Source organism: Perognathus longimembris, chromosome 18, assembly GCF_023159225.1.
Source record: "Perognathus longimembris pacificus isolate PPM17 chromosome 18, ASM2315922v1, whole genome shotgun sequence".
NCBI lineage: Eukaryota > Metazoa > Chordata > Mammalia > Rodentia > Heteromyidae > Perognathus > Perognathus longimembris.
The window spans coordinates 50,312,318-50,384,406 of NC_063178.1; the positions used below are offsets into that span (position 1 = coordinate 50,312,318).

A 72,089-nucleotide genomic window follows, 5' to 3' on the forward strand; every position below is an offset into this window, starting at 1 on the left:
CATTCCCATCTGCACTCTGATCCAGGTAACTTTCTGTGGAATCTGGCTGGGAACCTCTCCTCCCTTCATTGACACAGACACACACTCTGAACAAGGCCACCTCATCATCGTGTGTAACAAGGGCTCCCTCACTGCTTTCTACTGTGTCTTGGGATATCTGGGCTCCCTGGCCCTGGCCAGCTTCACTATGGCTTTCATGGCCAGGAACCTGCCTGACACCTTCAATGAAGCCAAGTTTTTGACCTTCAGCATGGTGGTGTTCTGCAGTGTGTGGCTCAGCTTCCTGCCTGTCTACCACAGTGCCAAGGGCAAGGTCATGGTGGCTGTGGAGGTCTTCTCCATCTTGGCCTCCAGTACAGGGCTCCTGGGCTGCATCATTGTCCCCAAGTGCTACATCATCTTGTTAAGGCCAGATAGAAATTGTCTGCCTGGCTTCAGGGATAAAAGACATTGAAGTCAAAATATTCATTGTTAAGACTAAACTCATATATTTGATTACTACATACAGTTTCTGAACTAAATCTATAGTAATTTTCCAGTCTTATGTTTGTTTATATTATGGAAATGTTACTTCAATGAATAAGGGTGAATTGCTTACATTTTTTCTTATATATTTTTCATTCCTTCTATTTAATATGTACTTAATCTTTATTCCAATTTATGGTGTCTTTTGAGCTAAGCCCTATACAAAGGGCTAATTGTACACATAATGACACATAACACTGATAAATTCTCTTCTTCTGCTACATCCATCCCAGAAGGATGTTCAGGCACCCATAAGGGGAGCAGCAGGATATTGCCAAGATAGCCTCAAGAAATCACAGAGTGGGACAAGGAGGCCCTTCATCTCACAGGATAAAATCCTGGATGATGATTCTTGAGAGTAGTTTTACTGTGACTAAAATGAGGGGCAAGGGGAAAAAGAACAGCAGAGAGAAAAGGAGATGGGGGAGGGGAATGAAAAAGTGGAGGGAGTGGAGTAGGACAGAGGGACAGACAGATGTCAGAGACAGAGGGAAATGGGATTCAATGTATTGTTACTCTAGGTATGCAGAGAAGGCAGATTGCTGACAATACATGTTTAGGAATTTTGTTTTTACTAGCCAGATGTTATTTCTTTCATTTTCCTTTTTGCATTATTTTATTATTATTGTAAAGGTGATGTACAGAGGAATTACAATTACAAACCTCATAGAAATATTACATTTTTTTTGACAATGTCACCCCATGCATCTGTCTGTCCCAGTTTTTCCTTCCCATCCCTACCAACAATTTTTATCCTTCCTTTTCAACACAGTTTCCAGCGAGTACCAACCCTTCATTTGTTTACCCTACATTTGGTCCCTCCATTTCTGTACCCCCACTCACATACATAAAGACAATAAATGAATGAACAAGACCAAAGGGAATGAAAACAAAACTAACAACCATGAAAAACAAAACGTTGTTTCCCTTTACTTGAATTCGTTACAGTAAATAGCATTTTATATGATAGGATGCACATAGCTTTTGTGCCTTTGTCTTCCTCTCCTATGAATATCTTCCATTGGTCTCACTCTGTTGGAATGCCTAGAGACAAAGTGTATAGGCTCATCCTTTAATGTTTTATTGCCTATCTTGCAGCTTGAACTCAGCGCCTGTTTACTGTCCCTGAGGTTTTTTTTTTTTTTAATTTGCTCAAGGGTAATACTCTACTACTTGAGCCACATATCCACTTCAGGCTTCTTGGTGATTGACTGGATGTAAGAGTGCCACAGACTATTATGACCATTGTGGCTTTGAACCAAAATCCTCAGATCTCAGTCTCCTGAGAGAAGACAGGATTAGAGGCATGAGTCACTGGGTGCCTGGCTATTTCTGCCTGTTTTTATCCACAACCCAGAAGATTTTGTGCTTCCTCAAAGTGCTGCAAAGTATGATAGGCCAGCCATACCTTTTAACGTAGTTCCAGTAGAATATCACACTCTTTTTGCTAGGTGACAGAGAGCTGTCCAAAGTCTGCATTTTCAATAGCACAGCTTTTATTTTGTTAAATTTTAAGTCTCAGTGACCTTCCAGTATTGTATGAGTTTGAGAAAAGCTTTTCAAACTTTATATAAATACAATATTTTTTTAATCAATGAATAGAATATTCTTGTTTTATTTTTATTTCCTAAACAATTAATCACTCAGAGAGGGGGGTTTTATATAGATTTTATTCAAGTTTTGGGGGAAATTTTGTTTTTAGTTATTTCAACTTAAATTGCATTTATGTTGGTGAACACATATGCATTTATGTTGGTGAACACATATGCACACATTTTAGGTCCACCCAGGAATATTGGCTCCTTCTCAGATAATCCTGTGTGGCTAGAGTCTCCTTCTTTCAGAATCCTTGCTCTGTCTATATCTAGGTTAAAGCTGTTCCTTCCAGAAGGAATCTGGTACCCTCTACATGAATAAGTCTTCTTTATCTCATGCACATAGCAACTGAGCCTTTGTGGTCCTCTTATCTAGAATACTGTATTGCTTATCCTGTTGAAGTGTATTTTTTTTTTTACTTTTACCATCCAGCATCCAGTGTGTTTAATTGTAAATTTACAGGCATATTGTAGTTATAAAAAATGATGGAAGCCATGCAACCTGGGATTTACTTTGGTCTGGCTTACTTTGCTTAATGTATATTTTTTTCAAAGTTCTCCCATTTCCTTCCAAATGGTAAAATATCTTTCTTTGTGATGGGAATGTAGAATTCCATTGTGTACATATGATACATTTTTTTGGTCTATTCATACACTGAAGGGCTTTTCTCAGAGTCCCGGAAGCAAAGACTGGATGCAGATACTCTTCTGGTTTATGAGTGATCTAAGTTCACTGTGGCTGCAAAGGTCCCACATGAGGACACAGGAGGCCAAGGATTGTGCTCATTGAATGGCTTCACTCACAGAGTTTCTTTCTCTGTGATCAAACATGAACCTATCTTCTCCTAAATACTATGTCCAGGAAGGCTTAAGCTCCAAACGACCTTGGGTGTTGTTGTTGTTGTTTTTTTAACCTTGTTTTTCGAGCCCCAAAATATTAAAGAGCTAAAGCTTAAGATAAAGCACTACAGCACAAAAAACAACAATGAAAACTTTTGTACAGGCATCAAATAAAAGCAAGAATTGGCAAAGGGGATTATATCAAACTAAAACCTTTGGCACATGATGTAAAGAGCCAACAGACAATAAATGGCCTAAAGATTTTGCACATTAAACACATGGTAAGGGATTAATAACCAGAATATGCTGGAAGCACAGAAAACTAAACACCTAAGGAATTACCTGGACAACTGACTAATAGGAAAATAAACATAAAGACATTTCTCAAAACCAGAAAAAGCTCACAAAAGTATACAAAAATATACTAAACCTCTTTGGGATAAGGAAGATGCAAATACAAATGACACTGAATTTTATCTCACTCCAGTGACAATGTCTAGCTTACTATCTAGTAACAAATGCTGCCAAGAATGAAGAGAAAGAGCATACTTACACACAAATCCTTGGGCAATAGTAACAGGGTGCATTTGTGAAGGGATGTGCACATAGAATTCTTATTGAAAACTGCCTGAATCAACTAGTAATATTTGAGGGCTGTAATGGACATTGGGTATGTGAACTGACCCTGTCGATACAATGTACTAATAACTTTGGTTGATATCTCATTGGCGCAGATTGTATTCTGGTCATTTCCATGCACCATCTGATGCAATCCAGTAGCCTCACTCATCCCAAATAGCTTTCAGGCAAAAAGTTTCTGAGCACAGATGTAGAATCAAATATATGAAAATTCACTTCATCTCAAGCCTCACTATCTGTGACCTTAGAGGAAATCATAGCACTGGCGATGAAGAAGGAAAATGGCAAGCATGTTTTCCAAAAAATATTTTTTTCCTGGATGCAAGGCCTCAAGTGCAGAGCCCCAGGGAAGGGTTTTACACATTGGCCGTGGGGATTCCCAAGACATTGCAATGAAAGATGGACAACAGTGTATATCTCTGTCAATAAAAAGTCACATGTACACCTATACCTACATATACGAATATACATACCAGACACTGTGAGCCTCACTTCCAGAGAGAATTTCAGGTTGGCAGATTCTTCGGGGATGTGCCCTTTCATTTTCATGTTCCTTCTTCTCCACCTTTCCCTCCTTGTCAGGTCCTTGGCCGGCACTAGCTGCTTTTGCAAGATGAAGCAGCGAGCACTCATGGATGACGATATCATGATTGCTGGGTTTTTCCCTCTATACACCATGGGAACAGATCACAGTAACAGCGATGCTTCCAAATACGAAGAGAACATGCTGTAAGTAATACATTGTTGTATTTCCATTTCCTGTTTCGTCTCAGGATGGGCAAGAGATGAGGGAACTCTAGATGCACACATGAATGCTGTCTGTCTTCTCCAACCTAACCTACCATCCCTAGTGCACTGGAAAGAGCTCAGTTTAATTATTTTATCTTGTAACTGTTGTTTAGTAATTTCCTGCGTGCTAGTCAGATAGGACTCTGGTTTCTTTCACATAGCTTTTCCTTTCCATGTCTGTTAAGCTCTTCACTTTATGTCCACGTCCCTGAATCTCCACCATCCCGGCTGTCACCATGGATGATGAAGTGATGTTATGACAAACAACCTGAGTCAGTAGGAAGAGTTCAGAGCTAAAAGGCTTCAAACATATTTCCTACCCCACAGTCCACTTGTCTGAGATTTCTTTGTTTACTCTTATATTTTGAGGACAATGATAAAATTCTTCTTCCACTCTAGTGGTTTACGGCTGTAAATCTGACTACTCAGGATGCTGCTAGCTGAAGATTGAGATGTGGAGCCAGCCCAGGCATGAAAATACATGAGAATTTTATCACCAATTAATCACTCAAAATATGGAACAGTAGCTGTGTCTCATGTAGCAGAGTGCTAACCTTCAGCAAAAAAACCTTGAGGACAATGAATTTAGACTCTTGATTTCAAACCATAACACAGGAGCACATGCTCACACACATTCCATCTCTCTTTGTCGGGCTGTCTGTCTCTCCTGTCTCTCTTTGTGTAGGCATGTAGTTACTGTTTCAAACTAGGCAATGTATCATTATTTCGTGCCACATATATACCCCCAAATCCAGGTGTTGGCACACAGTATCAATGATCCCTATGGAACAATTTAATCTGCACAAAACAAAATCTACTTTTGTTTTGCACATACATGTCCTTGGCTTTTGATCTGCACTAGAGAGCATCATTAATAAATGACTGTACAGGGGCTGGGGATATAGCCTAGTGGCAAGAGTGCCTGCCTCGGATACACGAGGCCCTAGGTTCGATTCCCCAGCACCACATATACAGAAAACGGCCAGAAGCGGCGCTGTGGCTCAAGTGGCAGAGTGCTAGCCTTGAGCGGGAAGAAGCCAGGGACAGTGCTCAGGCCCTGAGTCCAAGGCCCACGACTGGCCAAAAAAAAAAATAATAATAAAAATAAATAAATGACTGTACAACATAAGAGAGAAAAGAAAAAATGGCTATGAGGAATTTCAAGAAATTCTAGAAGCTTATTTGATTCCTGTTGCCCGAGAAAATGTCCGTGCCTGTATCATTTGTACTATTTTTCAAGTGCTGGTGTGATTAATTGTAGCGTGAGGTTGCTGTCCACCATCAAGAGCCAAGATGGACAGGACAGGAATTAATCTTTTTCCTGCTATAGGAGATATATGTCACATCTATGTTTGCTTATATTTCTTTCTATCGTGCTTGTCTTGGGAACCCGGGGATTAGGAACTGTCCCTTAGCTTTTATTCTTGTAGAATCTCCTCTTTACTTTATTGATTATTGCTGCTGGATTTTTATTCATTTTTTGCCAGTTCTGGGTCTTGAACTCAGAGCCTGGACATTGTCCCTGAGCTTCTTTTGCTCACAGACTAGCACTCTACCACTTGAGTCACAGAGCCACTCTGGCTTTTTCTGTGTATGTGGTACTGAGGAATCAAACTTAGGGCTTTATGCATGCTAGGTAAGCACTCTACTCCTAAGCCACATTCCCAGCCCATGCTGCTGTGTTTTGATTCGGTTTCTTTTTTTAAACCTGATTATTTCATTCTTTCTACTAATTTGGGGTTTGGTTTAATGGTTCTTTTAGCTATAGTGTAGGTTTTCTAGTTCAATATCTTTCCTATTGAGTTAAAAAAAAAGGTTACAGTATCCTTTATGCCTTCCTTTACTATATCCATGGATTCTGATAATGTTTTCATTTTCATTTGTTCCTAGGTTCAGTTCATACCTTGAAATTTGGCATAAAAAACAAATGACTTTATCATGCACTAATTATTTAACTAAATTGAATGCTTTTACTGTAATGATAATTTAACTATTGAATTATGGCTGATAAATTATTCATACCGAGGCTATATACATAATTTCCACATCAGTTTCTATCCTTATTACATATGATCTGCATGTGTGCTCAATCTACTTTAGACAATTAAAAATTGTGGCTGTTTTCTTTTTTTTCTATCCCATTCCATGATCCCTACTGAGAACATTCTGTATGTTAAAGAGAGAAGTTTTACTTATAAGTTGGTTGACATGTTATGTTAGTGTGTGTGAAAAATCACTTGGTCAGCATGGAAATTAAATTTGATGCTTCCCTGTTGATTTTTTTTTTTTTTTTGCCAGTCCTGGGCTTGGACTCAGGGCCTGAGCACTGTCCCTGGCTTCTTCCAGCTCAAGGCTAGCACTCTGCCACTTGAACCACAGCGCCACTTCTGGCCATTTTCTATATATGTGGTGCTGGGGAATCGAACTCAGGGCTTCATGTATGCAAGGGAAGCATCCTTGCCACTCGCCCACATTCCCAGCCCTCCCTGTTGATTTTGTATGAATGATTTCTCCATAAATTCTTCAGCTATTATTCTACTGAGGACTCTCAAAATCTTCTAGTAAAGTTCAGTGCTTGGACAGTGTGTAAATATATATTCTGAGTTACTATTTCCTCTTGTAGATTTGATACCTTCTATCATTGCATAACAAATGTTCCACTTTTCATTGCTTTGATTGAAGTCTACTTGTGTGGCATATTGCAGAATCGCCTGTTTTCTTTTGGCTTTTATTGGCCTGAACTGCCTATGCCACTCCTTTCTTGGGATCACTGAGGACCTCTGGTGTTGAAGTGAGTATCTTGGAATCAACCTATCATTTGGTTTGAGTTTTTGTTCATTCAGCCATTCTAGTTCTCACAGGTAGAATTTTCTGCATTTCCACTCCCAGTCATTGTTGACAGATCATGTCTTATTACTGCCATTATGTACCTTGGTCTCCAGATTTACACAGACTTCTACCACTCTTTCTCTAATTTTAGAGACCTCCGTGGTTATTGAGACCAATAGTAATGTATTTTTATTTCTGAATTATGAATATTCATTTCTCTATTACAGATGTTCTCATAATGAAGGAGCTTAAAATAGATTTCAGAAAGCTATTTTGGGATAATTACAGTAACCTGGAATAATAATACAGATGATAGAAAAAGAGAAAACACTTACACAAGTAATAGATCACAGTCCATGAGTAAAAATGTACAGATATGTATAATGAAGTCTTTTAATATTTTAAATGAAATATTAAAATCAAATACAAATTGCAACTGCATTGTATTCCTCCCATCATTTTTAGTATTGGAGATATAATTTTACATTGTTCTACAGTAATTATGACACAAAGTTTTTTTAATTTTCCTTCTGCATTAGAGTTGTGTATTGGTTTGCTAACACGTTTACATGCTTAGAACATTATCAGCCCCCTTATGTACACATTCTAATGGGTAAGTTTTATATATTCATGTATATTTTTCCAATTTATTAGTGGTTCTGCCTTTTGGCCAGAATATTTTAGTATATCTTGTAGAACAGGTCTGGTGAAATATATTCTCTTAACTGTGCTTGTCTCCGAATAACTTGTTATATATATATATATATATATATATATATTGCCTTTTGACATCTTATTTTCATTCCTGTCTACATTAGGAACTTTAAATTCTGTCATTACATATAAGAACAAGCATTTCTATGTTTTAGCTTTTGTAAACATCTATTGAATCTCTCAAATGCTAATATTTGCTTTTTGAAACACTGCTGCCAACATTGGCAAAACGTTTTCAATATATCTTCATTGTTATTTTCAGATTACTGCGTAGTTTGTGTATGTTCACTTAGATTTTCTTCAAGCTCACTTTTCTCTTCTCCTTAGAAGACATAACTAACATGATAGACTTCCATTGTGTTATTTCACGTATACAAATACTTCTCTTGAACCACTTTGTCCCTCATTTGGATTTCCATCTTGCCTCCATGCTGTTTTGAATAATGACTTGTTAATTTCATATGAATTTCTTCAGAATGTGTGTGTACACACACATATGCACATGCGTGCCCGCACATACACACACATCCTTACACTCACAGACATGGCAGAGAGAAACAAAGGTACTTTCATGCTCTATTGTCCACTGTGTTCCCTTCTTTCCAGTTTCTCAACCTAAATATGCTCAAAAGATAGTAGTAATCACTACATTTTATGATGTTGGCCTTGGAACTGGAATTTCAATGTAAAGCTTACATACCATTCTCTCCTCATCACACAAGTTGGAGGCTCCTCTCTCCATAAAGGTATTCAAGGCTCGATGCATCCCTTTTGTTTTGTTATATAAATAAAAATAAATCTCCAATTTTTGCCAGTCCTGGGACTTGAACTCAGGGCCTGCACACTGTCACTGTGCTTCTTTTGCTCAAGACTGGCACTCTACCACTTATGCCACTTCTGGCTTTTTCTGTGTATGTGGTATTGAGGAATCAAACCCAGGGCTTCATGCATGCTAGGCAAACCCTCTACCCCTAAGCCACATTCCCATGAATAAGACAATATGTTGGAAATGAACTGCACACCTTGGGGAGGAAGGCTAAGGGGGAGGGAAAATGAGAGAAAAATGAGAGTAGGGGTAACAAACTTGACAAGAAATTTACTCACGACATTACATATTCAACTGTAACTCCTTTGTACATCACCTTTAAAGTTATATTAAATTAAAAATAAAATAAAAAAAATAAAATTTCCTCATCTGATATTTGAGCTTTTATTCTGGTTGATGTTGCAGGAAGAGTTGTTCAATATGTTGCTATAGAATCTTGCTTTAATTACAATATGCTTCTGAAATATGCTCTTCAATTGCCTGCCACATAAACACATGACATAAAGTCTGACTTAAAACACAAAGATTTTCACACAGGTGAAGCTTGTTACTCCAAGAAAAAGACAACACAATGTTTGGTTTCTCTGGCAATTATATAGGACTCTGGACAATTAAAAACTGAGACCAAAGGTGCATTTGCATAAGAATGGTTAACAATTGAATAATAGCTATGTGCAGATGATCATATAAAATAATACTCTATGCAATGAACTCCATGTAAAGGAGACAAGAGACATTTTTAGTTGTCATTGTTGCTGTTTCCATTTTCTTTTCCTTTGTTCTTGTTAGTTTGTATTGGTGGGGGGATTGAGTTTACAAAAAAGTCAAAGAAGGCTGATAAAGTACAAAAATGCTACTCACTAGATACTATGTGGAAAATGAACTGTTATATCTTGTGGGTGGGGACTGGAGGGAAAAAACAGGAGAGAATGACAGAAGAGAATATATGGTTAAAAAAAATTGTACTCAGGGCTGGGGATATGGCCTAGTGGCAAGAGTGCTTGCCTCGTATACATGAGGCCCTGGGTTCAATTCCCCAGCACCACATATACAGAAAATGGCCAGAAGTGGCGCTGTGGCTCAAGTGGCAGAGTGCTAGCCTTGAGCAAAAAGAAGCCAGGGACAGTGCTCAGGCCCTGAGTCCAAGCCCCAGGACTGGCCAAAAAAAAAAAAAAAAAAAAAATTGTACTCATTATTCATTACATGAAGCAGGTGACTGTAATCCCTCTCTGTATTAACACCACAATAAAATTTAAAAATCATAAAATAAATGAAAAAATGAATTAGCTACTGTGCAAAAATATATATTTTGTGTCTCATGAAAGCCTATTCCATCTGTAATGGACAAGAGGATTTTGCTGTGGTGCCTGAGGTAGCAAGGAATAAACAAACTATGGTTATTAGCAGAAGTAAGTTTCTGAATCTCATTGTAGCAAATTACCTTCATATCCTTATCTAATCTTATATGCAAGCTTAAGACACTACATACACCTTCCATCCCAATTGGGGGTAATTTTTTTAACACATTCTTTGGCAGAGAAGCAAGAATTCAGTTCAGCAAAATAATAAGTTTTAAAATACTCTGAAATTTCCGGGCTCATTACACAAGCTTTCCTTCAAGATCTACCAGTTTGTTTTGGCCTTGACTTTTGCTATTGAAAACATCAACAAAATTCCTGATTTTTTACATAACTTGACTGTGGGATTTAATACTTCTAATGCTGAATTTAGGTTCTCAACAACATTTAAAAATTCCTTCATTACAATTTTTGGGAACTACACAGTTCCTCACTACTCTTGTAGGAGCAGCAGTAAGTCTATAGCAACAGTGAGAGGACCATCAGGATTAACATCTGCCCTGATAGGCACATTGCTGGACCCCTACAGATTTCCACAGGTGAGGGTGGGAGGAGTGGGGGGGATATTTTAAAAAGTCTAATTTGGTGATATTTCAAGTGTTGGGAGAGAATGAGTATAAGAGACTGTATTTGTGGACCTATCAAATTTTGTGGTATCAAAGAGTGGGTATACCAGAAAATGGACTTCCCATCATTTGGAAAAGGGTCACAAATGTAGGTCAGAAAAGAAGATTATTTGGAGTTTTCAAAATTATCAATAATTTTTTTGTAAAAATCAGGAGATGGAAAATGACTTTACAGTGTAAAGGTATGCTGAGCTGGGTGTTGGTGTCTCACACCTGTAATACTGTGGTTCAACGTTTGAGGAAAAAAGCCAAGGAAGTGCATGGGGCTCTGAGAGTTAATACCTCTATAATATCACACACACACACACACACACACACACACACACAGGAACACTCATGCAGACACACAGACGTACCTGCTGACAAGTGCAAGATATGTTGAATGAAGTCAGTCAGTCTGTGAAAGAAAAAGGAGGCCTTTGTTCTCTCCTCTATAAATATTACATCTAAATAGGATATAAATGTAGAGCACACACACACACACACACACACACACATATGCATATATGTATGTGATCGATCTATGAAGTATGGTACACATAGGGGGTGGAATTCCATGCTATCACCTATGTAATAAACTAACAATCAGTTCATAAAAATGAACATCAGACAAATATAGCATATATTGTCTCAGTGGGGGGTAGGTGTTAAGGGAAGGTGCAAAGGAGCACATGAATAGTAAATATATAGGTGGGAAAATACAACATAATATTCAAGGTACATATGTGAAAATGGAGCTAAGAATATATGGGTGGGATTGTGATAGAATGTAGGATTTGATGGAAATAGTGAAAAAGATCAAGAGACAATTTAATGACAATTGATATGTCATATGCATATTAATCTATTTTTTCAAAACCTGAAAGATAATCCTGTCACCTCGTACAATGAGTTATTTAATATACTTTATGGCTGAGATTGTGATGAATAGAAATTTTCTCATTCAGGGAGCATACAATTTTCATTCCCTTAAGCTTACCTTTGGGCCTTTTGATCGTGTCCTAAGTAAACACAAGTTTCCTGCTCTCTATCTGATGGCCTCAAAGACACATAAATAGCTACTGCTATGGTCTCCTTAATGCTTCACTTCAGCTGGACCTGGGTGGAACTGTTAACATGACAAGACGTGAATGGCTTGTGGATTCTTCATGAACTGAAAAAAGAGATGGCCAAGAACAGAGCTTGTGTAGCCCTTGAGTTACAAATCTGAAACTATGGCCTAACATAGTTAGCCGAGCTAGCTAGCCGAGCCGAGCTAGCAGCTAAGCTCATCCTGACCTCTGGCTGTGCCGATGTCTCCAAGATGTCGGGAGCCAAACCTGCACCTAGGTTCATTATCACCTCTGGCTGTGCTGTTACCGCCAGGATATGCTAAAGGCAAGGACAATTGTTCACAGCCACTATCCGGAATTGCTTTGCTATGTCTCCACCTTGCTATGTCCACTGGAGTAGATTCCTATGTTAATCAACCTTGTCTGGTGTTTACTGTGATGCTAAAGGAAAGGACAATTGTTCACAGCCACTATCCGGAATTGCTTTGCGATGTCCCCACCTTGCTATGTCCGCTGGAGTAGATTCCTATGTTAATCAACCTTGTCCTGTGTCTACTGTAATCAAATGTTGCAAACTTCAAAGCCTTTTTATGTTCTGGAATTTTAACAATGCTATGCTATTCCCTGGTTCCAAAACTGCATATAAGCTGGGAGTGAGAATAAACTGTTGCTGTAGTCTTGAGGTTCAACCTTACGGCTGCAGACCTCCCGTACCCCATCTTTGTCTCTTGTCTTTTTTCTTTTGCCTTATTTTTCCTTTTCCTTAATCCTCGCCGCCCCTCAGTCAGGATTCCTGTTTCCCTGCCGGCTGGCCGGGCAGGTTTGGCGCTCGGAACAGGGACTTGAAGGCCTGGGATCGACGGCGGAGGACCCCAGCTCAAGTAAGGACTTCCGATTACTTGGGAAGGAGAGCGGGAGGAGTGAGTATTGTCGGGAGTGAGAAATTATGGGATAAAGTATAGGCTGCATGCTATACGTGCAGGCCCCCAAAGGCATGCTTAACGCCCGGGCAGTGAAAGTTGGCCAAAGTAACGTAGAACGTTTCTTTTACTTTATTGAGAAAGCATGCCCCCAGTTCCTGGAGGAAGGAACCAATAACTTAGAAACTAGCTAAAAAAAAAAAAAAAAAAAAAAAAAAAAAAAAAAAAAAAAAAAAAAAAAAGGGAACATTATGATGCAACTGGCCCTGAGAAAACCTCTGTGGATGCTATTATTCTTTGGTATCTGGTCCGAGATTGCTTAGATTTTAGACATGAACAGATTAAATTCGATCAGTCGATTGGAGAAACTGAACAGGGACCTGATGAGTGTTGCCCAGCCCCGGGAGCATATGCTGCTGCTCGGGAAGAGCTGAGAAAATTAACAAGACCTGAACCCACTAGGCTAGATATTAAGGAAGACTCAGATGGCTCAGACACTGAGGAGAAATTATGCAATGAGCCTACTAAAGATAGATTGACCTATGTTGAAAATATGTTAAAATCAGTTATAGCTCTATTATCACAGCTTCATCCAGAACAACAAACTCCTTTAAAGGGAGATACTGGTGAGCCCCGCAGACAGTCCTGGCAGACTTACAGCTCTCCTAGGTGCAGGCTGCTAGCAGGGGGAAGGGACCTGAGGCTAGGGAAATGCTAACACCACTGAGGTAACTTGTCCTGACCCAGCGCTCTATTTCCATCCACCAGGACAGATTTGAAACCCCAACCAGGGTGAGTGACCATAAGACTGGAGCTTACATTTTCCATAAATCCACTGGGTTAGGTCAAGGAGATCAGCAATTGTGGGTGCTTGGAGACAACTGATCTCTAGTTCAGCTCAGCTGGTTGCTCCTCAAGTCTAAATTGTTTCAGGAAAGCTGCTCAAGTTTGAGCCCAATCGTATATATTTGGAATATTTTGCAGGACTTACCTAACTTCTATGAGTGCTCAGGCAGATGAAGTTCTCTCTGTCTCTTTTTCTGTCTCCCTCTATAAACTCTGCCTGCCTGCCTGTGACATAGGATGGATATTGATATTTGTTTAATATCTGCTTTAAAAGACTCGAAGAAAGGTTTTCTATCCTTGTTATTGATGTTTAAATTTGGAGACTCAGTTAAATTCTGCTTGTTTGGCTAAATCATAAGCTTTCTCTAGCATTGAGCACATGGTAGACAATAGGATTGGATGGAGTGAAAGCCTGCCCATCCCCCAGGTAACAAGCATGCCAAATTCCTGGAGGCTGGGCAGAGTCCTGTGGCCTTGCATTTCAAAGGTGCCTTACAATTCAAATGCTGCAAGATGAAGGTGTCTTACTGTGAGCTCACTGTCTGTGTTCATACCCTGTCTCCCATATGCTCCCTTTGTGAGCTAAACTGGTTTCTCAAAATGTGGCTTCTCGGATGATCTGAAAATTTTGGTTTGCTGAAAAGTTTTTTTTGTTGTTGTTTACTATCTAACCACGTGGTTCTAGAATATAGGCAAAATAATATCATTTGCCACTGGAATTCCAGAAAAACTTACATGGCCAATTAAAGAACAATTCTAAGCGAGCCCCAAAACGTGTGCACATTGTCTGTATGTGTATGTATGTCTATGTCTATGTGTTGGTAAAACTTAAAAACAAAACAAAAACAGGTTTTAAACCCAAACTGATCATGTTTGGGAGCAAACAAATGTGTCTAAGAAAAACTCCAAAAGGTTCTAATATTCAGCACGTGATATAAGTACAATAATGTACAACCAGTGTATTATTCTTTATGTCTATCTATGCTAAGAGTCAAGTGTACATCTAATCCTGACAATTCTTTGGTATACACTAAGATTTTGCTTCTCCATTTTTTTTTCTCTTTTTTCGCTGTGCTCTCATAAACTCTTTAAGATCAAGGGACCAGAGTCATTTTGACTATTAATTTGATTATTAGGTGTGACTATTAACCTAAATTTTCCGGACCCCAAATTAACATTTTGCTTTATAGGATACAGGTTGACATGTGTGCTAGCTGAGTGGACCGTGGCAGTCTATGGCTACAGAAAGCTGCCCCCACAGTAGGCTCCCAAACTGGGAGTTGTTTGTGACTAAGAAACTGCTCTGGCTGCTACAGAGAGCAGACTTGGTTGGCCTTCAATCTGTGTGGATTTTGTGACTAGAAGGATGGTTAAAGGCCCAAGCCTTCTAAAATCTGTTTAAAAATGCCCTTAACCAGTCTGTGTAGAAATTTACAGGCAACAAGCAGGAAATGTGACAGCCTATCCAGGGAACTCTACTACAGAATTATCCAGATGCAAACCATCTCTCCTGCTGGCCTGCTAATTTGGCATGGAAGACACAGCCACTTCAGATCCACTGAAGCTGAGACTTTTATTGTTATTCATTTGTTTTCTCTTTCACGTGCCAGCAAGGTAAGGTTAAATATGACTAGATTTAATGACACTTGGACCCCATTCAGTCTGCCGTTCTTTAAGTGTTACAGCAAAACTCTGGCAACTACTTGGTGGTCAATTCTTAGCAACTTACAGGTAAACTCTACTCCTTTTGTTCTCCTATTGGTTTAATTGGAAATAAAAAGGGCTTTTATGGCTAAGACTCTTTGGATAGTTCAAAGCCAGCCCAGGCAGAGAAAAATAAAAATCCCTCTTGGTCATATTTTGGGTCCTTATTATTTTACTAGCCAGAAATTACAGGTTAAGACTTCTCATTTACGTACTTTGCATGATTTTCAAAAATTTCTGGGAGATATTAATTGGCTTCGCCCTTATCTTAAATTGTCCACAGCTGAATTAAAACCCTTGTTTGATCTATTAAAGGGGGACCCTGACCCTACATCTCCCAGAGAAATGACAACTGAAGTGGCAGAAGCCTTGAGCATAGTAAATTCTGCCATTTCTTCCCAATATGTAAATTATATTGATTACTCAGCCCCTTGGGAAGCTTATATTTTAACTACACCTTATTCTCCAACAGCGGTCCTCTGGCATAAGGGACCCTTTTGTGGCTTTCCTTGCCTGCTACTCCTTCAAAAGTGTTAACTCCTTATTATGAATTGGTAGCCTTAGTCCATATGTGCCGTGTGGAATCTTGTAAGTATCTTGGACGAGATCCACAGGTTATTTATATCCCCTATACTTTGCAGCAGCATGAATGGCTTCATATTCATTGTGATTCCTGGGCCATTGCTTGGGCCAATTTTGTGGGCACAATTTCACATCATTATTCCTCCAACAAGTTACTTCACTTTGCCTCTTCTTACACCTTTATATTTCCTCAGATTGTATCTCTATCTCCTCTCTCTATGGCTGCCTTGGTGTTTACAGACGGATCCTCTAATGGAACAGCAGCTCTTACTATTGATGGTGAAACTAGATCTTGGGACACTGGGCTTTCTTCTGCCCAGGAAGTTGAACTTCAAGCAGTTTTAGAGGCCCTTACTATTTTACCTACTAAAGCCTTTAATTTATATTCAGATAGTCATTATGTTATTCGAGCCCTTCAGGTCATTGAAACTGTCCCTTTTCTTGGTACAGCTAATTCCACTATCCAAACTCTTTTTTGCCAGATACAACTTCTTCTTCGCTCTCGCACCTGTCCGTGCTTTTTTGGATTTATACGTGCTCATACTAAGCTTCCTGGACCATTAAGTGAGGGCAATGCTATTACGGATGAGGCCACCCAAATTTTTCTTTCTCAAATTGACTTGGCAAAGCAATCACATGCTGCCCACCATCAAAACAGTCGTGCCTTATGTCAGCAATTTCACATTACTCGTGAGGCAGCTCGTCAAATTGTAAAAACTTGTCCCAACTGTGCTACATTCCTGCCTGTGCCCTCCAATGGCATTAATCCTCGAGGCTTAGTGGCTAACCATGTGTGGCAAATGGATGTTACCCACATCCCCTCTTTTGGACGGCTCTGCTTTGTCCATGTTACAATAGACACTTACTCTAATTTTATTATGGCTACTCCTCTTAGCGGCGAAGCTGGCAAACATTGTATCTCCCATGCCTTACGCTGCTTTGCTACTATGGGACTTCCCAAACAAATTAAAACTGATAATGGTCCGGGATATATTGGGCGAGCTTTTCAAATTTTTTGCAAATCTTACCAAATTGTTCACTCTACAGGAATCCCCTATAATCCTCATGGTCAAGGAATTGTCGAACGGGCCAACGGTTTGTTAAAACACCAAATTTCTAAATTAAAAGTGGGGGAACTATACCCCTTCTCTCCTGTTAATATACGTTTTCATGCTTTATTCATACTAAATTTTTTAAATTTGGATTGCAATGGCCACTCCACAGCACAGCGGTTCTGGGAAAAGAGAGAGCAAAGAGCTTTTGCCCAAGTTAAGTGGAAAGATCCTTTAACAAGTGCTTGGCACGGGCCCCATCCTGTATTGACACGGGGTCGAGGACATGTCTGTGTTTTTTCACAGGATGAAAATGATGCCCGCTGGCTACCTGAGAATTGTGTTCGGATTGTGGAAACTCATCAGAACGGTACAAGCGCTGACCCACTGGGCTTATGTGCCAGATCTACCGATTGTGCACCCTGCGACCTGGGAAGGAGCTGAGGTGTGAGTCCATGTCAACAGATCGGCGTACGGTATAGCTCCAGACCCTTTTGTCCAGCACGTTAAGATGGGAGATTTTGCAGCTTCTGGCATTGGAACCCCTTTATGCTTTACAACTGACTCCAACAGTTATATTCCAGGCTGTACTGTAATGCAATCCATAAATCATAGAATTTGGATTCCTGATAATAGTCAAGTATATAATATACAAATGACTTCATTGCCTACTGGGTTTCCTGTACATGCCAATTCTACCTCGTCCGTGATACCTCCCTGCATCAACTCCTCTCAAATTGTGGAATCCACGGGAGAACTGCACCCTGTAAAGTGTAGACATGATCACCCTTTTATAACCAATATTTCAGGAAATAATTCTCAGCTGATGGACTGGTCTGGAGCTAATCTCACTAACAAGTTCAACCCAGGTTTGTGGTGGATGAATGGACGCCCTCAACGCCATGTCTGGATGTTAGTGGCTTCCCTAAACAATATCTCCTGGCCCACGTCTACTTCTTTAAAAAATATTATGAGTTGTGTAACACCCCCTTATGCTATTATGTATGGACCTTTTAATATTTCTATAGGAGCCATGTATTTCAATGTTACCTGCACTAACTGTTCTTTTACAAATTGCTTGTATAGTGGTCTTACTGATTCTGTAATTATTATTAAGCAACCACCATTTGTTATGCTTCCTGTAAACTTATCTGGAGCTTGGTATGAAGAAACAGGTATTCAAGTGTTAAAACATTTAAAAGAACTTATGTGCCCTATACGATTTGTAGGGCTATTAATAGCAGGAATTTTAGCCTTTATTTCCTTAGCTGCCTCTGCTGCAGCGGCTACTGTGGCTTTAACACAAAATGTGCAGACAGCTCACCATGTTAATCATCTTGCTCATAATACCATGCAAGCCCTGCACTTTCAAGGCAGGATTGATGATAAGTTAGAACAAAAATTAGAAGCGTTGTATAAATCTGTGTTGTCACTGGGAGAACAGTGCCTTACAAACTTTGCCACAGGTGCGCTGTCATGCTGGGTTTGACTTTATTTGTGTGACCCTCCATAAGTGTAATGGGTCGAGCTATCCTTGGGAACAAGTTGTAGCACATCTAAATGGTATTTGGCACCATAATAACTTGTCCTTAGATCTCTTTCAACTCCATAGACAAATAGCCGGACTAGCACAAGCTCCACCTTTGGACTTTAAAGTGGCAGAAACAGCAAAAGAACTGTTTGAACAACTTCAACAGTATGTCCCTTCCTTAACTAACATTAAGGGGCTGCTAATGACATTGCTCAGCCCCGGGGTACTTTTGCTGATGGCTTGCCTATACGTTGTACGCATATTGCAAAACTCTTTCATGAGTTTAGCCAGCCAGCTGCATAAGGACAAGCTCCAAGTAAATGAATTTCCCCCCCGAGAGGAACCGCAGCCAGAGACGGGTTTGAGGCAGTGCCAGCCTAGACCGACCTAAGACAGGGCCTTCAGCACTGCTCTCAAGTTGTTCCCTAAGACGGGTAAGGCAGGCTGGGGTACCCACCCCACCTAAGACAGGCGGGTTCGCTTCTTTTAATAAAAAGACGGAGGAACTGTCGGGAGCCGAGCTAGCAGCTAAGCTCATCCTGACCTCTGGCTGTGCCGATGTCTCCAAGATGTCGGGAGCCAAACCTGCACCTAGGTTCATTATCACCTCTGGCTGTGCTGTTACCGCCAGGATATGCTAAAGGCAAGGACAATTGTTCACAGCCACTATCCGGAATTGCTTTGCTATGTCCCCACCTTGCTATGTCCGCTGGAGTAGATTCCTATGTTAATCAACCTTGTCCTGTGTCTACTGTAATCAAATGTTGCAAACTTCAAAGCCTCTTTATGTTCTGGAATTTTAACAATCCTATGCTATTCCCTGGTTCCAAAACTGCATATAAGCTGGGAGTGAGAATAAACTGTTGCTGTAGTCTTGAGGTTCAACCTTATGGCTGCAGACCTCCCATACCCCATCTTTGTCTCTTGTCTTTTTTTTTTTGCCTTATTTTTCCTTTTCCTTAATCCTCGCCACCCCTCAGTGAGGATTCCTGTTTCCTTGCCGGCTGGCCCGGCAGGAACATTTCAAGTCATGGCACTGTATAACCAGATTCATAAATCTTCAGCCAATGTCCTCATAATATATGGTGATAATGAATCCCTGGTAGATTTAATGTTGTGCATTGAGCAGATTTTAATAAAAGGCAAAGTTTAGATCATGAACTCACAGAGGGATTTGTCCACCAGGAGGACATTTTTTCATGGGAGGTCCAAGCCGCATACCTTTCATTTTTTCACACCATCAGCCAGATATTTCCAGATTCACAGATTTTGTCAAAGCAGTGAACCCTTCCACATACCCAGAAGACTTTTTCCTTGCTCGGCTGTGGTTTCTCTCCTTTAATTGCTCAGATTCTAAGTCTGAATGCATAATGTGGGAGAACTGTCCTGATGAGGCTTCCTTGATGTTACTATATGTGAAAAGATTTAAAATATATACAAAGCTGGGTATTCTGTGGCCCAAGCTCTCCATGAGATGCTTCTTCATCAAAGAGAAGTAAAAGCAATGGGAAACACAAAAGGGACAGTGCCTTCCCCTGCACAGGTAAGGCCTTCTGTTTTATTTATTTATTTATTTATTTATTTATTTAATATTGTTGACAAGTTGTTATGCAAAAGGGGAAGAGTTTCATAATAGGGAAGTGTGAACACTTCTTGTGATATCCTACACCCTCATTTTCCTTTCCCTTCACTAGATCAGGTAGGCATATATACAATACCCAGTATACCAAAAACATATGCAGTAGCCACGTGGCATATGCCAAAGAAAATTCACCTAGAACTTTAACCATAATGTCAGCAATAGAGGCTATGTCTTTAGCTGTGCAGAAACCTTTTATTTTGTGGTAGTCCCATTTGTCGAGGCTCTCCACTATATGTTATGCCCCTAGGACTATATTCAGGAAGATCCTTCCTGTGCCTTTAAGTTCTGGTGTCTTTCCTATTCTGTCCTGCAATAGTTTCAAAGATTCAGGTCTGATGTTGAGGTCCTTGATCCATTTTGAGTTGATCTTGGTGAATGGTGATAGGTTAGGGTCTACTTTGAGTTTTCTACATGTGGCTGCACAGTTTTCCCAGCACCAGTAGTTGAAGAGGCTATGTTTTTCCCATTGAATGTCTTTAACTCCTTTGTCAAATATCAGCTGATTGTAAGAATGCAGCTTTACTTCTGGGTATTCTATTCTATTCAATTGGTCTTGAGGTCTGTTTTTACAAAAATACCAGGCCATTTTTGTTATGATGGCTCTATAATAGAGCTTGAAATCTGGTATTGTGATACCGACTGCACTGCTTCTTTTGCCTAGAATTGCTTAGGCTATTGTAGGTCTTTTGCTGTTCCATATGCATTTATGGGTTGATTTCTCTATTCTAGTGAAGAACATAGCTGGGATATTGATGGTTATTGAATTGAATTTGAATAACATTTTGGGCAGTATGGCCATTTTCACTATATTGATTCTGCCTACCCATGAGCATGGGAGCTCTTTCCATCTCTTTGTGTGCTCTTTGATTTCCCTTCTTAGAGTTTTTTAGTTCTCCTTAAATAGGTCATTCATGTCTTTAGTTAGGTTAATCCCTAGGTAATTTATTCTTTTTTATCTATTGCAAATGGTATTATTTCCATTATTTCATTTTCTGCTTGTGCATTGCTGGTGTACACAAAAGCTGCTGATCTTGTGGGTTGATTTTGTATCCTGCTACTTTGCCAGGATGGTTTATTATGTGTAGGAATTTGGGGACTGATTTTTTTTTTGTTCCTTCAGATATAAGATCATGTCATTTGCAAATAGGGATAGTTTGATTTCTTCTTTACCCATGTGGATCCCTTTGGTGTCCGCCTCTTGCCTTATTGCTATGTCTAAGGCTTCCAGAAGTATGTTGAATAGAAGCGGGGAGAGCGGGCATCCTTGTCTTGTTCCTGAGTTCAAGGGAAATGGTTTTAGTTTCTCCCCATTTGATATGATATTAGCAGTTCGTCTGTTATATATGGCTTTTATTGTTTTAAAGAATGTTCCCTCTATTCCTGTTCTCTCCAGGGCTTTTAATATGTATGGGTGTTGTATTTTGTCACGGGCTTTTGGGGCATCGCCTGAGATGACGATGTGGTTCTTGGTCTTAGCTCTGTTGTTGCGGTGAATTACGTTTATTGAATTGTGGATGTTGATGTTGAAGCATCCTTGGGTCTGTGGGATGAAGCCTACTTGATCATGATGTATGATTTTCTTGAACAGTTTGTGGATCCTGTTAGCTAATACTTTGTTGAAGTTGTTTTGAGTTTTTATTGGCTCTATCTCTCCCATTATTTAGAAAAATGGAATCACACATTTGAAGGGGAGAGACAAGACTGAATGTCAGGGAATTTGAATCCTCCTTCAATGCATGCTGCAAAGGAGAAGGCAGAAGAGTTGAGGAGCTAAGACTGTGTAGCTCCTACACATTCACAATTGCCCAGTGTAGTGTTGCAGCTTATCAGGATGCTTGTAATTTTGTTTCCCCCTTGTGGTTAAAATCAGAGCTTTTTGAAAGTTCCTCTAATAAATTGCACATTGGCCTTTTTATATCTGGCATTGAGGCTTTTTTAGAATGTCTGCTCAGGAGCAGAGAGCCCTGATTTGGAATGCCTAATCTCTAGCCTAAAAATAAATCTGGAAATCTAAGAAATTAAGGTGTGTGTGTGTGTGTGTGTGTGTGTGTGCGTGTGCGTGTGTGTGTGTGTAACAATCAGAGAACTCCTAGTGTCAAAAATATATTGTTAATAGATCCTGGAATTGGAAATACTGATATTTCATTTTGTTTTTCAATTTTTTAAATAAGGGATGAGTCTAAACATATGACTTATCCGTCCTTCTGTTTAGCTTTTCAAGATTGTCTTTTGGAAAAATTCCAAAATAAAAAACTAGGATGAAATCACGTGGTTCTTTTTGCTTTGTGTTTGCAATTTCTGTTAATTTTTATTGTTTGACCCTGGTTTTTCATTCCAAACTCTAGAGTAAGGTCGGAGTACTAGGGTCTAAGAAGCATGAATTCTGCCTCTGACACAGAGAAAGCAGCACAGCTCCACAAGGCCACTGCAGAGTCTGACTTACAGTCTGTGCTTCCTGCTCCTTCAGCTTTGAGGTTGCTATAGGGCCAGCATCTGAAGATTGCATCATTTGTTTATTTTCTTTATATATTGTGATTGATTTTTATGGACACGCGGATTTTATTTTTTTTCCCCAACCATATTTTTCCAATATTCCTGAAGGACAGAACTTAGATTAAAAAAGAAAATAAATGTTAATTTCCATCCATCATCCTGTGCAGTGATTATAATCCCAATCATCTCGGTTTTCATCAATATTTGTAATATGAATTCAAATCAAGAGGGAGATAGAAAACTCTCCTGTCCATGGGTATCGATATCTGAATCCAATCAATAGATCAATACAAATGGTGGGAAATGGATGCCACCAGGGCTTGAAGACTGACTCACCGAGCGAAAAAATGTAGAAGAGAGAAAACAAAAAGAGAGGAGAAATATAATAATAATAATAATATAATAATATAATATAATATAATATATAATATAATAATATAATAATATAATAATAATAACAATGTTAAAATTCTAAATTACATTAAAATTATAAATGGAATTATAAATACTTGTAATAACCATGAATTATATAAAATATATCAATAATTTATCATTCACACATATACTTTATGTGATAATATATACGTAATAGGTATAAAATAACATGAATTTATTACATATGATAATATATACATAATAGATATAAAACAACATACAAATAAGAGATATTACATATGAATATATATGAAAGGAAGCATACCATGTGCAACGTGGGACAGAATAAGGCTATATAAGGAATAATAGATGATGTACATCATATGATATGTATAAGTAAACATAAAAATGAATGATACTGAACAATGATGCGTCATCAATCAATGAGCATAATAATTATAGTAATAGTATATTTAGGAAAATTACAATGACAACATATACATTATACATAATTATAACAATTATAAATTATATATAAATTATAGTTGTAATAATTATGTTATATACAAATTGTAAATAATTATAATAATTATACATTATTAGTAATGATAATAATAGATACTTATAAAGTATGAATAGTTATAGTAATTTTAAAGAATTATAATTGCAAATTACATAAAATTATAAATAGTTGTAATCATAAATTATATAAATTATAATGATAAATTTCTAAAAATAGGGGCTGGGGATATGGCCTAGTGGCAAGAGTGCTTACCTTGTATACATGTGGCCCTGGGTTCAATTCCCCAGCACCACGTATACAGAAGACGGCCAGAAGTGGCGCTGTGGCTCAAGTGGCAGAGTGCTAACCTTGAGCAAAAAGAAGCCAGGGACAGTGCTCAGGCCCTGAGTCCAAGCCCCAGGACTGGCAAAAAAAAAAAAAAAAAAAATTCTAAAAATATAATTATAATTACAAATCACAGTAAAGTATACACACTTATAATTATACGTTACTAATAAACGATACTTAGAATAACAATAAATAATTACAAACTATGTATAAGTTACAAATAATTATAAATTAGTATATATTCTTTTTATTTTATTTTTATTTTTATTTTTTTTGGCCAGTCCTGGGCCTTGGACTCAGGGCCTGAGCACTGTCCCTGGCTTCTTCCCGCTCAAGGTTAGCACTCTGCCACTTGAGCCACAGCGCTGCTTCTGGCCGTTTTCTGCATAAGTGGTGCTGGGGAATCGAACCTAGGGCCTCGTGTATCCGAGGCAGGCACTCTTGCCACTAGGCTATATCCCCAGCCCCTATATATTCTTAATAATTATAATAACTATAAATGATGACAAGAATATATTATCTATTGTAAATCATTGTAATAAAAATTATACATTAATTATTATTATAAATTATATATAATTTGTAAGTTATTAATAAATAATCATGATTCTAAATGACATTAAAATTATACACAATTGTAATTGTACAATATATACACATCATAATGACAAATAAGCATCAATTATATGCACACCATAAATAATGATCCTCATAAATTACATATCAATGATGAATAATTATGACTACATCCATTATGAATTATATACAAATTATAATACTTATAAATTATCAATAATCATTATGACAATTACAATTGTACACTATAGTTAAATTATAAATAATTATAATCCTACATTATATATTGATTATAAATAATTACAATAATAAATTATAACTACAGTAATTATAAATTACACATATTATAACTATGCATTAAAAATTATAATGCTTGTGAATAATTATGATATATTATATATAATTATAACTATACATTATAAATATAACTATACATTATAAATTATTAATAATTATAACTGATTGTAAATAATTACCCTCATGAATTATATAGAAAAGATCAACCACAGAAAGGAAGACGATGATGTCACCACCCAGAATTGTGGGTAATCCATACCCCCTCCCTCTATTGTACATGTGCTGTGGTGCCTCCTAGCTCTGTGGTCCATCCGACTGTACACAGGCACTGTTCCTTTGTCGCCCCGCCCAGCAGTCCAGCTTACTGCACATGTGTAGTAGCGCTGGATTGCTCCCTGCCCCTCCATTCTGTTCAACTGCAGTGGCTGTCCCTCATCTAGCAGTGCAGCCTATGGTACATGCCCACTGGTTCCTAGAGGCTCCCTGCTAGGCAGGTTAGCCTGCTGTGCATGCGCAGAAGCATCCGGTCACCCTCCTTCCGGTGGATCAACCTGCTGTGCACTTGTAATGGCGCCCAGTCCCTCTCTGCTTGGAAGGTCAGCCTGCTGCGACACGTAGTTTGCCTCGTCGCTCCCTGCTGGGCCGTCCAGCATGCTGCCTATCCGCAGTGGCATCAGAAGGCTCCCCACTTGGCAGTGCAGCCTGCTCTGGTGCACTAACACCTGGTTGCTCCCTGCTATGCGGGGTAGGGTGTTTCACATGTGCACTGGCCCCCAGAAGCTCCCCACATGGTGGTCCAGCCTGCTGCGCATGTGCAGTGACACTTGGTCTGCTCCTGGTGAGCACACGCAATGAGGCCTCCTTGGCTGTGTGGCTTGCCCTGCCCCACTGGCTCATGCACAGCAGGCCGGAGGGAGGCAGGGTGGCCACTGCCTGCTGATGCCACAAGCAGGGCAACGTTTGCTGTGGTGACACAGCCGGGAAGTGAAGCAGCCTGAGGTGTGGCTGTGGTGGTGACTGGCAGCATAAGGTTCCACAGAGGAAGTGGACGATGCTGCTGCCATGACGATGTCCCCTCCCTATTGGAGGTGGGCACCTGGGCTGGTGAGGGGCGCCTTTAAGCAGTGGGGCTGAGAAACCAGGAAGCCCAGCATTTGAGTGTGTTGGGGAGCAGGGCCATGAGGATGTGAAGCCTTCGGTGGGCGGGACCTAGGCAGGGCGAGGTGCTTGGGGGTGTGGTCTAGGCTCCATGCATAGCTATGGGGGCGGGGAAGGCTGGGACATCATTGTGATGTGGTGGGTGGGGCCAGCGGGCATTCGTGACTCAGGGGCAGGGCCTAGGGGAAGTGATGCTCAGGGAGCGGTCCCCAAGGCATGTCCTGAAGGGAAGCAGGGCCAGGTGTGCATTAGCTACTTGGGGGAGGGGCCTAGGGGAGATGAGGCTCTGGACTGAGTCCTAGGGGCGTCCTAACGTTGTGGGTAGGGCTCGGTGGGCATTAGCACCTGGGGGTGGGGTCTAGGGGACCTGAGGCTTGTGGCAGGGCCCCGGGGACATCATTGTGACCTGGTGGGTGGGGCTTAACGGGAATCTAGATCCTGGGAGCATGGTCTGCCTGGCGTGGCATTGTGGTTGGTGTGGCTATGGAGCTGGACTGCCATTGGGGGCATGGATGGCCTGGCCTGCCTGAGGCCTAAGGGGCCCGGCCTGGTCGGGGCTTGGCTTGGTAAGAGGTGAGGTCTTGGGGGCATGGCCTAACAAGGATGGAGTGAGGAGGCTGTGTTGCTGGGCGTGTGGCCTGGCTTGTTTGAGGGCTTGGAGGCGTGGCCTAGTTGGAGTGAAGCCTTGGGGTCTTTGCCTGGTGGATGTGAGGGCTTGGGGGCGTGGACTGTCAGGGGGAGGCCTTGGGGGTGTGGACTGGCAGATGGAACCCTTGGGGGCGTGGCATGGGTGGCAGAGGTGGTGTCACTGGGGATGGTGGGCCGGCAGAAGTGATGAGTCTGTCGGTGGGGGCGTGGCCTGACATCCCTGCACTCCGCGGGGTCCTGTTGTCCCTGAGCTTCTCTGGGGTGTGGCCTCGCTTATTACAGTTTTATTGACTTCTATCCCATTTACGTTCGTATGTATTCATTTATAACTTATGTATTATAACATTTATCAGTTACTTATGATTTATAGTATTTATCATTTACAATGTTTACCGTTTATAATACTCTTCACTTATAATATTTGTTATTTATTATGTCATTTATTTTTTACTTGTAATTTATAGTAGTTACCATTTAAAGTGTTTACCATTTATGTTTATCATTTATTGCTTATTAGTGTTTTACTGATTAATATTTCATTTATATTTGTTTTTATTTATTTATAACATTATAATACTCATCATTTACTTATGAATTGCAGTATTTATCATATACAATGTTTACTCTTTATAGTATTTATTTCTATTTACATATTCATATTTATTTATTTATAACTTATGTATTATAACATTTATCATTTACTTAAGATTTATAGTATTCATCATCTACAGTGTTTATCATTTATAATATTTTTATTTATTGGTAATTGGTTTAAATATTGTGACATAATTTTTTATTTATTTTCTAGGAGTTGAAAAGTTCTGGAAGTCTTTGGAAAACATGAAGAATAAAACAACCAGAACTCAGCTGAATGTGGTACTCATTTCCTTTTTTCCCCCCTCTATTTCTATTTATTTCTCCAGGTTCTGAGATCATCGTGTCATGAAATGTCTGGCGACAGAGAGACAGACAAGGAGACAGACAGACTCACAGGTAGACAGACAGACACACAGACATATAGTCAGACAGACTCAGAGACACATTGGTAGACAAGGAGACAGAAAGACAAACTCACAGGTAGACACAGACAGACAGGGAGACAGACTCACAGATGGACAGACCTGCATACATTGGAAGACAGACACACAAACAGAGACAGACATGGAGACAGTTAGACACTGAGACTTACACATAGACACACACATATAGGCATAGACAGACTGACTCAGAGGTAGACAGACACATAGACAAGGAGACAGAAAGGCAGACTTGCAGCTAGACAGACAGACAGACAGGGAGACAGACTCACAGACCAACATAGAAAAGACAGACAGACGCACACAGTGGAAGACAGACACGAGGACAGGTAGACACACAGGCAGAGAGACTTACAGAAAGGAAGGCTGAGAGAGGAGGCCCAGAGGCACACAGACAGACACAGGGAAACATAGACAAGGAGACAGACTTACAGGTAGACAGACACACAGAAAGACACACACACACACACACATTGGAAGACAGACACAGAGACACACAGACACACATACGTTGCGCGACAGACAAGAAGACAGACAGACACACAGAGACAGACAAACATAATGAAAGACACAGACACAGAAAGACAGACAGGCAGACACATACATTAGAAAACAGAGACAGAAAAGGAGACAGAGAGGGGCTGGGGATATAGCCTAGTGGCAAGAGTGCCTGCCTCATATACACGAGGCCCTGGGTTCGATTCCCCAGCACCACATATACAGAAAATGGCCAGAAGTGGCGCTGTGGCTCAAGTGGTAGAGTGCTAGCCTTGAGCAAAAAGAAGCCAGGGACAGTGCTCAGGCCCTGAGTCCAAGCCCCAGGACTGGCAAAATAAAAAAGAAAAGAAAAGAAAAGAAAAGGAGACAGAGAGACAGACACAAAGACACACACAGACACAGAGGCACACAGACAGGGAGACAGACTCACAGGCAGACAGAAAAGATAGATACATACATTGGAAGAAAGACACACAGACACAGGCATAGACCAGAAGACAGACAGATGAGGAGATAGAAAGGCAGACTCCCAGGTAGACGCACACAGACAGAGACAGACATAGGTGGACAGACAGACAGAGAACAAGACTCACAGACAGGCAGATGCAGAGAGGAGGTCCAGAGACACACAGAAAGACAGGCTGAGGGACAGACAGACAGGCAGGCCAACACAAAGGCAGACAGACAGACACATAGATAGGTGAGGAGACAGACTGACAGACACATACATTGGAATACAGACACAGACATAGACAGACACAGACACAGACAGACAGACACAGGCATAGACAGACAGATAAGGAGACAGTTTGACAGGCAGACAGACAGACACATACATTGGAAGACAGACACACAGACAGGTAGGTGTAGAGAGGAGGCCCAGAGACACACAGACACAGCAACAGACACACAGACACACAGAGACAGACGGACACAGACAGACAGGTGAGGAGACAGACACATACATTAGATGACAAAAAGACAGAGACACATAGACACAGGCATAGACAGGAAGACAGACAGACAAGGAGACAGACTCACAGGTAGACAAAGACAGGCACAGAGACAGACAGGCAGAAAGGGAGACATGCACAGACAGTCACATACATTGGAAGACAGACTCAGAGACAGACAGACAAGGAGACCAGACAGACAGACTCACAGACAGGGCAGACAGACAGGTACACAGACAACAGGCAGACAGATACACTGGAAGACAGACAAGTGGATGCAGACAGACAGGTAGACAGGCAGACAGATAGGGAGACAGAGACAGACAGATAAACACATAAACAGAAAGATACACAGACACATAGGCGAGGAGACAGACAGGCAGGTACATACATTGGACCACAGACACAAACATAGACACAGATGCAGACAGACAGACACATACATTGGAAGACAGACACACAGACAGTCATAGAGAGGAGGCCCATAGACACACAGACACATAGCAACAGAAATCCAGACACACATAGACAGATGGACACAGAGACAGACAGATGAGGAGACGGACAGGCAGACAGGGAGACAGACAGACACAGAGATGGACAGACAGACGGGCAAAGAGACAGACTCACAGGTAGACACACATAGACAGACAGGCAGGCAGACAGAGACAGACACAAAGACAGACAGTCAGGCAGACAGACACAGAGGTGGAGGGACAGACGGATGGACAGACAGATGCGTAGACAGGCCTGGTGCAACACCTCTGTCTGTCTGTCTTCCTGCCTATGTGTATGTGTCTGTCTGTCTGCCTATCTATGGGGTCTGCCTGTCTGCTTGTCCATCTGCCTGGGAGGGTGCTGATGGCTAAGTCCTCCCCCCGTCACGCAGCTGGGGAAACTGAGTCCCGTCCCTGTCTCATCACTAAATATATAAATATATATATATAAAATATATATATATATATAAAAATACCCTGTATACAAATATAAAATTTGATAAAATATATTAGTACGTCTATATGTTAACATTTTATATACCTTGTGCTTTATATTAACATATATTTATATGTACTTATATTTTATAGTTATATTTCTTTATATTTTATATTTATATTTTATATTTATATATACTTATATTTTATATTTATATATACTTGTATTTTATACATATATTTATATTTATATACTTATGTTTCATATTTTTACATTTTATATTTGTATTTATAATTTATCTTTATATATACTTATATTTATATATTTTATGTTTTATATTTATATATTTATATTTTATGTATACATACATATGTACCATTCCATAGGCTTTCACATATGTTATATGGTTCATCGTGTTTTATCGACTCCTCGTGCATTGCATTGTAATCCGCTCCAGGTTTTAAGGACACGATACGTTCATATATTGTATTTTCATAGATTCCGTACAGAATATATTTTATATTTTGTGCTTTCATATGTTTTTGGGTTTGTTTGTTTGTTTTGCCAGGGCCTGAGCACTGTCCCTGGCTTCTTTTTTGGTCAAAGCTAGCACTCTGCCACTTGAGCCACAGCACCACTTCTGACCATTTACTGTATATGTGGCATTGGGGAATCAAACCCAGGGCTTCATATATATGAGGCAAGCACTCATGCCACCAGGTCATAATCCCAGCCCTCTCATATGTTTTTACGTGCGATGTTTTTCATGTTTTATTTTATTTCTTAAACATACACACACACACACACACACACACACACACACACACACACACACGTAACTGCAGCTGAAATTCAGGACACGTGGGATGCAGAGGCGAGTGGACCAATGTACACTTTATTTTAGGAGGGCCAGGGTTTATATATGGTTAGAAATCAATTCACAACTTTTACAATAAAATTAATACAGAAAGATATCCATACCAGTACCAAATTTGGGGATGTCACTACTACAAAGGAATTCCCTACAACAAAGCTTGTCACTACTGCAAAGGATCAAATCAGTCAAGGCAATACTCTTTCACCTAGCTGGTATTTCCTCAAGACTAATTAACTTAGACCATTGACTTCCCTATTTACTGTGAAAAGCTTTCCCTGGAACAGCTGGGCAAACAAGTCTCCCCAGGGAGGCTCTATACAGGGTGGGGGGAGAGTCTCATGACAAAGTGGCTTCCTTTGGCCAACTAACACAGGAGACTTTAATGGAGATGTTTCCCCATAGGCCTATTAGTTTGCTAATAAGGCATCAGGATATCTATTCTGAGGCTAAGTCCCCCACTGGTCAGAGAAATCAGTGGAATTACAGTAGCACTCCACAAAGCACTCTTGCAGGCAAAGTGTGTGTTTCACAAATCACTGAAGGCAGGCATACAGATGGCTCTAAGAAAAATACTGATGGATGGAGGTTTGGGAAAAAGTGGTACAGATTGTGGGTTTCTCAGACAATTGATGGGTAACTGCCCATCTTCCTTCTAGACTCAAATGGTTAAATGGAAGATGTGTGCACAACTTGGAATTATGTCCCTTTAATCTTTTCTATTATGAAAGGCAATATCCTTCTTGACTCCAGGAGAGAAGGTCACTCAGGTGATCTGAGTTCAAGTCATCATGTCCAGAAGACCCTTAAGGCTAGTGCTAAGAGCTGGGAGCTGCAAAGAGAAAAAGAAGGTGGAAAGTTTCATCTCATGTTGTTTTTTGTTCTAACAGCCTAGGAGTTTGAACTTAGAAAATTTTCCTTAGTCCTCTGTGATATTTGACAACTCGAATGTCAATTGAACTATCGCTCTGATCTTCATTGTATTTCTCTGTTGTGTGTTTTAATCAATTATCTAATCATGGACATTGTCTTTTGTTGTCACCGGGTCAGCTTCTATCACTTTGAGCCATACCTCAACTTCCAGTATTCTCATAGTTAATTGGAGGTAGGGTTAGCTGTGAACCAGGATCGGATCTTCAGATCTCAGATTCCTGAGTAGCTGGGATTGCAGGCAAGAGCCCTCACCTCCAGGCTTCCCTTGTCATTTTAAATAGGATTCACTGCATTACAGAAGGCTTTGAATTGAAGTTGATTCAAAGTCTGCTGGATGGGAGAATTGCCCACCTTAATGTCAAGAGATACAGGGTCCAGATTCTCCTTTCAGAACTACACAAGTCAGCATAAAGCATCTTATCCCTGACCGTGTGGATTTCATCAGCCTCTCTGACAACTCTGATATGTCCACTTGATTTTTAAAAATTCAAGTGTTTCTCATATAATGTAATAGCTACAGTCATTGCCCCCAAGGCCTATTTAAGCATTTTTTCAGATGAATATACTTGAACATAAGCTGTCTCATCAAAACTGAAAATTCATAAAATACATATATACCTAAGTGTAAACTGGGGTGCAAGTAAGTTCAGTAACAGCGCCCCACATATTTGGGAACTAGACAGTGAATTTAATAATCTATAGACTACAACTGAAGTGTAGGTCATGAGTCTTTGATGTATAAAGGGTGACTCACATAACCTCTGTTTTTTATTTCTTACCATTTCAGTGGCTTGCCTGTGTAGCAAATATGCTTGAACACCAAGCATCTACTCTCACTCAGTTTCTAGGGGTTAGAAGTCCAAGAGAAGCTTGCAGGGGGGACGTGAGTAAGGAGCTCAGGAGACAACTGAAATTTTCTGTTAGGGCCATGGTCATTACCAGGCTTGACTCCTTCCCAGCTCATGTCCCCCAGCCATCATCTGGAAGCTGCATCTCCTTGTCATGGGGCCTTTTCCATAGTCTGCTCACTCATGCATTTGTTTCACTAGGAGCAAAGGGTGAAAGAGAGATAGAGATATACAGAGATGTCACAGTGAGAGTAACAGCCATTTATAACTTAATATCAGAAGTGTTACATCATCATATATGTCCCTTTCTATTCATTAGGTGAACAGACTAGAACTGTCCACATCTAAAAAGTGAGGCAGGTGATTGTTAGAATTGGTGCAGTTTTGACCTGGGACTTCCTTTTAGAGTACTTCCTGATAAAGGGACCTGCTCAGCTATTGACTTGCAGTTATGAATTGAAGGAACAACCTACACCTCACCTATGCTCTGTCATATCCAGTGCCTGAATGGGTCTGTGCCCAAGATTTGTGGTCTTGCACAGTGTTGGGTATGCCTGGCACTGGCTGGCAATTCCCTGAGGATATGGGCTCCTGAATGGGACAGAAAAGAAAGGAAATTGAGAAAATAGTCTAGGAGATATCTAGACATGAAATAGTGTAATCTGTGTGAAGAGTCTAGGGAAGAGAGAGAGCACTCTATTATAAAAGATAATGGCCACACCAGTCATGGCCATATACTCCTGTAGCCTTGCCATTCAGAACACAGAGGCAGAAAGATCATGAATCAAATTCATCTTGGCAACATCATCCTCTTCTATATAAAAAAGAAGGAAGAAAGAGACCAAGGGAGGAAAAATGTAACAAAGGAAAATAAGAGAATAGGTGGAGATGGTAAAGAAGACAGAGGCGTAAATAGAGGAAAGTAGGGAGGGAGAGAATTAGAAGAACTACTCTTACAAGGAAAAGTATAAGTTTGGATGTGTAAGTAACCCTCATGGATAAACCAACAATGGTAAATGACACCAACTAAGTATGGAGACTTTTTAAAGGAGGAAGAATAAAGTAGGTCACTATAATTGACAAAATGAAATACGGTTATGGAAGTACGGCTCTCTGAGTTTGTTTTGTCAGTGAACTTTCTGGTATAGTTTTTGGAATTAAGTCTTGCTATGGTAAGTTGGACTGAAAATAATTGTACTGGCCAAGCTGGCCTCAACCCCCAAACCTCCTGCATCAGACTCTTGCCTTCTGTGTTTGTGACTATGGCATTAGTATGCCCAGCCCATGTTTAATACTGTGTTGTTGTCAGACGTAGGGCTGGAACACAGGGCCTGCAAATTGTCCCTCAGCAATTATAATTAAGGGTAGCCGCAACATACTTGAGGCGACAGGGCCACTTGCAGTTTTCTGATAATTAATTGCTGAGAAACATCTCAAGGACTTTCCTGCCCAGGCTGGCTTTAAATGAGATTCTTAGATCTCTGCCTCCTGAGTAGCTAGAATTGCAGATATGACCCATCACTGCCCCACCCATTATTTATTTTCCTTGAAAAGAACCCTTAAAATGGGCACCGGTGGCTCAAACCACCAGAAAACCGTAAGTGGCGCTGTAGCTCTAGTGGTTGAGAGCTAGCCTTGAGGTTAAGGTCAGCTCAGGAACAGCATCCAGACCCAGAGTTCAACAGCAAGAACCAAAAAGTCCTCTCATGTAGAATAACCTTCAGGTACATGTTATCACTTTATTTGATTTTGGTGCCCTGGTTATTTTGTATACGTTTATCTGAGTTAGAGAAGGGAAGGCAAAACATCAAAATGGTGAGACAAAAGAAAAAGGGCAAACCAATGCAACAGCGATACTCACAAGAAAATATGTCATTAATTAACTGTGCATCTCAGGCAAGGGGGAATTTTAAAGGAGGGGAGATGGGAGAATGAAAGAGGTGATAAAAAGTGTGACAAGAAATGCATTTACTACCTTATGTATGTAAGTAACCCCTCTATAAGTCACATTGACAATAAAATTAAATGTAAAAGAGAGAAAAAATGATTAAGCTAATCAAAAACAAAAGCAGGACAAAGAAGCATAGAAAATGGTACAAACAGTAAACTGAAACCAAAATGGCAAATGTGGACAAAACTATGATTTAACTTGGACTTCTGCCCTCCCTTCTCAGGTAGAAACAGAATATTTGATTCAAATTGTTGTATTCCAAGAGGAAGAATAATCCACGGAGGCACACTTAATGTCTGAAGGAGCTTTATTTACAAAGGTATTTTATTTACAATCTAAAACCCAGAAGCAGTTCCACCTCTTCCTCCTTATACTCATTTGCAATTACCTTGTCCTGAGTTAGTTACCCTGAACTCAGACCTGAGGCCTTTTTTTTTTTTTTCCAATTTTTTTTTTTTATCAAACTGATGAACAGAGAGGTTACAGTTTCATACGTTAGACATTGGATACATTTCTTCTACTGTTTTTTACCTTGTCCCTCATACCCCCTCCCTCCTCCCACTTTCCCTTTCCCCCCTGAGGTGTTCAGTTCACTTACACCAAACAATTTTGCAAGTATTGCTTTTGTAGTTGTTTGTCTTTTTTTACCCTGTGTCTCTCAATTTTGGTATTTCCTTTCAATTTCCTACTTCTAATACCAATATACACGGTTTACAATATACTCAGATAAGATTACAACCACAGGAAGGTGATACAAGAACATCATCAATAACAGAAGCTACAGATACAGATGGGACGTTGAAAGTAGTTACAACTGTGATATAACAATCGTTTCCATAACATGGAGTTCATTTCACTTAGCATCATCTTATGTGATCATAAGGGTATAGCTATTGGGCTCTTGTGCTCTGCTATGACTTGCCTAAACCTGTACTAATTATTCCCAATAAGGGAGACCATAGAGTCCATGTTTCTTTGGGTCTGGCTCACTTCACTTAGTATAATTTTTTCCAAGTCCTTCCATTTCCTTACAAATGGGGCAATGTCATTCTTTCTGATAGAGGCATAAAATTCCTTTGTGTATATGTAGCACATTTTCCTGATCCATGCGTCTACTGAGGGGCATCTGGGTTGGTTCCAGATTCTAGCTATGACAAATTGTGCTGCGACGAACATTGTTGTGCTGGTGGCATTACTGTGATTTTGTTTGTAGTCTTTTGGAAAGATACCCAAAAGTGGGGCTGCTGGGTCATAGGGGAGTTCTATATTTAACCTTCTGAGGAATCTCCATACTGCTTGCCAGAGTGGCTGAACCAGTTTACATTCTCACCAACAATGAAGTAGGGTTCCCTTTTGGCCACATCCCCTCCAAAAAATTTTTATTGTTATTTTCTTGATATATGACATTCTTACTGGGGTGAGATGGAATCTCAATGTTGTTTTGATTTGCATTTCTTTTATGGCCAGTGATGTAGAGCACTTTTTCATATGTCTCTTGGCCATTCTCATTTCTTCATCAGAGAAGTCTCTTTGTAAGTCTTTAGCCCACTTGATGAGGGGGCTATTGGTTCTTTGCGGTTTTGTTTTGGAAGAAGGTAATTTTTTTACTTCTGCATATATTTTACAGATGAGACCTTTGTCCATTGAATGGCCAGTACAGATCTTCTCCCAGTCTGTGGGCTTTCTGTTTATCTTGCGAGTTATGTCCTTTGCCGTGCAGAAGCCCTGAAGTTTGTTGCAGTCCCATTTGTCCAACCTTTCTTTGATTTGTAGCACTTCTGGGTCATTGTTTAGAAAGTTCTGTCCTGCGCCAAGGAGCCCAAGTGTTTCTCCTACTCCTTCCTTTAGTGTTTTCAGGGTGTCTGTTTTGATTTCGAGGTCTTTAATCCATTTGGAATTGATTTTGGTGCAGGGTGATATATAAGGATCTGGTTTTAGTTTGTTGCATGTGTTGAGCCTGTTTTGTCAGCACCACTTGTTAAAGAGGCTATCTTTCTTCCAAACTATTGTTTTAGCTCCTTTATCAAAGATTAAGTAGGCATAGTTCTGTGGGTTCATTTCCGTGTCTTCAATTCTGTTCCATTGGTCTTCAGGCCTGTTCCGGTGTCAATACCAAGCTGTTTTTATTACTATAGCTTTATAATACAGCTTGAAGTTGGGAATTGTAATTCCTCCAGCACTGTTCTTTCTGCTTAGGACTGTTTTTGATATTCTAGGTCTTTTATTGTTCCACATGAATTACTGGATTACTTTCTCTATTTCATTAAAAAATGGTGTTGGGATACTAATGGGTATTGCATTGAATTTGTAGATAGCCTTTGGCAATATTGCCATTTTGATTATATTAATTCTCCCAATCCAGGAGCATGGGAGGTTTTTCCATTTCCTTAGTTCTGACATAATTTCGTTTTTCAAGCTTTTAAAGTTCTCCTCAAAGAGGTCTTTCACGTCTTTAGTTAAGGTTATTCCTAGGTATTTTATGTTCTGGGAGGCTATTGCAAAAGAGTTGCTTTCCTTATTTCCGCCTCGGTCTTTGGGTCGTTAGCATAGAGAAAGGCCGTTGATTTCCGAGGGTTTATTTTATATCCTGCAACATTGCCAAAGTTTTGGATCAGCTCTAGTAGCTTGCGGGTAGAGTCTACAGGATTCTTTAGGTATAGGGTCATGTCATCTGAGAAGAGAGAAAGTTTAACTTCAACTTTTCCTATTTGGATCCCCTTTATATTTTCTTCTTGCATGATTGCTCTGGCTAGAAATTCTAGTACTATGTTGAAGAGCAGGGGAGAGAGTGGACATCCCTGCCTTGTTCCTGATTTTAAAGGTAATGGCTTTAGTTTTTCACCATTTAGAGTTATGCTTGCTGTTGGTTTGTCATAAACTGCCTTGATTATATTCAGGAATGTTCCCTGGAATCCCAGTTTTTCCAGGGCTTTTAGCATAAATGGGTGTTGGATTTTATTGAACGCTTTTTCCGCATCCAGAGATAAAACCATGTGGTTCTTTACCTTGCTCTGGTTGATGTGGTGGATCACATTAATTCACTTGCATATATTAAACCACCTTTGCATCCCTGGGATGAATCCAGTTTGATCATGGTGTATGATTTTTTTGATGACCTGTTGAAGTCGATTGGCCAGAATTTTGTTGAGAATTTTTGCGTCTATGTTCATCAGGGAAATCGGTCTATAGTCCTCTTTCCGTGATGAGTCCCTGCCTGGTTTTGGAATGAGGGTTATACTGGCTTCATTGAATGAGTCTGCTAGTGAACGTTGTCTTTCAATTTCATTGAAGAGTTTGAGAAATATTGGTGTGAGTTCTGTTTTGAAGGCCTTGTAGAATTCTGCAGTGAATCCGTCTGGACCTGGGCTTTTCTTGGATGGGTGATCATTTATTGCCGTTTCTATTTCAATACTGGATTTGGGTCTGTTTAGAAGGTTTAAATCTTCATGGTTAAGTTTGGGGATATGAATTTTTTCTAGGAAATCATCCATTTCTTCCAAGTTCTCGAATTTGTTGGCATAAAGGTTTGCAAAATAGTCCCTTATTATTTTCTGAATTTCGGTTATTTCTGTGGTGATGTTACCTGTTTCACTTCTTATCTTGTTTATTTGAGTGTGCTGCCTTCGTTCTTTGGTCAGGTTTGCCAGGGGTCTGTCTATCTTGTTGATTTTTTTCAAAGAACCAACTCTGTTTTTGTTGATTCTTTCGATGTGTTTTTTTTCCGTCTCTAATTGATTTAATTCTGATTTGATTTTAATTATTTGCTTCCGTGTATTGACTTGGGGTTCTTTCAAATGAGCTTAACATAAATCAAAGGGGGTAGAGGGAATCTGTCCCATTTTAGACTCCAAGTAAAACAAATAACAGACAGCTACAACACAAAACAAGACAAACAGACCGGTCAAAAGACGCACTGTGCGGCTTCGGCGACAAACCGAAAGTACAGATTCAGACGGTTGGAGGAAGACAGGGGCTGTCCCCTCGGCCAACAAATGGGCGTATCCCTCAGATATGCCCGGAGCCCCGAAAAATCAGAGTGTGAGTGTCCGCAAAAAGAAATCTGGTGACCCCCACCCAGCCTTCTTCAGCAGAAAATTATTTGGTGTGCTAAAATGTTTCGCTAAAATTATCAAGCCCTGGAAAATGAGGCTGGAAAATGCTAAAAATCATTTGTTAAAAGCTTGTCTTAAAATTTGGGTATTGCAGGAGTAAGATTGGCAAAAATACCTCCTGCCACTAAAAAATGTACGGCCGATGTCTATTTTGCGCGCTTTAAGATCTTTTTAATTATGTGTGTGTGTGTGTGTGTGTGTGTGTGTGTACATGTGTGAGTGTGAACATGTACAAGACTGTTAGCATGATGAAAAATTGCGTGAGTTTAAGTTTAAATTCAAATGGTCATTAAGTTTGGGTGTTACCAAATGCTTTAAAGAATTATTGCATTGTTTTAAAGAGGAACTATAGTTAAAGAAAATGCTTCATTAATTAAAAAAGAAATTAAGGTTAAGTGTCAGAAATTTTAATGTAAAGGTTTATCACTGTTGAAAAAATTGCTTGGGTTTCTCAGTCAGTTGGGCCTGTATGCCTATCCACAGGAGTGAGTGGTGATCTGGCAAAGGTGCAGCTTAGCCAGCCCATGTGGTGGCACAGGCCCTGGAGGGAATCCACGTCGTGGGACAGCCAAAAGGGGGTGTCCTTTCATGGTGGAAGAGGACAAGCCGGCACCAAGACAGTTCATCAAGCTCTGAGGGGTAGGATGACGATAGGCTGTTTGGTAGGACTGCCCCTTGAGGTACTAAGAATTAGAAAAGTTTTTTAAATGGTTAAAAAGTATATTTATCTGATGTAATTTGACTCCTGTGCTATTTTTGTAATTCGGATGTATTGAAAAAGCAAAGATGCTGCGACTGGATTTCATGTGTTTGTAATTTTGGTGACTGTTTTAACTTTTGTTACAATTGTTTTGGATATCAGTTTAATGATTCAGGTACTGAATTTTATGTGATGTAATAATAAGACTCGTAACTACCTTAAGTTACATATAATGAGGCAAGTATAGAAGTAAACTCTCATTAACTCTCTGTATGTAGGAAGAAATGGCAAAATGGGCTAATATTTCTCACTACTTTATTGGAAAGCTGAATGGATAAGTATTTCTAATTTTGTAATTGTAATTCTTGCATTCAGAAAAATTTGTCATTTTAGTCCAAAGGTCTTCATGCCATGTGGTAACTGGGACTAAAAAAGAAAAGAAAAAAAGGCTCTTTTAAAACGGGCAGCCCAAAGGCAAAGGGCAGTACTGGTTTCAGAATGCCTCTAAGCTTCAGAGTTTTTCCAACGCAGATAAGCGCTAAAGTGTTAGTGTTAAACAGAGGTTAGTAAAAGGCCTTGCAAATCAAGAATGAATTTCTAGATAAGAAATCTGGAAGAAAAAATTTGTCCTAAATGATTATTGCAAAGTGAAAAAATAAAGGAGAATTATGGCTAACAAAATGTTTAATTGCCATTCCAGTTTCTCTGTAGTTTTTTTTGTAACCATTTCCAGCAGGCCCACAGAGAAGGACAGATGATCCCTACAAGTTTGTCAAGATCTAACACTGGCCCTTAATAAGCTCCAGGTAAGAGTATGCTTAAAAACTATTTCTGTGTGGACCACCTTGTTGCTTCTAATTGGAGTAAAGTGGCCTCTTGTAAGATTCATTGATCTGAAATCTGCTGTTCGAAGCCAGTCCAGGCAGAAAAAGGTCCCTGCGGGAGTCTTCGTGTCCAGCTGACCAGCAGAAGTGCTGGGGATAGTCATGAGTTGCTTTGAGGCTCAAAGTGGTAGGGTACTAGACTTGAGCTGGAGAGCTGAGGGACAGCACTCAGGCCCTGAGTCCAAGTCCAGTGACGGACCAAGAGAAATGCCAAAGGTGCATTTATACCAGCATGGAAAAGGTACTCCTGGGACATAGTGATTGTGCATCCAGAGGCAGTAAGCCACTGCTTGGATGGCAGAGAGGGTGTCAGATCCTAGAGTCATTGCTGTTTGGCCTTTCAAAAGTTAATCAGAGCCGGAGTTCCTAGAAGAATAGTTCATAAGCATGCCTTTTATTGCCTATGTCTATCTACTTTTTAACTGGACAGGAACTTGCCAGTCATCTGTGGTAGTGGGTAGTAAAGCTAAGATTGTCAAATGGGGGAATAGTTTAAAATCCCAACCCCCTGCATCTGCTCAAAGCCCTAACTGGCAGTGGAAATTCTGAGTTGGCATATCTGTTCAGGAAAGGAAACTTGTGGACCTGAGATTATGTCTTTATCGAGACCTACCTGAGGCCTATAAAGGTAATTTAGGCATTGTTAGGTTATCAGAGATCCGTTTCCCCAGCCAGTCAGGAAAATGCTTTTGCAAACTAAAATGTTAAAAGGCTATACTGATGTAGCCCCGAAAAGTCTGTATAGTTAAGTTAAATGTTAAATGTAATTTTCAGTTTGGAGTAAAGCTCCTGTTGGACATCTGACCCTGCAGCCCCTTGGTAAACTAGACTAAGGTTATAGGTCCCTGGCTAGGTAAGGCCAACGCCCCTGAGTCAGCCTGAAGAAGTTACAGAAGATGGATGATCTTCGCCCATCAGCCCCCCTTTTAGGACCAAGGGACAAAAGTTGTTTTGGGGAAAATAAGACAGGATAAAACTAGGGGCATGGAAAACAGAGGTAACAGTGTACAGAAGATGGACTTGTGAAAAATGGTTACAGGCCAAACCTTCTATGTTGGTTTTAAATGTCTGATTTAAACTTATTGCCCTGGCAAAATGCCCCAAGGGCCATTGATTGCCTAAAGCTGTCTTGACATCCAGTGATGTGCCAGCCTACAAAAGCTAGTGTGCTTAAGAAGGAATCAGGAAAATACAAGGAAATTTGACCCAAGTTAGGCCTTAGGTTAACTTTAGTTAAGCTATCAAGGACAGTCTGACAGTCATCTAAAAGAATCTACATCTTCACCCTGTGTAGCCCTATCTTGGTAAAACAAATGGGACTCTTATCACAAGCAGCTGATTTCTGCTGGAAAGTACTTTGGATCTGTGGAAACTAAAATTTTTGGGGGACATCCTTGAGTTGACTGGAGTTAACTAGCTCTATTAAGAAAATTGGATATTGTAAGAAATTTCCAAACAGACTGGCCTGCTGCTAAAATCAAAGCATCCAGGCAATGCCTGGAGTGGGAGTAAAATGTGTCCAGATGGATTAGGGTGTGACCTCAGAAGAAAGGGAGGTAACTGCCATCAGGTGTGCTTGGTACCAAGGTAACTGGACAGAGATTTAAACTACTGGGGCATCTTCATGGAGCCCTCCTGGGGGTGGATCTTGCAGATGCCACCAACCTTAGGCACTTAGAGGCACTGGAAACTGGAGAAATCCACTCTAAAATAGTAACTCATGATAGTTGGCTCTGGTCTGGCTCTTTAGGAGCAGCAGTCCCCATCAGGCTGACCCTTGCCCCACCTTTGTTTTCCCCAACAGCCTGAGGGTAGAGTCACAGTAAATTGCCTAGATGTAGTTGAGATAAACCGGATTCTACAAACTAGAGGAAAATAAAATGTAGACAGTTTAAGACTCTAGCAGCAAAAAAGCCCCAAAAACTGTAAAGAAAAAAGATAGTATAGCAAGCCTTGGAGAATAATAAAGGGATTTAAAAAGTCAAGTGTCACAGAATGTTTCAGTAAGTCGCTGCTGGCGTGAGGAATTAAAAGATGGTGTGAGTGGGGATATACAAACTGTATAAAGAAAGACTTTAGAAAAAAATTAAGGAAGCAAAAACGTTTCCTTTAAGATAGAAAGGTTTTGGTATATTAAAAGTAAAAATGACAATCCCTAGAAAGTTTGAGTATGTAGCAAATAATATCAATATGTCTTAAAATTAGAGCTTATGAGTAAAGTTGGCATGTAATCAAATTGGCTATAATATAAATAGGTAAATAGGGTCAGAATTAGGGCTTTGGTGTAAAACTATCTGTACCTGCATCTGCAGGGGTAAGGGACTTGTGTGATGTCATCTAAATGTTAACCAGAAAGATCTTATCTACCATTAACTGCTTGATTCCCTCACTGAGATGGTTTTGTAGGTAAAGCCTGGATTTGTTCATGTGTAGCCTTAGGATCAGATTTGGGATCCCCTGACATAATTCCTAACTTACAATCGAATTTGTTATGAGCCTTTATCCCCCCTCAGAGCCCTATAGCAGGCCCACCAAGTGATCTGGCCCAAACTAAAAGGCCCTTTATGAGACTGGACCTCCTTCTGAGCCACACCCGCTACGAACTGAGTAAAGTGCCACCGACAAGGGAACCTGGAACCACGTTGGAAAGGACCTTACACCGTCCTACTGACCACCCCCACCGCACTAAAGGTAGACGGGATCGCCGCCTGGATCTACGCTTCTCATGTAAAAGCCGCCCATCGAGAGGACTCAATCGACTCCCACCAGGATCCAAAATGAAAACTACAACATACTCAAAATCCTCTAAAGATAAGACTCACCCGAGCATGACCCCATTCTTCTGTCTTTTACTGCTCTCGAAATTGTACCTAGCCTCTTCCAACCCGCACCAGCCTGTAAAGCAGACCTGGCAAGTCATATTAATACTGACCCTTGGACCTTGTATCTTAAACAGGCTAGTACAATTCATTAAGGATCGCCTGTCTGTTATTCAGACTATGGTCTTAACTCAGCATTACCAACTACGTAAACAAGCGGAACCTCAAACAGGCTCACTTGAGGAACAGGACAGATGGATATAGGATAAGCAGATCTCTAAGATTAGAGATTTCCAAAAAAAAAAAAAATGGGGGAATGTTAGGGAGCGGAATTTTGTGTCTAAAATATGCTTTGCTAAGAAAATTATATTATCACTTACCCTACCCTCTCCCCTTGGTAACTAAGTAGTAACCTCACAAGCTAATCAATAAGCTCGCATTCTGCTGAACTGGTCCCCGCAGCTGGACATCCTGGTCTGAACAAACAACATGTGTTAACTCAGATAAGGGTCATTCCCTCATACCAAGGGCTGAAGAGAAACAACTCAGCACACTCCCTGCTAAGGAATGATTGGCTAAAATGTATGATTTGTTTTAAAGGAACTGGCTGCCTGCGTGCAGACCTAGTTATAATACTTTGAATTTACTGGCTGAAAAAGCGCGGGCTCTGTTGTAAAGGACTGTAAGGTTCTATAAAAAGTCATCCCCAAAACAGCTCGGAGCTCTCAGCCACTGACCCGAACCTTGCGGATCTCGAGGTCACGTGTACCTGGAAGCCCGGCATGCCTGAATAAAACCCTCTTGCGTCTTGCATCCAGTGGTCTGTGTTGGTGTCCTTGGGTGCGGGTCTCTGAGGGTCTTTCATTGTAGCCATGTTTTGTTGTAAATTTTTTCTTATTATTGTAGCCTGGGATTTCTGAGAGATGGGTGATCATGGCAGGCAGGCCGAGAGGCAGGCAGGCAAGCAGTCATTATGAGGTACAGTAAACATCCGGTCATTATCACCCTTGTCTCAGAAATTCCAGGCTACAATAAACAAAACTTCCTGCACTGTTTCTACATATCTGGGAAAGTAAGCCTTTTAAATGGTGTATATAATATGCCCCCAAGTCCTTTATACATTGGGCTTAATGGCAACCAGATTGGTTGAGCAAATAATGTACATGTTGACATAAGTAGCTCTGTATGTTGTAAATTATTTCGGTTTATTTTAGTCTGGGATTTCTGATAGATGGTTGAGCATGTATGGCACGCAGGCAAGCAGGCACGCTGGCAGGATCTTAGGCAGGCAGAAAGGCATGCAGGCATTAGGTGGTACAATCAATATGCTGTCATGATCACCCTTCTCACAGAAATAACTGGCTACAATAAATAGGACTTGGTGAACTGTCTGCACACATCTGGAAGGCAAGCATTTTTAATAATGTATACAGCATGCCCCCAAATTACTTTATACAATTTTGCTTAAGGATAGACAAATTGGTTGAGCAAATAAGGTCAATCATGACATAATAGTAGCTATGTATTTTTGTAAATTTTATCTGTTGATTGTACCATGGGATTTCTGAGAGTAGGGTGATCATGGCAGGAAGGCAGGCAGGCAAACAATCAGACAGATAGGTAGGCAGGCAAGCATTAGGTGGTACAGTCAACATCCTGTCATTGTCACTCTTATCTCAGAAATCTGAGACTACAGTAAACAGAACTTCCTGAACTGTCTCAACTCATTTGGTACGGCAAGCATTTTGCTATTTGCCTGCAGTTTAGACAACATTGAAGAAACTAAAGTCAGTATTCAGACACAAGGCATTAGGAAGGCAGGCATTGAGGCAGGCGTACAGGCACACACGCTGGCAGGCATTTCTAGTAATGTATACAACATGCCCCAAATTGTTTATACATTTTGCTTAAAGGCAGCCAGATTGGTTGAAGAAATACTGTCCATAATGACATAATACTAGCTATATTTTGTTGTAAATTTTTCATGTCTAAGTTTTAAAAATTCCATGAAAGTATTGCAAATTCCCTGTTCAATAGACAACATCATAGAAACTCATGTCAATATTCAGGCATTGGGGGTTAAGAAGGCAGGCAGGCAGGAAGTCAGGAACACAGGCCAGTGGCAGGCATTTAAAATAATGTATACAACATGACCCCAAAACCTTTATACATTGTGCTTATGGACAGCCCGATTTGTTCAGCAAATAATGTCCATAATGATGTAATATTAGCTATGTTTTGTTGTAAATTTTATCAAGTCTCAGTTACAAAAATTCTCTTGAAGTTTTGCTATTTGCAAGCTCAGCAAAAAACATCATGGAAATTCATGTCTATATTCAGGCACCAATAGTTATACACCCAGGCAGGAAACAGAACAGGCAGGCCGGCAGGCAGGCATTTTTAATAATATATATATATATATATATATGATGCCCCCAAATCCTTTATATATTGTGCTTAAGGGTAGCCAGATTGGTTGAGCAAAGTGTCCATCATGTCCATCATGCCATATTAGCTATGTTTGTTATAATTATTTTCATTTATGAGTTAGAAAAAAATTCCATGAAAGTTTTGCTATTTGCCTGCTCATTAGACAACATCTTAGAAACTCAAGTCAATATTCAGGCACTGGGGGTCAGGAAGGCAGGAAGGCAAGGAAGCAGGCAGGCAGGCAGTTGGGCAGGCATTTTTAATAATGTATATAAAATGCCCCCCAAACTTTATACATTGTGCTTAAGGGCAGCCAGATTGGTTGAGCAAATAATATACATAATAAAATAATAGTAACTATGTTTTGTTGTAATTTTTTTCAACTCTAAGTTATAAAAATTCCATGAATGTTTTGCTACTTCCCTGATGAATGACAACATCGCAAAAACTCAAGTGAATATTCAAGCACTAGGGGTCAGGCAGGCATCTTTAGTAATGTATACCACATGCTACAAATCCTTTATATGTTGTGCTTAAGGGCATCCAGATTGGTTGAGCCAATAAAGTCCATAATGACACAATAGTAGCTATGTTTGTTGTACATTTTTCCAGGTGTAAGTTATAAAAAGTCCATGAGAGTTTTGCTATTTGCTTGCTCAATAGAAAATATCATAAAAACTCAAGTCAATATTCCTGTTCTAGGGCTTAGGCAGGTAGGCTGGCAGGAAGGCAGGCCCTCATGCATTTTTAAAACTGTATACAACATGCCCCCTAATCCTTTACACATTGTGATTAACCGCAGCCAGATTGGTTGAGCAAATAATATCCAAAATAACATAAAAGTAGCTATGTATTGTTTTAATTTCTATCAAGTCTAAATTACAAAAATTCTATGAAAGTTTTGCTACCTGCCTGCTCAATAGAAAACATCATAGATACTCAAGTCTATATTCAGGCACTAAGGTTTAGGAAGGCAGGCATGCAGGCCAGCAGGCAGGCATAAAGGCAGGCAGACATTTTCAATAATGTTGCAATATGCCCCCACATCCTTTATACATTCTTCTTAAGGGCATCTAGATTGGTTGAGCAAAATATTTCCATAATGACATAATAGTAGCTATGTTTTATTGTAAATTTTATCAAGTCTAAATTATAAAAATCTGTGAAAGCTTTGCTATTTTCCTGTACTTGTGAACACATTGAAGAAACTCATGTAAATATTCAGACACTAGGGGTCAGGAAGACAGGCAGGGAGGCAGGCAGTCAGGCAGGCAAGCCCACAGGCATTTTTAATAATGTATACAACATTCCACAAATCCTTTATAAATTGTGCTTATGGGCAGCCATATTGGTTGAGCAAATAATGTCCATGATGACATAACAGTAGCTATGTTTGTTGTAAATTTTTTCAACTCTAAGTTACAAAAAAAATTCCATGAAAGTTTTGCTATTTGCCTGCTCAATAGACATCTCAGAATCTCAAGTCAACATTCAGACACTAGGGGTTAGGCAGGCAAGTAGGCATCTTTAATAATGTGTACAACATTCTCCAAAATCCTTTATAAATTTTGCTTAAGGGCATCAAGATTGGTTGAGCAAATAATGTCCATAATGACACAATAGTAGCTAGGTTTTGTTGTAAATTTTTTCAGGTCTAAGTTATACAAATGTATGAAAGTTTTTCTATTTGCCTGCTCAATAGACAACATCGTAGAAACTCAAGTCAATATAGTGGCACTGGGGGTTAGGAAGGCAGGCAGGCAGGCATTTTAGTAATGTATACAACCTGGCTTTTAACCCTTTAAATATTGTGCTTAAGGGAAGCCAGATTGGTTGAGAAAATAATGTCCATAAAGACATAATAGCAGCTATAGTTTGTTGTAAATTTTTTCAAGTCTAAGTTATAAAAATTCTATGGAAGTTTTCCTATTTTCCTGCTCAATAGAAAACATCGTAGAAACTCAAGTCAATATTCAGGCAATAGAGATTTGGCAGGCAGGCTGACAGGCAGCATTTTTAATAAAGGATACAACATTCCCCCAAATCCTTTATACATTGTGCTTAAGGGCAACCAGATTGGGTGAGCAAATAATGTCCATAATGACATAATAGTAGCTATGTTTCATTGTATTTTTTTCAATTGTAAGTTATAAAAATTCCACCAAAATTTTTCAATTTGCCTGCTCAATAGACAACATGGTAGAAACTCAAGTCACTATTCAGGCACTAGGGACGAGGAAGGCATGTAGGCAGGCAGGCAGGCATTTTTAATAATGTATACAACATGCCTCCAAATCCTTTATACATTGTGCTTAAGGGCAACCAGATTGGTTGAGCAAATAATGTCCATAATAACATCACAGTACCTATGTTGCTTGTGAATTTTTTCAATCCTAAATTTTAAAAATTTCATGAAAGTTTTGCTATTTGCCTGCTCAATAGACAAAATCTTAGAAACTCAAGTCAATATTCAGGCACTGGAGTTGGAAGGCAGGTAGGCAGGCAAGCAGGACGCAGCAGAAAGACACACATTTTTAATAATGTATACAACATGCCCCCAAATCCTTTATACATTATTCTTAAGTTCAGCCATAAAGGTTGAGTGAATAATCTGTAGTGACATAATAGTATCTATGTTTTGTTATAAATTTATTCAAGTCTTGTTATAAATATTCTATGAAAGCTTTGTTATTTCCCTGCTCAGTAGACAACATAGAAACTCAAGTCAATATTAAGGCACTAGTGGTTATGCAGGCCGGCATGTTGGCAGGGTGGCAAGCTGTCAGGCAGGCATTTTAAATAATGTATTCATTATGCCCCCCAAATCCATTATACATTGTGCTTAAGGGCAGCCAGATTATTTGAGCAAATAATATCCATAATGTCATAATAGTAGCTATGTTATGTTGTAAATTTTTTCAGGTCTAAGTTATCAAAATTCCATGAAAGTTTTGGTATTTCCTTCTCAATAGACAACATCATAGATATTCCAGTCAATATTCAGGCACTAGTGTGGCTAAAGAGAAGCTCAGGAGGCGTGGCTAAGGTTTTTCCTATGACATGCACAGATAGCATGATAGAGTAAGGTCATACCATTGCCCCCGATGAAGCTGGGTGTTGGGTGCTGGGTGCTGGTGGCTCAAGCCTGTCATCTACACAGGAGGCTGAGATCTGAGAATCACAGTTAAGTCCTCTCAGAAAGGAAAGTCCATGAGACTCTTGTCTCCAATGCACCACCAAAAAAGTGGAACTCTGGCTCCTAGTGGTAGAGGGCTACCCTTAAGCAAAAGAGCCCAGGGACAGTGCCCAGGTGGCAAGTTCAAGCCCCAGGACAGACAGAAAGAAAAAATGAATCTAGTCTCCCAACCAACACCCCTGAGATGGATTTCTGAGACCCAAAACCCATTCAATACGAAATGCATTCACCCCCACTTTCTCTCTTCACTAGTCTACCCCTCCTCCCTTAGCCACACCTCATCTCCTGAAGGTACTTATTTCCTGGTACTTATTTTGTTGGGCTTTGACTTAATCTTTCTAATGAGTTATATTTTTTGAGCTTTCCATAGATTCTGTTGTAATTCATTTGTATCTACTTGCTTACTACCCCATGTGTTTACGTATAGATTTATAGGCACACGCTTAGCTACCACAAACCAAGGAAACCAAGCAAACTTTGTGTAGTCAAGAATTCATTGCATATACTACAACATGAAGGGGAAAAAGGGGGGTAGGTTTAAGTGGGGGGAGGTTTGCAAATATTCTGGAGACGACACAGATCAAGATGCCCTGTGTACACAAACTTCCTTGTTAGATAGCCAAAAAAGAAAAATCTAATATGTATCCTACAAAATTAAGAAAAGGGAGGGAGGGGGTGGTGTGTGAAGGGTGATTGGGAAGGTCAAAAAGGGTGACATGGATCGAAGTTCATGGTATTCATAAACTGCTTTGTTGAATGGTAACGCCTTTGGGCAACTATTTAAAGATAATATAAGTATTAAAAAGAAGGGAAGAAAGGAAGAAGAAAATGGTTTTAAGTGTAACAACCTTGTTGTAAGCATCCTGAACCTTTGTGTGGCTCTCCACTGCCCCCTAGTGACCACTGGCTCCAAATGAATGGAGCTTCAGTTTCTTCAGGGCTGTTTCACAGGCTTTAAGCCCTGTCACAGTATTTAGCAATACTGAGTCCCCCCACCCCTCAAAAAAAGAAAAAAAAAAGAAAAGAAAAAAAGTGACAGAGTCTACAACTCTGACTAGGAAGACACTAATTCATATATTCCAGGGTCAGGCTATCATGAAGCCTATGAGATTTATAAAATAAATATGGCCGAGTTGCTAGGACAGCTCCATTCCAAGGCCCCCCCATGTATTCCCCCACACTATTTCTGCTTTCCTCAAAATATGTGACTCTGAGAATACCTCGAAGAACTTTAGACATCCATTCCAAAATGTGTACAGACACTTCTTTTCATCCAGAAGTTGCATTGCCTGTACGTATTTCACTTTAGGAAATCCCCGGAGAAAGATGATGATAGCTCAAGAACATCCCTTGTGGTGTTTTGTGTTTTGTTTTAAAATTGAATAACAGACATGGTGGAATGAACCCCTTTTCCAACGAAAAGGAATTCATTTCATGCTTTTAGGATAATTCTGTCTAAAAGAGTGATTCAAATCCATAAAATAATGAAGTACTTAATCATATGAGAAAAATATCCCATTTAGGCAGTGAATAGAAAAAAGCAAGTTGCCTAACAACATTTCATATAATACAATGTATTTGCGTATATATAAGTGTGTGATAGTAGACAGATTGGTATTATTTATTCCACTGAGTGATCACATAGCACGTATTTGTTTATTTTTGTGCGGTTGCTGGGGCTTGACCTCAGGGACTGGGTGTTGTCACTTAGCTTCAACACTTAAGGCTGGTGCTCCACCACTTAAGCCACAGCTCTACTTCTGGCTTTTTGCTGGTTGAGTGGCAAGAAGAGTATCACAGGCTTTCCTGCCTATGCTAGCTTCAATCCATGATCCTCAGATCTCAGCTTCCTGAGTAGTTAGGATGACAGGTGTGAGCCACCATGGGCTCCAGCTTATTTTTACTTGCAAGCTTGTCTGTGTGTTCATGTGTATGTCTGTGTGTGTGTGTGTTTCTTCTGTCTTTCCAGTGTTTCCACACTGATAACATGCTCCAATGGAATGTAGATGCATATTGATAAAGATTATCTGCCTGTTGTTCTGGGCAATTTAGCAGAGGGGATTGGAAGGCTGTAGAAAGGGAAGGAGACCGGAGGCCTCAAGCCATGGCTCCTGTGACAGACCAGGCTGGACATATTCACTGGAAATTTCCTGAGGGAGAATGGCCTACCACGTGCCTGAATGATGTATGGTCTGTCTTGTCCCAGGAGCTCACATTCTCTGTAACCCTGAGCATGGTAGCTTGGGTCTCTACACAGAGGTGGTGACTCCCTTACTGCTGAGATCATTAGGTGCAGGCTGGCTTCACCAAGATCAAATAACATCATGTCTGTGGATGAATTGACCATGCAAGTTAATTCTCTCTGTGGTCCCGGGGAAATTAAAAGAAGATTGTTTGGGTTGAGAGGACACAAATGGAATCATCACTTCGGTTTGAAGAGACCCACGTCATCTCCGGAGCCCTGACTTCAGGATAGCTTTCAGTCCATGGATGCCCAGGCCCTCCCAGTCCCAGGTCGAGGCTATGGTTGTGGTCCAATCAGGTCATCTGACTTCACCTCCTTTGAGGTTAGGTTGTCCCCAGAGGCTCCCAGGACTTATTGTGTGCCCTCAGTGAGCACCCTAGTGGGAGCACAGTTCCCACTCTACAAAACTGGCAAACCACCAGGATTAGGTACTAGGGAGAACGGGGACCACCCATATTTAGAGTTCCCTCCTACCCTCCATATGGAGAATCTATTTCACTGTTGTTTTCTGGTGGTTCATTGCAGAAAAGAGTCTCGCAGATTTTCTTACCCAGGCTGGCTTTGAACCTCAGTCCTTAGATCTCAGACTTCTCAGTAGCTAGGATGACAGAAACAAACCACCAGTTATGCTGTCTCTGAGGGTACTTTGTTTGGTCTTGTTTTGTGTTGTTCAATGCTAGTGCCCTACGACTTCAGCCACAGCTCCACTTACAGTTTCTTGGTGACTCCTTGAAGAGAAGAGTCTCACAGACTTTCCTGCCTAGGCTGGCTTCAAAGTCCAGCTACGGGGTGTGAAGAGTATATCACAAAAAATAAGTGAACCTAGTAGACATGTTCTTGGGCCATACAAGCTGCACTTGAGGAAAAAGAACTGATGCAGTAAGTATAGAGATGATAAAGACTCTGGGATCAAAGTTTTGGTGCCATGGCTCAAGGAGGCTTGAGCATACCCAGGTCACAAGGAGACATGGCTGTCAACAGGAGTGCAGGAACATCACATCCTGAGGTTTCTGTTGAGTGTGTTGGAATGAGTTTCAAATCACGTGATCTGACTCTTACTGTCTTACTGTCACTAGTTAGTGACCTGAGTTAGAAATAATAAACATATCATCACTTGTGATCGCCTCTCATGATTCTCCATGAGGCCCTGTATACCATATTTCCCTTCTTCCTTACTCAATGTTTTCTCAACAGATTTTTCCCCCTAAATAAATTACTCTCTGTAGAGGAGGCATGAGTGCTATTCATAGGAAGAGTTGCTTTGGAACACCAAACAGACTCTCACAAATTATTGACCATTGCAATGTGTTTTTTTTTCCCAGTTATAAGTGAATTCCTTAGTAATTCTTATTATAAATAAATTCCTCCATTCAGGGAACATCTGGTTTTAGAAGAAATCCCATGAGAAATGGCTCAGTTAGGATGAGGGAGGGGTACATGTGAACAGGCTATTCACTCATCTATTTAATCATCAGCTAAATAGATGGTAGTAAGTTGATTTTGTTCTGTTTAAATAAGACCAATAAGGCTATTTTATTTTTGCCATTTATTTTTCCATTTAAATCTACATGATGGAGGAGAGAGTAAAGATAAGCAAGCTTTCTGAAAGATTCTTAAAATTTGGATGGTCTCAGCTACGTGGGATAGAGATTTTTTAAATTATTAATTTGCTTTAGTGTTATTGTAGAGGTGATGTGCAGAGACGTTGCCATGACCTGAGTCTGGTAATGAGTACATTTCCTTTTGTAGAGTGTCTTCTGTTTGCTCATTCTCTCCCAGCCCCTCCCTCTCATCTCTACGTTGCATAGTTCATTTTCATCAGTGTCAAATGAGCACTGTTACTTTTTCCATAAATTGGAGTTTGCTTCCATATGTACATTATTTTTTCTATATATGAAGGGGCACTTAGGCATTGTACATTTGAGTTGCTCTACTAAGAGTAGCCTCTTTTGTCTCACTGTGAGTCTATAGAATCCTGTAAAATGTTATCAGATACCAGTGCATTTCAGATCCAACTTCTGCATTTCACAGAGAATATGCACTGTGTTACTCTCAGAGCTTGGCTTACCTTACTTAGTGATTTGTCTAGTTCCAAAAGACACCTGCACACCCATGTTTATGGCCACATTATTCACAATAGCTAATATACTGAAACAGCCTAGAGGCCTCACAATAGATGAGGATGGATCAAAAAAAAGTGGTACCTAATCAAAATAGAATTTTCCACAGCCATTTGGAAGGTAGAGATTGTTTTGTGTTTGTCCAAGTCCTGCGAAAGAACCATCTGGATGTCCTAATAAAACTTGTCCTCCATCTGTGGTAGCTTTAGGCTAGAAAAGGACCAATGTTTACCATTTAAGGAAATCCTTTGTAGGCAATTATTTTGTTGGCTTTCTTGCTCCCAACTTGAAAAGCCAAGTTCTGGTGGTTTGGGATGGTGTCTAATATGTAAGAATATAATTTTCTTTGCCTCTTGATGATGTATCATTAATCACGTTTGTTACTGAGAACAGTCATTGTGTGTGTGTGTGAATGGATCCTGGGGCTTGAACTCAGGTATGGGTGCTGGCCCTGAGCTTTTTTATTGCTCAGGGCTAGCACTCTACCTCTTGAGCCACAGGGCCACTTCCTGCTTTTTGGTGGTAAATTGGAGAAGAGTCTCATTGGGGTCTTTTCTGCCCAGGCTGTCTTTTAACCACAATCCTCAGATCTCAGCTTCCTTAGTAGCTAGGATTACGACCCTAATCCACCAGCATCTGGCTCCAAGATATTACTTTAGAAATCACTTATTCACCCTTTGCTCTTCTACAGTTAAGGGAGTGGCAGAGATGCCAAGAGGGAGCAGCAGACCTGGGACTAGAAATTGGTCTTAGAATTGGCTTAGAAATTGGAATAAACCTCAAGGAAAGATTGGGGGACAAATCACTCGGTATTGAAAGCTGGAGTTCTGAGGACTACACACTTAACAAGGTACTCTCATTGCAAGGCCTCTGAGGAAACAGAGAAGGCAAGAAATACCTTGGAACATTTCTCAGAGCCCAAGAGGTTCCCCAATGAGACCAATGGCTTCCTTACAGGGGAAGTAGAGTGAGGAGGATAGACCCAAATCTTCTCTTCACTACCTTAATTGAATGCACCTGGGAACTCATTGAATGACTGAGTGAGGGCAGATGCTTCCTCTCTCTCTAGCCAGTGATGAGAACAAGTAGCAGCAGACAGGAGATGAGGCACATGCAGGAGGTCTATATGCACATTATGTGAGCATGTGTATACATACTGGACTAGCTGAGATTATAGACATGAGGTACCTTTACTGGCTTTGAGATAAATCTTTATCTGTTAAAGTGTTGAGTCATTCATAGCAGGTTCATCATGGAAAAATTTCCCTGAGGGTACCATACTTTAGTCTGTTTGTGTATATATGCATAGAGCCCTGTGTTATATGTTTTCATAGATGTTTATAATGTAGATCTAACTTCTACAAATAGGAAAGGAACATGGTTCTTTCATAGATCAATGACACAGACTCATGTCTACATTTGTATTTTCTTGATCCATTCTTCTGTTATATGGCATCTAGGCTGTTTCCTTCACTTGGCTGTGGTGCATCGTGCAGTGGTAAACACGGGTGTGCAACTGTATTTATTGTATTCTGACTTGAAATGTTGTGTTATCACTGGATGAGAGGGTGGTTCTATCTTAAGCTTTTGGCAGAATACATCCTTCCTTCCACAGTGGTTGCACGAGTTTACACTCCTAACAACAGTGTCATTTGATTCATTTTCCCCACATTCTGGTCAGCATTTATTGTTTGTATTTTTGGAGATGGCTATTCCAACTAGGCTGAGATGAAATATCAAGTTCTTTTTAGTAGTTTTTTTTTAAAAATCCTTTCTTTCCCCTTGACTGCCAGGTAGAAATCTTTGTCTTGATTGTATTTAGGGTTGAGTTCAATCTGTCTTGTTTATTATAATAAGTAAAGTCTACCACATCATTTTTAACAAGCAGCCAGTGCAAGATGTTCTTCTTTTACACCATTCTGAAACGACAGTTTCAATAGATTAAAAAAAAATGACAGGGAAGCACTTAAGACTAAATTCTAAGATATTCTTTCAATCTGAGCCAGAGTCTGTTTGTATTCACACCATTTTGTTTTTTAATCTCTATGTGAATACATTGTCACCTCTACTGCATTCCTTGTAAAGTGTGGGTACGCATGTAAGGAATACAAAATAATTCTACAGTAAATGAAATTTGAAAAAACAAAAAACCCTATTAAGGGAAAACCCTTTAAAGAATTTGCTTAAGTTTCATTTTCTGAATAACTCCTGTGCGAGTGAGGTTCATTCATGCTGAGGCAGGGAGGTCAAGGGCAGATGTGAGCTCCCAGGAGATGACCAAATCTAACTCAACGTGCCAGTCATTATTTGATCCTGTACCAAGACCTTTTACCTGGGCAAGGGGACATCCCCTTGGGTAGGATGCTTGGCTTCTGACTTCTAATACTAACAAACCAATCTCAGACACTTAGTTCCCCAGATGACTGAGGCTGAAGGACTTGAGGTTAATTAGTATGCCTAGCTGTGCTTCATAGCCCAAGCTCAATTTTTTGGTTGACATCATAACTATCATATTATTGATTAATCTTTCATGTAACAGAAGCAATCTTGAATACACATTCCTGCCATCAGTTAGTAATGAAATCCCAAGGCACGGATGACAGAATCATAGTCAGCTGGCTTATTTGGTAGATATGAATAATAATAATTTTAAATGCCTGGCAAATCTAATGTGGATATTTTGCATTTGGTGCCACCCAGAAGAATAACTGACCACCGGGCGCTGGTGGCTCACATCTATAATCCTAGCTGAGATGGTGAAGATCATGTTTCAAAGCCTGCCCAAGCAGGAAAGACCAGGAGACTCATATCTCCAATTACCTACCAGAAACCCAAGTGGGAAGCTGTGGTTCAAAAGTGGTCGAGCACTAGCCTTGAGTGAAAGAGCTCCTAGACAGAGCCCAGGCCCTGAGTTCAAGATGCATGACCAAAAACAACCAAAAAAAAGTATTAAAGATGTATCATCATGATTAATACTGTTTCTGTTTAGAACTTATTCAGGAAATTTCTAAGTGTCCGACACCTTAGATTAATAGGTTGACCTGTTTAAAATTCACATCTATAGCATTATAGTGCTCATGTTCTTCATTTTACAGACATGGAATCTGGGCCTCAGAGAGATGTGGGAACCTTCCCGAGGGCACGTAACAAACCAGTGTCCCAGCCAGGATTTGAACCAAGGCATCTGGGCCTAAGTCCCCATCTGCCCCCGGATCTGCACATGAAGAATCCTTCAGGATGACTTGGAGCTGGAGGAGTGCATCAGGCATGTTCATCAGATCAGCTCCCAGGTGGGCATTGTGTAGAAAAAGTCTGCCTCAGGCTTAGTAGGGCAGTCTCAGTCAGTGCAGAGTGTTCCAGAACCATTCCTCCATGCTGGATCTCCTGGAATTCCAGCTTCATCACAGTGTAACCAGTTCCGGGCATCGTGAGTTCTGATTGGCTCTGCCCTCAGAGTCCTAATCAGTCCCGCCTCTGTTTGCTTCTGTTTCTATGGTGAGGAGGTGGTTGCATTTCCATCCCTGCCCTCTAGCTTGGGATTGGCCATGGCACTTGCCTATCACATAGCTCAGGTGGCCTCTTCCTCTTCAAGTAGCAATAGTCTTCTTCTTCTTCTTCTTCTTCTTCTTCTTCTTCTTCTTCTTCTTCTTCTTCTTCTTCTTCTTCTTCTCCTCCTCCTCCTCCTCCTCCTTTTCTCCTCCTCCTCCTTTTCCTCCTCCTCCTTCTCTTGCTCCTCCTGCTCCTCGTCCTCTTCACTCCTCCTCCTCCTTCTGTGTCTCTCCCTTCCACTGTCTCTCTCCATCTTTGTCTTTGTCTCTCTACCCACCCTCCTGCCCCCATCTCTCTCTTGCTAAGCTGAGACACTGAGCTCAATTATTAAAGGATTGATAGAACATCAGGCTGGAAGCTAGATCTTCTGAATTTAACAAAGGAAGGGAAAAAAAAGAAGTGGAATTCCCCTAAGACAGTCTGACTGTTGAGAAAATATAGAGCTAAGGATTTATCTGAGCTCCATGGAGATGGTAGATATAAAAATATTTACTTAAAAGTCATTCTTATCTATTCATGGCATGGCTTTTTAGCCTGCAGTTATTTCTTGCTCTTGAAAAAAGATGAAATGCTTTATTTTTTCTCAAATAGTTCTCTTATTTATTTTACTGGTTTGATCTTTCATTCAAACTCCAGGACACATACACACACACACACACACACACACACACACACACACACACACACACAGGCTACAATGAATTAATTTCCATGTCAGAGATATGATATAGGCTTAAACAATGATTGCTACCCTCTCTGAAGGTTAAAGTTCCCAAGCTTTCACATTATTTAGAAAATCTGTTTTCAAAGTATGTCACCTATGTGTGTGTTTCTAGAGTAGAGTCTGGGGAAATTATAGGCGTGATCATGTTACATATGTGAAAATGGAGCCAGGCCACTTGTGGGGGGTGGGGTGGGAGAGAAGGGGGATGGTGATGGAGGGGTGACACGGATCAAGATGCATCACACTCATACAATATGTTGAATTAACATCCCTCTGCACAACTACTTCATTATAATAACAATTTCATTATAAATTAAAAAGAAAAAGTCTGTGTCCCATAATGTGATCTAAAAGGGGGAAAATTGGATGACGTTTGATGTTTTCTTGGCAAAGTGTTGATCATCTTTTCTTATTTGGCCATACCAGGATTTGAACTCAGGGCTTTGCATCTGCTTAGCTGAAGTTCTCCCATTTGAGTCACACCTCTAACTTTGCTTTTTGCTGATTGCAGATGGAGTCGCTCAAACATTTTTTACCTGGGGTGACCTCAAACCTAGATCCTCAGATCTCAGCTTCCTGTGTAGCTGGGATTGTAGGCATGAGCCATCAGTGCCCAGCTAGTTTCTGTCATCTTAAACATCTCCACAATGTTTAATAACACCGTTGCATATATTAAAAAATAAAGAAATCTTCAGCAAACCAGACAAAGATGAAGAAAATGAGCATCTTTTTAAAAACCAGGATCCTATGAGATATGTAAAAACAGCTGTATAGAGAAGATAAGTAGATCTGCAGGTTTTCTGTCCTGATATTAATGAATAGCATCCAAGTATCTTTCTTCCACTTTGTTACAAAATGTTTATGAGGCTTTCAGGACATAATTAGCATGCTTCAGACTATTTAATCTAATAACTCTAGGTCAAAAAGAGGGCTTTTCGACTATTTTATAGTTTCCATGCATTGCCCAGAACTTCAAGTAATCTCTCATTATGACAGTGCTACTGAGAATTGATTCTCAAAACAAATCACATGCATTACAGAAAGATGGCAAGATGCCAGCTTATGACTAGCTAGTGTTGTGTTGATAAACGGACTCACGGGCCTACAAAAGCCCTGATTTAGAGTGTTTTCTAATTTCCATAGTATAAATATTTCCAGTGAGACTGATTGCAAACTATCTTTTAACAAGCTTGCCAAGTTCCTGAATAGTTTAATAGTAAGCTTTTTGCAAACCAATCTGAGATCGCTAGCAAATGCACCACCAAATAGCTCCTAGCTATATACATCCTGGCTTCATGACTGTTTCGTCACTTTGAGATGCTTTCATTTGATTATACCTCAGCCATTAAGAGACAAGCTTTATACAAAGCTCTGGTAGGCTCATGGCTGTCATCCTAGCTACTCAGGAGGCTGAAGTTTGATGATTGCAATTCAAAATCAGCACCAGCAGGAAAGACTCTTATGTCCAATAAACTACTAAAAAATGCTGGAAATGGAGCTGTGGTTCAAGTGGCAGAGCATTAGCCATGAGCCAAAGAAACTCAGGGACACGGCCCTGGCCATGAGTTCAAACCTCAGGACAAGCACACAAAGGAAGGAGGAAGAGGAGGAGCAAGAAGGTGAAGAAGAAAGGAAGAGGAGGAAGGAGGCAGAGAATGAGAAAGAGAAGGAGAAGATAAATAAGAGGGAGGAGTAAAAGGAAGGATGACTGGGAGGAGGAAGAGGAGTCATCAACGAATGAATGGTAACTTTCTGATTATTTTTTTTTTTTCAGACAGGTGCTCATGTTTTTACCCAGGGTTGGCCTCAGATTCCCATTCTCCTATGTTCAGCCTGTGGTGTGACTGGGATCACAGGCATTAATCCACTGCATCTGACTCATTTGCGATGAGAGTCTCATTAATATTTCATCCTAGGCTGGCCTGGAACTATGGGTTTCTGGATTACCTCTCTAATAGCTAGGATTACAGGCAGAAGCCACTGTGCTCCGCCTCTGACATACATTTTAAGAGACCAAGATGAGTGAGTGAAACCAACAAACCCAAGTTTTAGCAACACTTTTTCCCTGCATTTGCTGACGTTGGTGGTTACTTTATTCCTGGCACTGATAAGGAAAATGGCAGATTCTCCATTCATTGTGTTTCCAAAACCACAGAAAATTTACAAAGGAAACTCATTCCTAAGATTTCTCTTGTGTATTGAGGCTTTTCAGCTACCTCTGCAGACAAACCACAGAACTGAGTTCATCCACATCAACCACCATATCACAGGAGAATTCTGGTTCATGAAAGGTTGGTTGTCATTAGCCATGGAATACCATGACTATGAAAAGCCACAGTAAGTTCATAAATGATGATTTTGGAACCCCAGACTGCAAGTTATCAATGGAATGGCTCATTCAATTCAGGGGGGAATAATATGAGACCAATGCCAGACTCCACATGTTTCAGCTCTAGTAAATGCAATTCTGGAACCTTAGACACAGCAGACATAACTCAGATGACTCAGAAGAGCAGCTGACGGTGAGAAATCCCTAATAGAATAATAATACTATTCACTTTAGCGCTTAGTATGACTCCATTTGGAACCATTATTTGGCTCAGTGCAACAGAATAAGAAGCCAGGTCACTCCCCATTTATTTATTGAACATTCCCATTGAGGCAGGTACATTTGCAGAGTTCCAGTCATGGACAATAAAAGTAAACACAAAACTTCATTCATTAGACAAATGTACATTCTGGAAAAGCAAGAATCAAAGCCACAGGCAGAAAGCAAAGTAAAATAAGAACATAAGAGAGATGCACAAATGGAGAGGTTAGATATGGCAGTGGTTTGAGAAAGCCAAGCAGGCTCTCTGGGGACAACCCCTTATTAATTTGAACATCAAAGTACATATATACATATACATATATACACACATATATAGTTTACATATATAAAGTTATATATAACTATATAAAGACATAGAAATTGGAAGAAATGTACATGCCAAGATGTGAAGATGGTAAAGGCCATAGGTCATATTTTCAAATGAGAAGCCAGCCATTAGCTGGGTGTGGTGGTGCATATCAGTAATCCCAGCACGTGGGAGGCTAAAGCAGAAGCGTTTGGGGTCATCTCCCCTCTGGGTTACAGGCAAGCCCCTATCTAAATGAAAGAATATGAAGATCAAAGCAAAGAAATAAAGAAGAGAGATGAAGAAAGAGAGGGAGGGAGGGAGGGAGGGAAGGAGGGAGGGAGGGAGGGAGGGAGGGAGGGAGGGAGGGAGGGAGGGAGGGAGGGAGGGAGGGAGGAAGGAAGGGAGAGGGGGAGGGAGGGAGGAAGAAAATTCAAGTCGGAATGCAATTCAGGAAGTGACCCACATTGTGTGTGTGTGTGTGTGTGTGTGTGTGTGTGTGCGCGCGCACACACACATGAGTGCACGTGTGTGATCTTGACCCAGATCCTGTCCCTGGTGAGAAATGACTGTTCTGGAAGCTGGAGAAGAAAGAATTCAGAGCACTAAGATGCATTCCCAATTTAGCCATGTTAGTGCAATAAGGATCCTGGTTCTAAGATACATTGTCACCACCATTCTTGGGCCTGATGGGTGGCAGGGGCTTTTCACTGAGCTCTGAAAAGCCAAGAGGTGAGATAGGCCATTTGTTAAAATGAGTATGCATCATGGTGTTTAGCCCCAGGAAAGTTTTGCTACAGAGAATATTCCCTGCTAATAATTCCCTGTGATGGTTGGCTTTGCTCACCCCGATTGTTCCCCTAGAGAGTTGGCCTTTTGGGGGCTTGGGCCCTCACCCCAAACATGTGGTGTTTGCCTTCCAAAGCTCTGTGCAAGCAACTTCCTGGGGTGCAGGGTCTTTGGGATAGGAGCCTCCTAGCTTTCTAATAAAGACTTGCAATTAGACCTCTCAGAATGGGGCTTCTCTGCATCTCATGAATTAATTCCATATAACATTAGAATAGCAGTTGATGGAAGAGCTAGGAGATATGGATTGAGGCATTTTAAAATCATAAGGCCCAGAGCAACACCCCAGCACCTTCCTCCTGTGGCTCGCTGTGGTTTCTACTTGTAACAGCCCCATGGTTTGGACACCTCAACAAAACCCATTCCTAAGAGTGGAAATTGCTGCATCTTCAAGTATACTGCTTTGCCAGCCAGTGAGGTGGCCTTTGCGAACTTGTGATGGGGCCTAAAGTATTAGACTACTGGAAAGATAGCTTAACAGAAACTCAAGAGGTTCTGTATTTTAGACCCAGATCTGAATTTGACTCTTCATAGTTGTTTAAAATAACATCAACAACTAGTAGCTGGGCATTGGTAGCTCACACATGTAAACCTAGATACTCAGGAGCCAGAGCTCTGAGGATTGTGGTTCAAAACCAGCCAAAGCAGGAAAGCCCATGACATCTTTTATCTCCAATGAAACACCAAAATGCTGGAAGTGGAGCTGTGGCTCAAGTGGTGTAGCGCTATCCTTGAGCAAAAAAATCTCAGGGATGGCCTCTAGGCCCTGAGTTCAAAGGCCTAGGACAAGCACCAAAATAATAATGATAATCATAACTATAATAATTAGAAACATATACATGAGGGAAGATGAGAGAAGACAGCAGAGGAGCAGCAGAGCCCTAGCTGAGCTCCCTCCAACATCGCAGTTTTCCCACCCCAGAGAAACTTTTACCCCTAGATAGACTGCCCAAATAAGTTCTAACAGTACAGGGATTCTGGCCAGGAAGGAAAAATCAACTTTGCTGGTATGAAAACACAGATTTGAGCTCTGGGCAGCATCTCGCTGCCACACCAGTGCACCCCGATCAGCTCAACAGAGACCAGGGAGAAATTCTCCAGATGGCAGCGTACAGACAGATTGCAGGCTGAGCACAGAAGAGCTGAAATCGCAGAGATAGTGTGAGTATTCCCACGAAAGACAGTCTCACTCGCACCCACAGAGCAGCTCCTTCCCCAACCAGGAGAGCAAAGCACCATCTTTGACACTGGCAAAGGGTCAGACCAGACTGAAGCTAAAGCCCGCCTGGGGAAAGCAAGGACAATTCGGCCATCATTGAGAAGGGCAAGAGGGACCAACCAGTGAGAGCCAGCTCTGCCCAGGAGAACACCCCCTGCCCAGGTGGGAGGCTTGTGCTGGGCCTCGGCTCCACCAGAGGTGCCCACCCTGCCCGCCAGAATTCCTAAATTAAAGGCAAAAGTGGGGAGCAGCTCTTGGCAGCCCGGAACAGCCACAGGGGAGAACAAACTTCCTGAGACATATAAAGGGTCCCATTTAGAAGTCCAATTCCCAGCCCCAAACAGAGCTGAATTCCATACCCAGCTCTGCCCAGAAGGCCGCCCTGCCCAAGAGGGAGGAACCCCCCCAGGCAGGCAACTCTCAGCCCAGTAAACCAGGCCAGAGGCACCCGCCCTGCTGAGTCCACAGCCTATTCAAAGCCAGGCATTAAAGGCAGCAGCCCTATAGCAGAAGTGAGGAGCCATGGTTCCCAAGACTGTTCATGTCCCCATCTACAGTGGATGCTCAAGGCCTACCTGCTAGCTGTGTGAACCACAGAACCCCAGGATTTCAGTAACAGGGGTGGAGGATCAGAGCAGATCCACCCCCTGCGAACTGAAACTAAGTCAAACCAGCCAAGTGGCAGATTAGACTGCAAACCATCCCAAGGAAATCAGAGACTGTAGAAAGCCCACCCAAACAAGAAGACTTTTTTTGTTTGTTTTGTCTCAAAAGTTTTTTAAGCTTTCATTTATATTTTTTCCTTATATTTTCATTTCTGAAATATCATTGGTTTGTTTTTGTTTTCTATTTTCACCTGTTGGTTCTATCAAGTTTTTTTTTTTGTTATTGTTGTTGCTCATTTTGTTTTCTTTTTTCTTTTTCTGTTTTTTTCTTTTCCTTTTTATTTTTTTAATAATTTTTTTCAGTTATGTGCATCTGTCTTCCAGTATTCTTTCTTTGTTTCTCTCTATGTACTCTCTTTCTTTAAATATTACTTTCCTATGAATAACACCTCCACTGTTTTCTGCTAACTCTCCATTTTCTATCATTTTAACCTTGTTTCTATTATGAACCTGTAAGATTTACACAACAGTGCTTGGTAAGGGCTGCTTTGGGTCTTAAACGGTGCTCACAGGTGCTGGTAGACAGGCATTCCCAATCCAAATGGGCAGACGGAACACAAGAAAGATGGAAAACAATGAAATCTTATCCCCCACTTGAAACAAGCAGGAAGCAGAGCAGTCAATCAAAGACATAGAAGAGAATCCCCAAAATTCTCTAAAAGTCTACTGATAAATATGATAAATGAAAAGTCTGAACTCTTCAGTCAATTATTCTAGAGTGTGAGGAGGCAAAGCAAAAATTAATGGAGAATTTCATGGCATCCACAAATAGAAAAATAAATGAACTTCAAGAGTCAAATGAAAAGATAGCTAACCAGCTTAAAGATTTGAGAGACAACACTCAAAAACAAAGTAATGAAGTTAATGAAGTAAAGAAGTCCATACAAGACCTAAGAGATGACATGGGAATCATCAGGAAAGACCAGTCAGAAGGAAAAGAGATTTGAAATCAAGTAGCTAGCCTACAGTCCCGACTAACTGAAGCAGAGGATCAAATTTCAGGAGCTGAAGATTCCTTAGATTCTATGGAGAAAGATAAAAAAATCAATACAAATCCAGTCCAATCAACAAAACAGATCGCTACAGGAGATTCAAGACAAGATCAGGAAGCCCAATTTAAGGATAATAGGTATTGAGGAAAACTTGGAGAAAGAGGTTAATGGCATAGGCAACCTATTTAATAGAATATTAGCTGATAACTTCCCAAATATCCAGAAGGAAAGGCCTATACAGATACAAGAAGCATTTACAACTCCAAACCGACCAGACCAGAATAGGACATCCCACCGACACATTGTGATCAAAACAGGATCAGTAGAGTACAAGGAAAGAATCCTTAAAGCTGTTAGGGAGAAGAAAACAATCACATATAAAGGAAAAGCAATCAGAATTACCCCAGACTTCTCAGCAGAGACCATGAAAGCAAGGAGAGCCTGGAATGAAGTATACCAAACACTAAATAAAAATAACTACCAACCAAGAATTCTGTACCCAGCCAAACTCTCATTCATAGCTGAAGGTCAAATAAAAGTCTTCCACAGTAAGGAAAAACTGAAACAATATATCGCCACCAAACCAGCTTTACAGAAAATCCTCAAAGATGTATTATACAGGGAAAATAATCAAGATCCCAATACAGACAGAGAAATGAACCCTAAAGAGTAAACATCAGATCAAGAAATGGGAAGACACAGCTTTAAACAAGATAGTGATAATGAAAGGAACAAACGATCATCTCTCAATCCTAACTCTCAACATTAATGGACTTAATTCTCCAATCAAACGACATAGGCTCATAAGCTGGATCAAAAATCAAGATCCATCTGTCTGCTGCCTCCAAGAGACACATCTATCCAGCAAAAGTAAACATCTTCTAAAAGTGAAAGGCTGGAATCAAATCTATCAAGCAAATGGCCCCCATAAGCAGGCTGGAGTTGCAATCCTAGTATCAGACAAACTTGACTTCAAATTAAAAAAGGTAAGAAGAGACAAAGAAGGTTACTACATACTACTAAAAGGATCTCTCCTACAGGAAGAAATAACCATTCTAAATATCTACACACCAAATGCAGGAGCACCCAACTTCATCAAACAAACACTACTGGCTGTAAAAACACTCACAGACCCAAACACATTGATAGTTGGGGAATTTAACACTCCACTATCACCTCTGGACAGATCAACACGCCAAAAACTGAACAAAGAAACCACAGAACTAAATAATTGCATAGACCAACTAGACTTACCCGACATCTACAGAATATTCCACCCAGCAACAACACAATACAAATTCTTCTCCACAGCACATGGAAAATTCTCCAAAATAGATCACATCTTAGGGCACAAAGCAAAGTTGTACAAATTCAGAAGTATCAAAACCATTCCCTGCCATATAAGACTACTCTCGACATATGGTCTAATATTGACATTGCATTTAAAGCCCTAGGCGAACTTTCTTGGGGTGGCCACGTGGCTACTGTATATGTTCTTGATACATTGTATATTGTATATATATCTACCTGACCTAGAGAAGGGATAGAAAAACGGGGCGTAAGATATCACAAGAAACGTACACACTGCCCTACTATGTAACTGTACCCTTTTTGCATAACACCTTGTCAAAAAAATTGTGGTCAATTATTAAATAAATTAAATTAAAAAAAACAAAACCATTCCCTGCATTCTCTCAGACCACAATGGAATAAAATTAGAGCTCAACTCAAACAGCCACCACAGAAAATCCTACAATTCAAGGAGACTAAACAACACACTGCTGAACCATCAGTGGGTCATTGAAGAAATTAAAACGGAAATTCAAATGTTTATGGAATTCAACCAAGTTGAGGACATAAATTACCAGCTCCTTTGGGACACAGGAAAGGCAGTACTCAGAGGAAAATTTACATCACTGAGTGCATACATCAACAAACTGGAGAAACAGCAACTCAATAATTTAAAGAAGCACCTTAATTTCCTTAAGAGAGAACAACAAGTTAAACCTCAAGTCAATGGATGGAACCAAATAATTAAAATCAAATCAGAATTAAATCAATTAGAGACGAAAAAAAAATCGAAAGAATCAACAAAACAAAGAGTTGGTTCTTTGAAAAAATCAACAAGGGGCTGGGGATATAGCCTAGTGGCAAGAGTGCCTGCCTCGGATACACGAGGCCCTAGGTTCGATTCCCCAGCACCACATATACAGAAAACGGCCAGAAGCGGCGCTGTGGCTCAAGTGGCAGAGTGCTAGCCTTGAGCGGGAAGAAGCCAGGGACAGTGCTCAAGCCCTGAGTCCAAGGCCCCAGGACTGGCCAAAAAAAAGAAAAAATCAACAAGATAGACAGACCCCTGGCAAACCTGACCAAAAAATGAAGGCAGCACACTCAAATAAACAAAATAAGACAATAAACAGGTAATCATCACCACAGAAATAACCGAAATTCAGAAAATAATAAGGGACTATTTTGCAAACCTTTAAGCCAACAAATTCGAGAACTTGGAAGAAATGGATGATTTCCTATAAAAAATTGATATCCCCAAACTTAACCATGAAGATTTAAACCTTCTAAACAGATGTATATCCAGTATTCAAATAGAAATGGCAATAAATGATCCTCCATCCAAGAAAAGCCCAGGTCCAGACGGATTCACTGCAGAATTCTACAAGGCCTTCAAAACAGAACTCACACCAATATTTCTCAAATTCTTCAATGAAATTGAAAGAGAATGTTCACTACCAGACTCATGCTATGAAGCCAGTATAACCCTCATCACAAAACCAGGCAGGGACTCATCACGGAAAGAGGACTATAGACTGATTTCCCTGATGAACATAGACAGAAAAATTCTCAACAAAATTCTGGCCAATTGACTTCAACAGGTCATAAAAAAAATCATACACCATGATCAAACTGGATTCATCCCAGGGATGCAAAGTTGGTTTAATATACGCAAGTCAATTAATGTAATCTACCACATCAACCGGAGCAAGGTAAAGAACCACATGGTTTTATCTCTGGATGTGGAAAAAGCGTTCAATAAAATCCAGCACCCATTTATGCTAAAAGCCCTGGAAAAACTGGGATTCAGGGAACATTCCTGAATATAATCAAGGCAGTTTATGACAAACCAACAGCAAGCATAACTCTAAATGGTGAAAAACTAAAGCCATTCCCTTTAAAATCAGGAACAAGGCAGGGATGTCCACTCTCTCCCCTGCTCTTCAACATAGTACTAGAATTCTTAGCCAGAGCAATTAGGCAAGAAGAAAATATAAAAAATAGGAAAAGATGAAGTTAAACTTTCTCTCTTCGCAGACGACATGATCCTATACCTAAAGAATCCCATAGACTCTACCCCCAAGCTACTAGAACTGATCCAAAACTATGGCAAAGTTAGAGGATATAAAATAAACCCTTAAAACTCAACAGCCTTTCTCTATGGTAACGACCCAAAGACTGAGGCTGAAATCAGGAAAACAACTCCTTTAGCAATAGCCCCCAAAACATAAAATACCTAGGAACAACCTTAACCAAAGAAGTGAAAGACCTAATTGAGGAGAATTTTAAAAGCTTGAAAAATGAAATTACGTCAGAGCTAAGAAAATGGAAAAACCTCCCATGCTCCTGGATTGGGAGGATTAATATAATCAAAATGGCAATATTGCCAAAAGCTATCTACAAATTCAATGCAATACCCATTAATATCCCAACACAATTTTTTAATGAACTAGAGGAAGCAATCCAGAAATTCATATCGAACAATAAAAGACCTAGAATAGCAAAAACAATCCTAAGCAGAAAGAACAGTGCTGGAGGAATTACAATACCCAACTTCAAGCTGTAATATAAAGCTATCATACTAAAAACAGCTTGGTATTGGCACTGGAAAAAGCCTGAAGACCAATGGAACAGAATTGAAGACCCAGAAATAAACCCACAGAACTACGACTACTTAATCTTTGATAAAGGAGCTAAAACAATAGTTTGGAAGAAAGATAGCCTCTTTAACAAATGGTGCTGGCAAAACTGGCTCAACACATGCAACAAACTAAAACTAGATCCTTATATATCACCCTGCACCAAAATCAATTCTAAATGGATTAAAGACCTCGAAATCAAAACAGACATCCTGAAAACACTAAAGGAAGGAGTAGGAGAAACACTTGGGCTCCTTGGCGCAGGAAGGAACTTTCTTAACAATGACCCAGAAAGGCTACAAATCAAAGAAAGGTTGGACAAATGGGGCTGCATCAAACTGCAGAGCTTCTGCACGGGAAAGAACATAGCTCGCAAGATAAACAGAAAGCCCACAGACTGGGAGAACATTTTTACCGGCCATTCAACGGACAAAGGCCTCACCTCTAAAATATATGCAGAAGTAAAAAAATTACCTTCTTCCAAAACAAAACCGCAAAGAACCAATAGCCCCCTCAACAAGTGGGCTAAAGACTTACAAAGAGACTTCTTTGATGAGGAAATGAGGATGGCCAAAGACATAAGAAAAAATGCTCTACATCACTGGCCATAAAAGAAATGCAAATCAAAACAACATTGAGATTCCATCTCACCCCAGTAAGAATATCATATATCAAGAAAACTAACAATAACAATTGTTGGAGGAGATGTGGCCAAAAGGGAACCCTACTTCATTGTTGGAGGGAATGTAAACTGTTTCAGCCACTCTGGCAAGCAGTATGGGGATTCCTCAGAAGGCTAAATGTAGAACTTCCCTGTGACCCAGCAGCCCCACTTTTGGGTATCTATCCAAAAGACCACAAACAAAATCACAGTAATGCCACCAGCACAACAATGTTCATCACAGCACAATTTGTCATAGCTAGAATCTGGAACCAACCCAGATGCCCCTCAGTAGACGAATGGATCAGGAAAGTGCTACATGTACCCAATGGAATTTTATGCCTCTATCAGAAAGAATGACATTGCTCCATTTGTAAGGAAATGGAAGGACTTGGAAAAAGTTATACTAAGTGAAGTGAGCCAGACCCAAAGAAACATGGACTCTATGGCCTCCCTTATTGGAAATAATTAGTACAGGTTTAGGCAAGTCATAGCAGAGCATCACAAGAGCCCAATAGCTATACCCTTATGAACACATAAGATGATGCTAAGTGAAATGAACTTTATGTTATGGAAACGATTGTTATATCACAGTTGTAACTACTTTCAACGTCACATCTGTATCTGTAGCTTCTATTATTGATGATATTCTTGTATCACCTTCCTGTGGTTGTACCTACACTATCTCTGTAATCTTATCTGAGTATATTGGAAACCGTGAATATTGGTATTAGAAGTAGGAAATTGAAAGGGAATACCAAACTTGAGAGGACAGGGTAAAAAAAGACAAACAACTACAAAAGCAATACTTGCAAAACTGTTTGGTGTAAGTGAACTGAACACCTCAGGGGGGAAAGGGAAAGGGGGAGCAGTGAGAGGGCTATGAGGGATAAGGTAACAAACAGTACAAGAAATGTATCCAATGTCTAACGTATGAAACTCTAACCTCTCTGTACATCAGTTTTATAATAAAAATTTGAAAAAATAAAAAGAAGTTCAAAGAAGCAAAACCTGTAAATAATATAATTTGGTGAGAAAGTATTATCTGAAAGATGACTTTATATACTGAATTTATTTTAGGCCACCAAAAATAATAATTTCTAAGTGACAATTTACTTAATACTCTGACCTCCCATGAAAAGGATAAATGTTTGCAAGGAGTGGAACACATCTGCAGCTTGCCGTGAGCCAAGAGATGTGATGTGGAGCGAGAGAATTTTAATAATAACTTCCTCCCCCCTCCCCCACGAGTTTCTTGCATTGACCTTCTCCCTGTTCAAGGAGCCACTCTCGTAGAGTTGTAACAACAGCCAGCCACCTCCTCGTCTTAGTTCCTCAGAACCTGAAGTCCTAACAAGGAAGCTGTTGAAGAAAGACCTCGCCAAATCCTTAATGGTAGAACAAGTTTTCACCCAACAGCAGGAACAAAACCCAGGAAAAGTAAGGAGAGCACACAATCTTTCTGTACCTACAGATACACAGACTGTTGGTTCTGTTTCTGCAGAACCCTGACCAATGCAGGATGGGAGAAGTTGAAGCCCCAGGACTGGAAAAAAAAAAAAAAAAAAAAAAGATCATGATGGTTTTCTTCCCGGTTCTGCCCAGTATGATGGCAATAATTGAGCCTCCAAGTTCTGCCCCTTCCTTTTGTACTTTTTCATCTAATTGTAGCCTGCCTTGTGTTTGCAAATGGGTCTTAGATAGCTTCAGGAAATAATATAAAATATGAGTCAGGGAGGAAGTTATAAACCACATCAAGTATTTTTAAATAAAGTTTATTTGCAAAAGCATTGGAAGATAGAGTCAGACAAGGACCCAGAGGTACAGATTACAGATTAATACCTAAAAGAAACAGCCAACCATGTTTCTTTTCTCTTTTAGATCTGAGACTGAGACTCAGATTCAGTACCTGACACTTTCACTCACTGGCTAGCATTCTATCAACTGAGCCACACCTCAACTCCTAGTCAACCATCTTTGACCTTTCTTCACCACTGCCATGAAGTTCTGTCTGGACTGTTGATTTTACTTTTTTTTTTTTTTTTTTTTTTGGCCAGTCGTGGGCCTTGGACTCAGGGCCTGAGCACTGTCCCTGGCTTCTTCCCGCTCAAGGCTAGCACTCTGCCACTTGAGCCACAGCTCCGCTTCTGGCCGTTTTTCTGTATATGTGGTGCTGGGGAATCGAACCTAGAGCCTCGTGTATCCGAGGCAGGCACTCTTGCCACTAGGCTATATCCCCAGCCCATGATTTTACTTTTTTTAAAAAAGAATTCTTTAAGTAATTTTAGGTCTGGAGTTTCACATGGATTGCAGTTTTCATGGAATTTCAAAATTTCAACAGACAAAATCTTCATGCAAAGATCTCAGTGCAAATGAAATTTGAGTTTTCACAAACTTTCTTCCAGGGAAATTTTCGAATCATAAAGCAGGCACCTTTGGAGCAATAATACAGAAGAAGGGCTATAAGCATATGCCAGGTCCAATCACCCACCTGATTGTGGGGGACTCAAAGGTGTTTTCATGTGACTCAGGTGTTGTCCTTTTTTGGAAGCCTCTTCTGGCAATGTTGCAGCCCTACTTTTTTGAACATCACAGAGAACCCCTTTTAGTCTAGGGACATTGTCTTCCTAAGTAAAATCCATGGTTGACACAGGTCCCTTGGAAAGTTGTTCTTCAGGGATATAATTGGTTATTCATCAAGGTGATAGGATTCCCATGCTTGAAAAAATGTCAGGTGTAAGCCAGTGCCAAGCAAGACCATGCCATAGCTCCAACAGTTGCAGCTTCTTTTCACATGGCCTCAGGAGGGAGATGAGACCTGGTATAGTACTTGCTCTCATTGCCCATTGGCCTAGACTTGAAAAACAACTTTCTTCTTGGAGTAAAACACCATCTAATCTGGCACAACCCATTTCCAACATTTTATTGCCAGGGAAATAGTTTTATATAATAAATCTATATAATATTAAAGCACCAAAAGAGGTTTGCTTTCATGGCATAAAGCACAAGAGGGTTAAAAAAATAAAGAGGTGATTAAAGACTAGAAACATGGAAACTGTGGTTTCCCTCATAGGGAATAATTACTAGTCATAGCAGAAGATCACAATAGCCCAATAGCTCTACTCGTATGAACACATAAGATGATGCTAAATGAAATGAACTCCACACTATGGAAACAAGTGTTATATCATTGTTGTAATTATTTTTAACATGCCATGTGAAACCGTATCCTTTTTTTTTTTTTTGTATTCCCTTCCAGTGGTTTCACCCCCACTATCACTGCATCAGATCTTAGTACCCTGGATATATATACGTGTATTAGAACTAGGGAAGGAAAAGGAAATACCCAAATTGAGAAACAAAGGATAAAAAGACAAACCATTCCAAAAGCAATACTTACAAAACCATTAGATGTAAACAACTGTACAACTCATGGGGGGCGGGGAGAGGGAAAGGAGGGGGAAGCGGGGAAAAATGAGGGAGGAGGTAACAAGTTGGAAAAGAAATGTAATCACTGCCTTACATATGAAACTGTAACCCCTCTGTACTTCACTTTGAAAGTAAAAAAAAAAAAAAAAAAAAAAAGATTGGTGGTCCATTAGTGTGTCAA

General features: G+C 40.3%; 1 protein-coding gene and 1 long non-coding RNA gene across 2 annotated transcripts in view; both read left to right on the top strand.

Annotated features, from left to right (window-relative positions):
- Positions 1 to 454, top strand: part of LOC125367052 (vomeronasal type-2 receptor 116-like) — a gene marked incomplete at its 5' end in the record, with an annotated part of 5,788 nt that extends 5,334 nt beyond the window's left edge. Inside the window, one exon of the mRNA XM_048367682.1 lies at positions 1 to 454. This exon is cut by the window's left edge and continues 448 nt beyond it. Within this exon, the coding sequence (XP_048223639.1) occupies positions 1 to 454 (454 nt within the window).
- Positions 455 to 30,523: 30,069 nt separating this feature from the next.
- On the top strand, positions 30,524 to 57,840 carry LOC125367135. Its single transcript, XR_007213995.1, has 4 exons — positions 30,524 to 30,632; positions 51,631 to 51,656; positions 55,844 to 55,848; positions 57,831 to 57,840. It is a non-coding gene; the product is annotated as an uncharacterized LOC125367135 (long non-coding RNA).
- The last annotated feature ends 14,249 nt before the right edge of the window (positions 57,841 to 72,089 follow it).